The 72,089-nt window shown below is 37.7% G+C and overlaps 1 protein-coding gene and 1 pseudogene across 1 annotated transcript; one reads left to right on the top strand and one right to left on the bottom strand.

The window, feature by feature from the left end:
• Positions 1-5,817: 5,817 nt before the first annotated feature.
• Positions 5,818-30,473, top strand: LOC150036946 (uncharacterized; annotated as a pseudogene).
• Positions 30,474-40,664: 10,191 nt separating this feature from the next.
• LOC150036947 (NAC domain-containing protein 30-like) lies at positions 40,665-41,479 on the bottom strand. Its single transcript, XM_090311697.1, has 2 exons — positions 41,106-41,479; positions 40,665-40,929 (listed from the first exon to the last, which is right to left on the bottom strand). Exons 1-2 carry the CDS (start codon positions 41,477-41,479, stop codon positions 40,665-40,667), a joined length of 639 nt encoding a protein of 212 aa, XP_090167823.1.
• Between the last annotated feature and the right edge of the window lie 30,610 nt (positions 41,480-72,089).

A 72,089-nucleotide genomic window follows, 5' to 3' on the forward strand; every position in this document is an offset into this window, starting at 1 on the left:
CAACCATTTACCAAGTAGATAACTTTAGTAGTTTACCGTATGTTGTTTTTTGCCAAGTATGATTTCCATGATGAAAAATATGCTTCTATCTCTTCCATATATACTAGATCAACTTAAATCTTAAGATAGTCACTTCATGAAATATTTCTAGAAGTTAGGGGTTTGCTAGCTTTCTTTCAAACTTCCTTTACAACGCATTCTATGACTATCACATGACCCTTTAATTTCTTTTGGCAATGAGGACATTGCCGTATTTTAAATTTGAGGGTGAGATATTTATTTTCGACCTTGCTATAAAAAAATAAAAATAAATAAATATTTAAAAATAACAACTCCACTGTCAATGCAATGGGAAACCCATGTTAATAAGAGTTAAGTTGTGAAAGGCACTTACCCGTAGTTGGATGTTCGCATGACACATGTGGGGGCAAGTGAAAATGAAAGTAAGTCACCAGGATCAACGCATAAATCAATGACCACAACTCCACTACCAAATTGGTATGAGTTTAGTCTGAGAAAGAGTGCATTGCTCGTAGTTGGATGTCCGAATGACACACGTGGGGGCAAGCCAAAGCGAAGGCAAGGCACTCGGATCAGCGCCAGGTCAAAAAAAAAATAGCAATGAAGAAAATTTTTATACAAGGATAAATCATTTGACACCCCGATGGAAAATTTTCTTTTTTAAATAAATCATGCGATGTTCCGAAATTTAGTAAAATCCTTTTTAAAGTTAAGCTTGCAATCCCTAAGGCTTAGAAATATTTTAGGAAGGGACTTGAATAAGACTTAAGGAAATTCTAGCATATAGGATTTGAACGAAGTATCCTTGAGAAATCTAGGGAAAGAACTTTGCGGTTAACTTGCTAAAGGAATCTTTAGCTTATGCTTGAGGACAAGCATTGTTTAAATTTGGGGGTATGATAACGGGCAGAAATGCACGTTATCATAGTACTAAGTTTTTAAACAATGTTGGATTATGTTGATGAAATATGTTAACTTGCGTCCATTAAGCATAAATTCTATAATATTGCGGTTGCATGCATCCAACGCATTAGAGTAGTTGATCTTTACATTTTTATGCAGAATATGCGTTAACGCAATGCAGAGAGTGCGATCACAGGAATACATTGGTCGAGTGCAACTTCACCGCAAGACTTTGCGTTGATCGTGCTCGCAAGCATTCGCCCAAGAAGAATCATCGCAACTTGGTCAGCGCAACATGGTGGGCGCATCCGGGTGAAAGAATAATTAAGAGCGGTGGGATAGAAAGTTGATGACAGTCGGATCCAAATTAAGTTGACAACCGATGACGGTCACAAAGTACATTCAGCTTTATTAGTAACAATCATCCGGCACGTCAATCAGGAATTAAAGCTTTCCCATCTGTACAACCGGGAGAGAGAAGCCGCCTTTCACCATGGAAACTCTATAAATACCAAGTGCATTCTTCAGGGAAGGGGTTAAGCAGTCGATTACTTCATCACTTTACAAGTTCACGTCTCTATCCATAGTCTTCTTTCATTTTAAGGCGGACGCGAGGAAGAAGGTGTGCCGATAGATCGTTTCGGCAAGCTTGGGAAAGAACCAGAAACTCCAAGACAGAGAGAGGGCCGACGCCTGCCGAAGCGGGAACATTTGTAGATCAAAATAGAGATTCAGTGTAAAAAGCCTCGGTGAGCAAGGAATTGCTACCAGGCTCTCTACCTTTATTTTTGATTATCATTTTGTACTCAACTCAGTTATAAGAATGGAATGTCTTTCTCTATATCTGTTCATTCTCTATTATTTATGCATGAGTAGCTAAATTAGTTGAATAGGTTGAGAAGTAGTTAGCTAGCATAACGAGGGAATCTTCATCTTTGCGATTATCTTGTTTATGTATGCTTCATTCGTCTATTAGAAATACTCGGGAGGGTAGTCTAAAGATAGGATCTAGACTTGGGAAGGTCAGGTCAGAATCTATGTTTGGAAAAACAAGATTAGAACGCATAAACGGGAGATAGGCACTTAGGAATGAGCACTATTTGTTATCAACGCATCACATGCATCTTAGGAATAAGGTATGATTGTATGCGGTCACCTTGCTTTCATGCATTTTGCATCAACGCATAGGACAAGAGTATAGACTTAAGGATAAGCTCTATGGACATTTTTCTTTCAACATATGCGTCCTAGACTTTGGAGCATCGCATTTACATTGAGAAATGACTTTCTGTGCATGGTTGTAACATGATCGCAAGGTTTGACGCATTCTCGAGTAACGGTAGCGTTTAAGACCTTCTCAACCTGTTCATCGCATACTCATTGCATCTATCAATGCAACTATCTTTCTTAAATCCGCCGCCTTTACAATCGTCTAGTACGCTTTAAATGATACACGAGCGTTTCATCGTCTAACCGATGTGTGCAACTTAGTAAACAATTTACCTTGTGCTGCTAAGTGATCGTTTACTCAGTTACTAAGCGATGAAGCTTGTTGACCTAAACGATCGTCTAGCGCACACATTAAACGATACTTAGCGATCATGTACCCGATCGTCAACCCGATACGACCAACTCTTGATCGCATACCCCATCGTTTAACCGATGCGTTCAACCGCAATCGCATACTCCTTCATCTTCACGATGCGATGGACAACGATCGTGTAGAACTTCTTCTGCACGATGCGATCAACCCTATATCGTCTCTTTTCTCGAAGAGTCGCAACCTTTGGCTAAAAATTCGATGAATGACTCAAGACTTCAAACACTTTGAATACAGACTCGATTACGATTATTTATGCCCAAAAACGCAGGGGCCTTTACAAACAACCACAAATGTAAAAGGAATTAAACAAACCGAGGCAATTCATCCCGAAAACATCCATTAATCCGGCACATCCACAACAGATTTAACATTTAAAACAGCGTAGAAATGCACCCACCATGAATGCATACGTTATTTCGTTGCGTCAGATGAAATCGGAGTATTAGAAACCTGGCTCTGATACCAATTGAAGGATCTCATACCGAGAGGTCCATGAGCGGGTTCAGATTGCTTCGATTTCACAGTGACCGAAATACAAAAGATATACATTCAACACTAATAGTTATGCATATAAACCTAATTATGGGCATGCTCAGAACACAATAATTAACAAGGAAAGGGTTCATACCAGATGAAAACTCTCTTCCAACGTCTGAACCCTAATGGATCTACCAACGCCTGATGGGTATGTCGACTGCAACAGCACGATCAGAACGTACATGAACACTACAGTGGGGACGACACCACCACAAGAGAAACCCGGGTATCCTTAGAGTAAAAAACCCAAAGAGTGGGCTTTGATGAGTTTGGTAGAGGACAGAAGACAATGCGTCGTGTAGACGATAAGCAAGTAGGAGATGAAATTGTGCTATCGTTTAGAGGAAATGCTTATCGCATAGAAGAGCTACATGATCACGTATGAAAGGCTGAACGATTGTTTAGGAAAAACGTAGACGATCGTTTAGAGAAAACGTGAGGCAGATGATCGTTTAGACGGACAAGCTTCTATTGTATAGGCTCTCGCGATCACTTTCACGAATTGTTTTGGGTACGGACGAAAATATGAATGCACGATCATGAAAAATGAAAGTGATTTTCATTTTTAATCCGCCAGTTACCTTAACCAATGCAGTCCATTACCCACGTCCGAACGTGGATAAATTCATTAATTATCATATAATTAATCAATTAATTTATTTAATAAATATAATCATATTATATTTATATCCTATAGTTTGATTCACATATCTACTATAGTATTTTCTCCTCTACTTGATATAAATCATATTTATATCTAATTTCCTCTAAATTAATGTATCTCATACATTTAGCCAATTATATCAAATATAATTAACCAGTCCAATTATATCATATCTAATTGAACTTCCTATAGTCAATTTGAACATTTCAAATTAACCCAAACACTGGTTCTCAACTTTATCCAAGCTCCCCAGGTGATCTAATGGACCTGTGGCTCAAAGCTCCAATGGTACATGAATAGCTGACTAAACTCTTTAGCCACGAGATCCACCATCCGTTAACTATCAATGATTCCACTAAAGACCAACAACTGAACTTTTCTTACCACAGATATATTTCTGTGTCCATCGGATATAACCAATCATGAGTACGATGACCCTTCACAGATGCTCGTAAGTACAGCTGGGCCAATTTACCGTTTTACTCCTGTATTTACATATCACTTCTTAAGTACAACTGATTCCTCTAATGAACAATACAACATAGTCCAACTATGTGTGAACACCTCTGGGGCCAAGAGAAAGTATGTGGCGCCACATCGTTCAAGCCCTGGATTTAGCCCTTAAGGGAGCCATCTATCTACTTACCCCTGCCTCAAGGAAGGAGTGAATTCCATCTTGTGTAGCTCAGTTCCCAGCTCTCAAATCAGATGAATCCCCAAAATGGTAGGTTTGAATCGGCGACCTAGCCATTCGCACCCATACAAATCAAAGGACCGCCCTCAATGGCAGGAGTTCCCTACTCACTCAGGATTGAGGTCATGTTACCTATGGTCATCCTAGTGAAGTGAAGTCTCTGTCATGAACGGTGTTATATAACGAGACATTAACACTTCGTAGTTAGGTCTTATACAAACTCTTTATATAGGACGCCCCTGCTCGTATGTCCCCAAAATGAATGATCAAGATCAGACCATCTGTGACAAGTCACAACACTTATGACCATTCCACAAAGCGGGTCGCATCTGTAGTGTTACCAGGATAAGGTTTCCCTCCTTTATCCATTTACTACAGACCATTTTGGTTATCACTCAAGAAATGATCCACTTGTATGTCACCACATACATGCTTGAGTCACATACAGATAACCAGGGATTTTATGTTTATTGGTTTGTGGTAAAGCAAATAAAACAATTAACCGAGCAAAATACAAGATGTGAAGTGAATATCATATATTAACAACACAAGTGTTCGTATATACTGTTTACAAACTACAGGACACGAGAATTTAGGGCATCAACCCCAACATAGGCATGTTCGAAAGCATCTGGACAACCCCATACAGTGCGGGAAAGCCCTAGACAGTGCCAGAACATGCGAACATCGGCTAGACGGCCCCACACAGTCTCAGAAGACTCTAGAAGGATCTAGAAGGTGTCGGAACATACCGGATGATTCTGGAAGGCTCATGGAATATCTAGAACGACCCAACATCAATACACTTGTACATATTCTAGATTACTCCGTAATGGTCTAGTATTGTCTAGAGGAGTCTAGAATGTTCTTGTATATACTTGGAAAGATGTAAAAGGGTCTAGAATAACCTAGGGACATTTCTAGGACTCCTTGGAGTGCCTAAAAACCTCCATGGCCAACCTTAAGGGAGCCTAGGTTGGTGAGGGAAAGTATAAATAGCCCAAAGGGGCATCTCATTTGTACATAGGCAATTCAATCAAGCAATATTGCAACATTCTCAAACTCCTTCACGCCTACCTAGTTACGATCCCTTCCTCTTCGTGCCTTAGCCATTTTTGAACCTCTAAAGACTTACTTTGAGTTTCATTAAAGCTCGATAACACCCCAGTGCCGCACGCTTAGCCACTGAAATCAATCGGAGCGTGACAGGTGGTATCAGAGAAACGATCTCGAACCTAGGTACCCCTTGACAACATTGCTGCGCATATGGCAACAGGGGAGGGACATGTATCCCCTTCTGAATAGGTCATTGAGGGACCAGTCACTTGAAGACGAAAGAAAAATCATTCCCCAACCAAGTGCTTGAAATCTAAAGGACTGGCCGTGTGGGAACACATGGACACCTGCATTACCGCCCTTGAGCAAGGCTTGGAAGATGTTCAGTTGACAGTTGGTAGGTTGAGCGACGATTATGTTGCCCTTGTGCAGGAGAATGCCGAGGTAACTTCAGCGGCCCGCGATATGATTGAGGAACTTGACCATGCGTTCAGGAAGGAGATTAGTACTCTCACTATCGAGGTAGCCGACTTATGCAAAGCACTTGAAGGTAAAGTTCAAGAACTTTACTCTCAAATGGATAAAATTCGAAATGAATGTAGAATCTCTCGAACCACTAGTGGCCTAACATCCACTAATTATAACCCCGCTACACCTAGTGCGACTATGCTCAAGGTACCCAAACTGGATACCTTCAATGGCACATGCAATGCCACAATGGTTGAAAATTTCTTATTCGGTCTTGAGCAATATTTTGAAGCTCTAGGAGTGTCAGACGATAGTGCCCGAATAAGTAATGCTCCTACCTTCTTTCATAATTCTGCCCAACTATGGTGGCGGCGGAAGCATGCCAAACATGAACGGGGATTATGTAGCATTAATACATGGGAGCAGATTAAGACAGAACTACGGAAGCACTTTGTCCCTCACAACGTCGATATGGAGGTACAAGGAAAACTGAGGAGATTGAGGCAAACTGGGAGTATTCTTGACTATGTCAAAGAATTCACCACTCTCATGCTCAAAATTGAAGATCTATCTGAGAAGGATGCTCTCTTTCACTTTAAGGATGGCTTAAAAGACTAGGCACGGGTAGAATTGGATAGGCGCAATGTCCAGACGTTAGATCATACAATCCCTGCCACTGAAACGCTCGTCGAATACTCGTCTCAAAACAAGGGGAAAAAGCCTGGTCCGAGTAAAAGTGGGGGAGATAGGCCTCATCAGAAGAAGGATCAACATAAGAAGGATGGGAAGAACTCAAAGACATCCTTTGAAAAGCATGAGAATGTTGGGATTGGTGTCCTAATTCTCCCGGAGTCTCATTGTTTTGTAAAGATACACATTTTCAATGAATAAAATAAGTGTTATTTAATTCTGGAATTTACTCATATCCAATACACAAAGCTCCTTGGTTATCTTATGTGAACTTAAGCATGTATATGTGATATACAAGTGGATCATGCCTTAAGTGATAACCTAAATCGGTTTGTAGTATAAGGATTAAGGTGGGATACCTGATCCTGGTGCCACTACGAATACAGCCCACTTTGTAGAGGTTTGCAAGTGTTGAAAACTACTACAAATGGTTGTTCCTGACCATTCGTGTGGAGACGTGGACCGGAGGTGTCCTATACTGAGACTTTGTATAAGACTTGGACCACGAGATGACTAGACTCTATATATAAAGCCATTGATACTAGAGACTTGCATCTCACCTTAATGACCATAGGTGACAGACCTCAATCCTGAGTGTTTTAGGAACTCCTGCCTTTGAGGGCGGTCCTTTGATTAGTATAGGTGAGAGTGGCCAGATTGCCAACTCAACATGCCTACCTTTTTGGGGTCTTGTCTGATCTGGGACCTAGGAACTCAATTCACAATATGGAATTCACTTCTTTCCCGAAGCAGGGATAAGTAGAGAGATTGCTCCCTTAAGGGCTGATTCTAGGGCTTGAACATAGTGGCCACAACTTCTTTTTGGAAGAGAAGACTCAGTTATAGTAGGACTATGATTTATGTTCATTAGAGGGATCAATGGTACTTAAGAAGGCAGATGTAACTACAGAGGCATAACGGTTATTGGCCCAGCTGTACTTACGAGCGATGTATGAGATACAACTAGTGGAGAATTGCTGTAAATGAGATTTACATTAAGTACCATGGAATAGAAAAAGAACTATGGTTTATTTGTTTCATGAGATGAAATATTAAAACTATAGGTTATAAATATAGTGTGATAAGTTGGTTATCATTTATGTTTATATTAATTATTATTAGATAATTAATACTTTTTCTTTTAAATAACCAAAGTAGTGGGTGGTTATTGGATCATGGTAACCGTGAGTTTAAAAGGAAAGTGGTTTCCTATTTTGAATAAGAAGTTTTTTTACAAAAGTTTAAAAAAGAATTTTGAGTTTTCTCTCCAGCAAAAAGAAACTCATGGAAGTCGTCAAGTAAATACAGATTTACTAAACGACGGCTGGGCAAGCTAAACGATTGTGCAGTGTTTACTAAACGATCGCATAGCTTTGCTAGACGATTGTTGGCCCAAGGTACACGATTGTGTAGAATCTGTACGCGATAGACCGAGCTAAATGATAGAGCTAAACGATCGCATAGCTTTTGCTAGACGATCGCATAGTTTTATCTAAACGATTGGGCATTGACCTATACGATAGGTCTTCACATCTCCCACTTGCCCAGTTGTGTACTCGATCGTTGTTTTCTCCGCTCGTCTAAATCACACCAAGTTCGAACAGAGCCTACCCCCTAGTTGCTCACACTGAGAATACTAAGGTTGCCTTGTTGGTGAAGTTAGACTCAACTCGACATCGTCGAGGTTTTCTAGAGGCCGTTCGTGTCGCTGAGGACGAGCGCGGTGTTTGTTTATGTTGCGGAGGAGATCGTGACCGAGGAGATTGTTGAGGACGAGTGCGAAGTGTTCGTGCGGTGTTGTGGTTGTGTAGATCGGGCGCTCGTGGTTGCTGTTGTTCGATCAGAGTGTGCATCGGAGCGTGGAGACGATTCTGCATATGTGTGTAGAGTTTCCCTCTGTACATTTGGTATTTGTTCATGGTGTAATTTCTCTGTATATTTGCATAACCATTTGTTTTGAAGTCGATTGTAAATATATTGTTGATTCATGATTGTAATTTGGCTAATGCTAAGCGATGGGGTAAATCGTTTACCATAACGCGTGGCGTTAGTTGTGCGATCGCATAGGCGCTGGAGGTAGACGATCGTAGTGGAAGCATGCGATGCTCGTCGTTTAGTAGAAGGCACGCGCGTTAGACGATCATGTAGTTAGCAAGCTTTATCGCTTAGTTACTACCTATGCAATCGCATGGATGTGATACGGAGGTGCTGGCTAAGCGATCGCTTAGGCGATGGTGCTTCGCGGCATCGTAGTCGCTTAGACAATCACGGAAGGCGGGCGTCGTACGAAGCATGCTAAGCGATCGTGTACTTCAGGCTTCATTGCTTAGTAAAGGTACACAATCATGTAGTAAAAGCTCAACGATCATTTGGATTTTTCTAGACGATCGTATAGTAATGATAAACGATTGTTTAACTCTGGGAGTGCTGGTAAGCGATAGAGCAAAGAGTTTGTTTTATTGTGTAGACGAACGCAGGGTGCTTAATACGATGGATGGTTGAAGAAGCGATGCTTTGCCGAGCAGTTCAAGACTCGGTTTGCCTATTTGAACCAGTGACTCCTTGTCTTTGTAATAGTTAGCTTATCTTTTGTGTTTCTAAGGAAATTTCACCCAGTTCATCATCTTTTATTGCTTATACATGTGATGTATGGTGCTTATATGCCAAAGTGTTTGTCATATAGTTAAAAACCCACCTTAGGTTGTGCAATTATTCATGCATCATGTATTATAAAATTGTTATAATATTGCATGAAGAAATTACTTGAAAGCATGTGCATGCATCATGAAATATAAGAGTTATATTTTGCATGCATTAAGCATTATCATGCATTATCCTTTTATTATAAATGTTATAGTCTAAGGGTGAATGGAAGCATGTTTTGCTTGTTTCATTGCGATTTTGTATAAGTGTTATATAAAAGAAGTAGCAATGAATGGACAATGCATTGAGCATGACACTTAGGCTGTTTATAATCATTATGAATGGCTTACATGTGTTAGCTTAGCATTGTGGTTGTTTCCATTTATAAGTTTTATAAAGGAAACTAGACTTAAAATCAATAATTCAGAGTTGCATGCGGACTTAGGGTGAACTCAAATTTTGTAAAAGTGTTTTACAATTGGATTGAGGTAGACCTAAGTTTAAATGGTTCTAAAGAGTTTAGTAACCTAGATTAATCTTTTAAAATCGGTTTAATAGGATTAAATTGATTGGAATAAAAGATTAAATTTGTTGTAAACCTATCTATAAGGGACCTTTTGTCTATGGCAGGTTCTGGCTAGGTTGGGGTTCTTATGTTGACGGAAACATAACACACTACATGGGAACCTACCTGGAAAGGTGAATTAGATAGATTTTCAACAAGCATACGACAATTTGGTCAAAGACTCCGTTAAAGAGTTTAATACATCTGTAGTGAGGAGAGTTCAACTATCGGTCTTTAGTAGAGTGCCTGACAGTTAACGGATGGTGGATCTCGTGACTAAAGAGTTTAGTCAGTTATTCATGTACCATTAGAGCTTCGGATCTACAGGTCCATGAGGTCCCCTTGGTAGCTTGGATTCTGTTGAGGATCTGTTCTTGGTATTGATTTGAAATGTTCAAATTGACAAGAGGTATTTTTATTATATATGATATAATTTGCTTGATGTATGAGATACATCTAGTGGAGGATTGATGTAAATGAGATTTACATTAACTACCATGGAATAGAAAAAGAACTATGGTTTATATGTTTCATAAGATGAAATATTAAAACTATAGGTTATAAATATAGTATGATAAGTTGGTTATCATTTATGTTTATAATAATATTAATTATTAGATAATTAATACTTTTTCTTTTAAATAACCAAAGTAGTGGGTGGTTATTGGATCATGGTAACCGTGAGTTTAAAAGGAAAGTGATTTCCTATTTTGAATAAGAAGCATTTTACAAAAGTTTGAAAAAGAATTTTGAGTTTTCTCTCCGGCGAAAAGAAATTCACGGAAGTCGTCAAGTAAATACAGATTTACTAAACGACGGCTGGGCAAGCTAAACGATCGTGCAGTGTTTACTAAATGATCGTATAGCTTTGCTAGACGATCGCTAGCCCAAGGTACATGATCGTGTAGAGTCTGTATGCGACAGACCGAGCTAAACGATCGCATAGTTTTTACTAGACGATTGCATAGTTTTATCTAAATGATTGGGCATTGACCTATACGATAGGTCTTCAACATCTCCCACTTGCCCAGTCGTGTACGCGATCGTTGTTTCCTCTGCTCGTCTGAATCACACCAAGTCCAAACAGAGCCCACCCCTTGGATTCTCACACCGAGAATACCAAGGTCGCATTGTTGGTGGTGTCAGACTCAACTCGACACCGTCGAGGTTTTTTGGAGGCCATTCGTGGTGCTGTTGAGGCCGTTTGTATCGTTGAGGATGAGTGCGGCGTTCGTTCGTGTTGCGGAGGAGATCGTGACCGAGGAGATCATTGAGAATGAGTGCGAAGTGTTCGTGCGGTGTTGCGATCATGTAGATCGGGCGTTCGTGGTTGCTGTTGTTCAATCAGAGTGTTCATCGGAGCGTGGAGATGCTTCTGCATATATGTATAGAGTTTTCCTCTGTACATTTGGTATTTGTTCAAGCTGTAATTCCACTGTATATTTGCATAACCGTTTGTTTTGAAGTTGACTATAAATGTATTGTTGATTCATGATTGTAATTTGGAATAGTCTTGCTTACGCTGCTCACGAAAATCTCGTTTTCGATTTCCTTCATTATGTTCATTAGAGGGATCAGTGGTACTTAAGGAGACAGATGTAACTATAGAGGCATAACGGTTATTGGCCCAGCTGTCCTTACGAGCGATCTGTGAAGGGTTGTCGTACTGCTGATTAGTTAAGATGGACACATAATATATCTATAGTGAGGAGAGTTCAGCTGTCAGTCTCTAGTGGAGTGTCTGGCAGTTAACGGATGGTGGATCCTGTAACTAAAGAGTTTAGTCAATTATTCACGTACCGTTGGAGCTTTGGATCTACAGGTCTATGAGGTCCCCTTGGTAGCTTGGATTCATGTTGAGGATCAGTTCTTGGTGTTGATTTGAAATGTTCAAATTGACAAGAGGTATTTTGATTATATATGATATAATCTGATTGATGTATAAGATACATCTAGTGGAGGATTGATGTAAATGAGATTTACATTAAGTACCATGGAATAGAAAAAGAACTATGGTTTATATGTTTCATGAGATGAAATATTAAAACTATAGGTTATAAATATAGTATAATAAGTTGGTTATCATTTATGTTTATAATAATATTAATTATTAGATCATTAATACTTTTTCTTTTAAATAACCAAAGTAGTGGGTGGTTATTGGATCATGGTAACAGTGAGTTTAAAAGAAAAGTGGTTTCCTATTTTAAAAAGAAAGTTTTTGCAAAAGTTTTGAAAAGGATTTTGATTTTTCTCTCCAACAAAAAGAAACTCACGTAAGTTGTCAAGTAAATACAGATTTACTAAACGACAGCTGGACGAGCTAAACAATCGTGCAGGTGCGAGCTAAACAATCGTGCAATGTTTACTAAACGATCGCTGGCCCAAGGTACACGATCGTGTAGAGTCTGTACGTGACAGGCCGAGCTAAACGATCGCATAGCTTTTACTAGACGATCGCATAGCTTTATCTAAATGATTGGGCATCGACCTATACGATAGGTCTAAGCCATCTCCCACTTGCCCAGTCGTGTACGTGATCTTCTTTCCTCCGTTCATCTACCTCATACTAAGTCCGAACAGAGCCCACCTTATAGATTCTCACACCGAGAATTCCAAGGTCGTCTTGTTAATGGTGTCAGACTCAACTCCACACCGTCGAGGTTTTCTGGAGGCCGTTCGTGGTGCTGTGGAGATCGTTCGTGTTGTGGAGGAGATCATGACCGAGGAGATCGTTGAGGACGAACGCAAAGTGTTCGTACGGTGTTGCGGTCGTGTAGATCGAGTGTTCGTGGTCGCTGTTGTTCGATCAGAGTGTGCAACGGAGTGTGGAGACGCTTTTACCGATGTTCGTATAGAGTTTGATCTCTGTTCTTCTGTATTATTCATGCTGTAATTTTTCTGTATAATTGTATAACTGTTTGTTTGAAGTCGACTGTAAATGATTTGTTGATTCATGATTGTAATTTGGAATAGTCTTGCTTCCGCTGCTCACGGAATTCTCGTTTCCGATTTCCTTTAATTGGTATCAAAGCCAGGTTCTCTGATATTCCAAATTACATATTTGAATTGAATGCTTTTTACAGTCGCAGTGGGTTTCTGCATTTATAATTAACCGTTTTCTACATTTATGGATGAATTTGATGAACGTTTCGGGTTTTAAATTGTCTTTTTGTTAAAGTTTTCAGTATTACAAAGTGTTAATTGTAAGGGCCCCTATGTTTTTGGGCAAAATTAAATTTTTGAGTTTGTAATTCGAAAAGTTCGAGTTCGTCGAGTCGTTCGTGATGAAGCTTCGGCGCATGGCGATGCAGTTCTCAACGAAGAAGAAGATCAAGTGTTGGTCGGATCGTATAGCCTCAGGTAAACGATCATTAGGATTTAACTAAGCGATCGTTTAGATATTTTTTTTTCTTTTAGATGATCATATAGTATTTTCTAATCGATCATTTAGCTAATGCTAAGCGATGTGGTAAATCATTTACCATATCGCGTAGCGTTGGTTGCGCGATCGCGTAGGCGATTGTAGTGGGAGCATGCGATGCTCGTTGTTTAGTAGAAGGCGCGTGCTAGACGATCGTGTAGTTAGCAAGCTTCATTGCTTAGTTACTACCTATGCGATCGCGTGAATGCGATACGGAGATGCTAGCTAAGCGATCGCTTAGGCGATGGTGCTTCGTGGCATTGTAGTCGCTTAGACGATCGCGGAAGGTGGGCGTCGTGTGGAGCACGCTAAGCGATTGTGTACTTCAGGCTTCATCGCTTGGTAAAGGTACACGATCGTGTAATAAAAGCTTAACGATCGTTTGGATTTTTCTAGACGATCGTATAGTAAAAGTTAAACGATCGTTTAACTCTGGGAGCGCTAGTAAGCGACAGAGCAAAGAGCTTGTTTTATCGTGTAGACGATCGGGGGGTGCTTAGTACACGATGGATGGTTGGAGAAGCGATGCTTTGCCGAGCGATTCAAGACCCGGTTCACCTGTTTGAACCAGAGACTCCTTATCTTTGTAAAAGTTAGCTTTCTTTTTGTGTTTTATGGTAATTTTACCTAGTTCATCATTTTTTATTGCTTATACATGTGATGTATGGTTCTTATATGTCAAAATGTTTGTCATATAGTTAAAAACCCACCTTAGGTCATGCAATTATTCATGCATCATGTATTATAAATGTTATAATCTTGCATGAAGAAATTACTTGAAAGCATGCGCATGCATCATGAAATATAAGAGTTATATTTTGCATGCAGTGAGCATTATCATGTATCATCCTTTTATTATAATTGTTAATACTTTAAGGGTGAATGGAAGCATGTTTTGCTTGTTTCATTGCTGTTTTGTATAACTGTTATATAAAAGAAGTAGCAATGAATGGACAATGCATTGGGCATGACACTTAGGCCGTTTAGAAGCGTTATGATTACCTTGCATGTGTTAGCTTCTTGTTGTGGTTGTTTCCGTTTATAAGTGTTATAAAGAAAATTAGACCTAAAATCAATAATTCAGAGTTGCATGCAGACTTAGGGTGAAATCAAATTTTTAAAAGGGTTTTAAAATTGGTTTGAGATAGACCTAAGTTCAAATGATTCTAAAGAGTTTAGTAACCTAGATTAATCTTTTAAAATAGGTTTAATAAGATTAAATTGATTGGAATAAAAGATTAAATTTGTTGTAAACTTATCTATAAGGGCCCTTTTGTCTAAGGTGGGTTCTAGCTAGGCTGGGGTTCTTAAGTTGACAGAAACGTAACACCCCTACCTGGGAACCTACCTGGAAAGGTGGATTAGATAGATTTTCAACAAGCATGCGACATTTTGGTCAAAGACTCCGTTAAAGAATTTAATGGATGATGATCAAAAGTTGTTCAACTATCCAAGGTAAAAGTTACTCTTGGGAAAACCTAAAATCACTTAGTTAAAATCCTTAGCCGTATTTTTTCTAAGTAAACTAAACCCTAGGTTATAAAATACTCAGTGGGAGGAGGAGGCGTATCAGATATGTCTATGATTCCACTCACGTTTCTCCCTGTATGTTCACACTATGAGATTCATGCTTGGCCTCGAGATGCCCTAGGATGCATCCCCTTTCGGATGGTGTTTGCATGAGTCAATATGAAGGTAAATAGAGAGAGTATTTATAGTAATTGGGTGAAGGGTGTGTGCCAACACATCCTATGGTCTCTATCATTGGTTCACACCATGAGATCATTCTGTACGCCCTCGTGTCGCCTTCGATGCGGCCCCCTTCGGATGGGTTTTGTGAAATTGGTCAATATCAAGGTGAACTCCAGAAATGGATAGGGTCGCTTTAGGTTTTGCCCCAATCGGATTTTTTCCCTTCGGATTGGCCATTTGGGACGGACCTCGATAACTTGTAGAAATACAAGTTATTTATACTATGTATATTTAGATATTATGACTAAAAGAAGGAAATGCATCGATAGTATACAAATTGGCTAAGAAATACGAAAATTATGAAATATCGTAAATACACCCACTAACCCATTGCGATGGCGAGATAGAATATTTCAGTTTCAATTTTGCAGAAAATAAGTCACCGCATACATTCGTGGCTCGAAGACAAGATAAATAATGCATATACATCGCATTGCGCCCATCAATCAAGAACGAAAAGATGATCAACACAATGACAGTGCATGCGACAATCGATCAAGAGCTTTAGCGATCAACGCAATTTCAACCGCATGCGGTAATAAAAAACAACACCGCATGCGGCGATTGATCAAAGATGTGAAGAGCAATGCATTTGCGAAGGATTCTGACAAGTGTGCAGCTTTTAGTTGTGCATTTCTAACGAATTGATTGTGTAACAGAAGGAATTTTCCATTCTGCCATTTTAGAAACTACCATAACTATACAGTGGGGACCACAAATTCAAAGAGCCAAGGTCTCACCTATAAATAGCTTCTTCAAATTCACTGAAAGATATACATGTATACATAGAGATGTGCATATATTGATTCTGAGAGAGAGGTTGGTCTGAAGCGACTGTCCAGAGTAAATCCGGGAGAACCACAAGACAAGGCTGAGAGGTGAGTCTCCGAGCAGATAATTCTTCCAATTCCCATAGTTGAAGCTCTATGCGAAGGTCAATTCTACCGGCAACGCGAACCTGAGAGGGAAGATTTCCTCTCCACCACATCTACACGCCGGCAAGCACAATCTTCGATCGGGATCTGTGTCAAGACGTTGACACTCATTCCGTATTTGTTTCTATCCTCTATTTCATCTTTGTATTAATCTTCTGTAATCTCTCATTCACAACATGTATCAAACGCTTAATTTTAGAATTAAATGTTATCTTCGTCACCATTATCATCTCTCTATCTCCTTCCATACATGCATAATCCATTTTCTCCATGATATGTTCTTAATCTCCGGATAAATAGTAAGAATTAAGCGAGTAAGTTAATTTATATTAAGGAAATAATTAAGTTTAGCTAAAGCATGCTCGATGGCACCTTCACCTGTGAGAGCAGAAATGAAAATGTTATTCCGCCTATCGAGAGAAGGTTGGAAGAATGCATTAACTAAAGCGAGAAGTATTTCCAAAGATGGAAACAATCTTGCGTTCATCACGTTCATCCCTGTTTCACCATAGAGATATGGGAATGCGGCCGATCACTGAGAGGTGTACGCCAAGGGAAAGCGGAACCTTAGTTGCGTCCTTAACATGATTGACAAACTTGCGATGTGTTTACTCTTTACTTTTTCTCTTTCTACTTCATGCATAAGACTTGCCATCGCATACATCAATTCTTTGTACAATTTCACAGTCAGTTCTCGACCTCAGTATCATGTATCATGTATCTTGTATCATATATCATAATAGTTTAGGACTTTACTTTATCAACGCATTTTTACTTTCACCGCAATTTATATTTTTGTATACACCAACATTTTTTATTCATTGTTAAAACCGGTCGCATGTATCACATTAGTATCATATTAACAAAAACAATCCCCGTGTTCGACCTCGAATCATTCTGAGAAACTTGTGTTGGAATTATACTTGGTTTCAGCGCAAAGAAACTTGTGATACGCACTACTTCATCGCATACTACAAGCATATCATTATCAACGCATATAATTAGAATGAAGTATCGCATAAAATTCTCTTTATCGCAAAGCACTTGAGCACATTTAGCACATCATTCGTTTCATTCACCAGCCATGCGTAGAGTAAATAAAGAGATTAAATTTATGTCATCAAGTTTATGGCAACATGAACTTGAATCATTTTCATCATCAGTAGTGTGTATAAGCGATACATAACAAACACATCATAACATTTCTTCCCCCTAATCTTACAACCTCTAGGTGAATCATGCCTCGAAGGCAAGATGACCAAACGACCTTTTACTGGAAAAGGTTACAGAGCCAAGGAAGCCTTAGAGCTTGTACATTCAGACCTCTGTGGTCCGATGAATGTTAGAGCTTGAGATGGTTATGAATATTTCATCTCTTTCATAGATGATTATTCAAGGTTTGGGTATCTCTTCCTAATGCAACGTAAGTCTGAAGCTCTTGACAAGTTCAAGGAGTATAAGGCTGAAGTTGAAAACTTGTTAGGTAAGAAGATAAAAACACTACAATCTGATCGTGGTGGAGAGTATATGGACCTCCAATTCTAGAACTATATGATAGAACATCGGATTGCATCCCAACTCTCGGCCCCTGGTACACCTCAGTAGAATGGTGTATAACAGAAAGAAGAAACAGGACCTTGTTGGACATGGCTCGATCTATGATGAGTTATGCTCATCTTCCAAACTCGTTTTGGGGTTATGCAGTGCAGACTGCATGTTATATCCTGAACAACGTTCCCTCGAAAAGTGTTTCTGAAACACCTTTTGAGTTATGGAGAGGCCATAAAGGTAGTTTACGCCACTTCAGGATTTAGGCTGTCCGGCACATGTGCTAGTGACTAACACAAAAAAGTTGGAACCGCGTTCGAAGGTTTGCCTCTTTGTGGGCTACCCCAAGGAAACGAGAGGAGGATACTTCTATGATCCAAGTGAGAACAAAGTGTTTGTTTCCATTAATGCTATCTTCTTGGAAGAAGATCACATGAGGGATCATAAGCCACGAAGTAAGCTCGTTTTACGTGAGATCTCAAGTGAGACTGAGACTGCTGATGGTTCAACAAGAGTTATTGAACAAGCCGACGGATCAACAAGAGTTGTTGAGGTCGGAACGTCTAATCAACCAGCTCAAGAGTTGAGACTGCCTCGACGTAGTAGGAGGGTTATGAACCCAACGGATCGCTACATGGGTTTGACTGAATCCCAAAACGTCATTACGAATGATGGGGTCGAGGATCCGTTGTCTTTTAAGAAAGCAATGGAAGATGTTGACAAAGATGAATGGGTTAAGGCCATGAACCAGGAAATGGAGTCTATGTACTTCAACAACGTCTGGGAGCTTGTTGATCCACCTGATGAGGTAAGACCTATTGGGTGTATGTAGATCTATAAGCGAAAGAGAGGTGTAGATGGAAAGGTGCAAGCCTTTAAGGCTAGGCTCGTGGTAAAGGGTTATACCTAAGTTGAGGGAGTTGACTATGAGGAAACTTTCTCACCTGTTGTCATGCTTAAGTCTATCCAAATTCTCCTGTCCATAACCACATTTTATGATTATAAAATATGGCAAATGGACGTCAATACTGCCTTTCTAAATAGTAATCTTGAGGAGACCATCTATATAACTCAACCAGAGGGGTTCGTAGTTCCAGATCAAGAGCAAAGAGTTTGCAAGCTCAATAGATCCATTTATGGACTGGAACAAGCATCTCGATCTTGAAACATCAGATTTGACACTGCTGTCAAGTCGTTTGGCTTTGACCAGAACGTTGATGAGCCTTGTGTCTACAAGAAGATCATCAACAGGTCAGTAGCTTTCCTGGTACTGTATGTGGAGGATATTCTACTAATTGGGAATGATGTAGGATATCTGACTGACATTAAGAGTTGGCTAGCTGCCCAGTTCCAAATGAAAGATTTGGGTGAGGCACAGTATGTTCTAGGGATCCAGATCATTCGGGATTGCAAGAACAAACAGTTAGCCCTATCTCAGACATCGTACATTGATCAAATGTTGATAAGGTACAAGATGCAGGATTCCAAGAGGGATTTGTTACCTTTCAAGCATGGAATCATTCTGTCTAAGGATCAATGTCCTAAGACACCTCAAGAGGTTGAAAAGATGAAACAGATTCCCTATGCTTTTGCTGTAGGAAGCTTGATGTATGCTATGTTGTGTACCAGACCCGACATTTGCTATGCAGTAGGGATTGTCAGTCGGTATTAGTCCAATCCAGGATTTTATCACTGGATGGCGATCAAGACGATCCTTAAGTATATTCGGAGAACGAGGGACTACATACTTGTGTATGGAGATAAGGATCTGATCCTTATATGATACACGGACTCTGACTTTCAAACTGATCAAGATTCTCATAAATCGACATCGGGGTCAGTGTTTACTCTGAATGGAGGGGTTGTAGTTTGGCGAAGCATCAAGCAAGGATGTCACACCCCCTCCCAGGCCTTAAACCCCTAAGACCGGGAAGGGAGCGTGAGAGTGATTATAACCCTTCTAAGACAATATTTGTACTAACTATTGTTTTTGCTATTTATTATAATTACAATGGGTTTACAACATTTACCTATTTATCTATACATGTAATCAATAGGTTTTCATTATCCCACCTATTAATCTATACAACCAATTAAAAGGTTACAATACTCCACCTATTTATCTATATATGTAATTTAATTCTCTTTTCAATACTTTTAACACATGATCTGAGCCATGCCCCGAGAGTTTACCGAGCTTTTAGTTGATGGTGGTGGGTGGTGGACTCTTTGTTGAATGCTCCGCTCCGCTACCCGGGGGGGGGGGGGGTTTAGGATAACAATTTTGAAGAGTATGAGCTACTAAGCCCAGTGAGTGGTTCTTTTAAGATGAAAATCATGATTTTGGGAAACCAATCACATGTTGGCACTCACACTGAACTTAAGTGTAATCAATGGCATAATCACGCAGCTACTAATTTGTATTCCAACATCAACACATAGCAATCATATTCTATCATCAAACAATACAATCACCTATGGAAACCTTCCTATGACCCTAATTCCCACCAATGTGCACATCGACCATTTTATTTATCCCGCTAGTCATGCTTAGGTACTTGACCATATTTCCCGCCGGTCGTCATCGACTATTATTTCCCGTCGACCGAAGCCGACCAATTTTCCCGCCAAGCACCTTTTGTTAAGCATGCTAACCACATCCCGGGGCATAATCGTAGTTTCCATAGTTACACACAAACAATATCATGGCTTCACAGTATTTACGATGCACTTCTCTTTTAACTTAAAGTAAATATTCACAATGGATTCTACTGTAATGCTTGCGAGAGATGAAGGCAAACCCTATAATTCATAGGATAGCAAATTCTAACACCTCAAGACTGTGATGTTCAGGTTATACAACTATAATATTCACATTACGTAATGATTAATCAAAGACACAGTGCTAACAAAGAAGTATAACACCCACAGTACATCAAGCTACTCACTGTACTTTCTGACTAACAAAGCACGTACTATTCACCAAATATACTGACTTGACCCAACTATCATGCTAACAAATGATGCTCTAGAGTGACATAACATTTACCACGCATACTAACCTAGAAAAATTATCATGCTAGTAGGGATGGTATTTTCTCATGCAACATAATATGCATAACATCTACTGAGTTACTAAAAGCAATGTAACACTCACAATAAGCTTTCCCTCTTAGATGGAAATTTGGGCAGCACCTCTCTCGAGCTTCTCTCTTTTAAACTCACAGAACTACCTCACTCTCTCCACACGACTATTACTAATGGAATTTGTTTGAGAATGAGTTTAATTCTTCAGCCAAAGCCTTCTATTTATAGTCGTTTTCAACTCTTCTCTATGTGACAACACATCCTACAAGTGGCCTCTTTTAAATTACTGTGGTTAACTGTGCTTTTAAGTTGTCTAATTTTAAGTTTGCTAACCAAAATTACTCCTATGGCATGTAATCTTGGCCGTACATTTTAATCCCTAAGTTTCTGCATAAAATCTTCTTTTGCCACCTAAATTGCTTAATTTTTTTTACTTAATTATCAAAAATATCAAAGATCGCATTACATTCTTTAAAACACAGCATTCTGTCCAAATCTCGCTCTCTCCGCTCTCGCTCTCTCCAACGTTCTCGCTCATTTGGCTCTTGGCAATGTCGCTCTCTCCATGTTTCTCGCTAAGAATCTCGCTTTCTCCAGCCTTCTCACTCATTTGGCTCTCGGTAGTGTTGCTCTCTCCATGTTTCTCGCTAAGGATCTCGCTCTCACCAGCCTTCTCGCTAGCTTGGATCTCGGCAGTGTCGCTCTCTCCCATTCTCTCGCTCAGCCAGTCTCGCTCTCTCCCATTCTCTTGCTCAAATCTCGCTCTCTCCATTCTCTCCAACTTCCTCCAATCTCGCTAGTGGGTTACCCTCACTGCTTGCGACACGTGGATTCCACTTTTCTTTTTAATTTCTATCTTACCCCGTACACTGATAATTAATTTTCACCTCCAAATCTCCCAATGAACAGTCTCCGTACAAAAGGTATCTAAATTCTTCCCACCTTCAAATTATTAATTTCAACCTCCCAAGCCTTCCAATGAACAGTTTCTAAACAAAAAGTTATCTAATTTCCTTTGTCCCCCGAATTCGCTAGCTTCCAACTCCCTTATTAATCTTCCTTGATTCTGCCCACTTATTCATAGCTATCTATGCTATTGTTGGATAATTATTAATAAATTTCTTAATTTATCAAATCTTCCCCTAAATTCCACCCAACTTCCTCTTAATTTAATTTATATTTTTCATTATATTTTCCTATATTTTCAGTATTTTATTTTTTCCCCTTCTTTCTGAATTAAGGTTAGGGTTTTACATTTATCACCCCCTTAAAAAAAATTTCATCCTCGAAATTTGAAACTTAATTCACACCAAGGTTTTATTTAATAACTTATAGTTTTATTACACCACAACTTTTATTCTACTCTCCAAATACTTTTTTTTTTTCCTTTTCCCACTACTGCTCTATTGTCGTTTCTTTCTTGATTTATTCCATATAGTTGTCCCAATGTCTTCTTCCCAGTTTCTTCTTTTCTTTCTCCTACACTTGTAGTTGTTGGCTTCACTCCCTGGTTGTTTTCTCGTCGTGTATTTTCGGCTTCCAAATTTCTCAGTTGGGGACATTCCCGTGTAAAATGTCCTGGTTCGTCATAATTATAACATGTACGTGTTTGTCCTTGGGTTTGCTCCCAACATCTTCCCTGGTGATGTTTATTTCAAGTTGAGCATCTAGGTTTTTTATTAATGCTCACCAGTGATTCCCTTAATCGGCTTTCTCGTTCCGGGTCTGTTTTGGCATTGGTGACTCTTCTTCTTTTCCATCCACTCATGGTTTCCACCTTGGGGATACAACTTCTTAGTTCTTTCTTTCACCACCGACTCATTAGGGATTCTTTTTTCGAGTCTATTTCTTCCGCCGCCAAACTTCTTTTTACTCGCATCGCAGCTTCTATTAATTTGGAAAATTCTCCCCATTGATTGGTTACTATAACCGCAGTTCGAATTTCCTGCCTTAATCCTGATTGAAATCTTCGACAACGTTCCTTTTCATCCGTTATTATGTTTACAACATACTTAGATAGCTCTGCATACTTTAACTCATACTCCGCTACAGTCATGTTCCCTTGCATGAGTTGTAGGAATTCCTCTTGCTTCATATCTCGGTATGATCTGGGATAAAATCTTTCGAAAAATGTTTCTCGAAATTCTCCCTAACTTATCCCCTCCTCTTCTCCTCTTCTATTCTTTAGTAGCTTCCACCAGTCTTCTGCCTGTTTTTGTAGTAAGAATGTGGCAAGGCTTACTTTACGGTTTTTAGGACATCTCATGACCTGAAAACATTTTTCTAACTGGTTCATCCAGGTTTCTGCATCTGCAGGGTCTTTGGTTCCTTCAAAGGTTGTGGCCCCTAGAGCTTTTAATCGCTCTATCCCATACTTCTTTTCGGGATCAGGTCGTATAAATTCTAGACTTGCTTGAAGTGTTTGGGCAAATTTATCTACTTGTTCCTCTTCCCTGGATTTTTCTCTTTGATGACTCGCGGTACTTTCATTTCTGGAAGGTTGTCTCGTTCCATGTTTCCCACCTTTCGGCATTTTGTCTACAATTATTCATACATTAGATCAGACATAGGTTACTAACACATAATTTTATTTATAAACAGGGGTTGGATCTATATACTATTTATAGTAGTAAATTTCTTCCAGTGGTCTATGGATTTCTGGATAATCCTAGGTTATCAAAGGTTGTTGGATTCTTTCATTTCTCCACATACACCTTTCCTAAACATGCCCCAGCTGCTTGCAGAAAATGCAGAATTGGTAGATTTCTTCTTCCTGCAAGTTGTAGGGGGTTTTCTCCTCAAATTGTATCACGATCCTCCACGGAATATCTTGCTTCCCTACACGGGCCCACTCTTGATCCGTTGTTAGTTCAGGCAGTACATGGCTACTCCCCGAACCCGACCCACCGGTTAGCTTCCATTGGTATCTCGCTTCTCGCGATCTCTTTTGGAAAGTGTAACAAGTTTTACGGATGTGGCCCATCTTGCCACAACCTTAGTAGTATCTAATTCCATTCACACATACTCCCCCATGTTTCTTTCCACGGCGTGGACATCCCATTCCAGATCGGGATACCACGAGATTTGTATTGTTTACAGTGATGACACTATTATTTATGTTATTTTCAAAGTTTTCAGGGTTATCCTCTGGATTAGCATTGCGAGTCCCATCCTTCGTTCTGGAGTCATTCCTCCACCAATTCCTTCTGCTCAGATCCATTTCCTACAGTAGACATTTTCCAGGTTACTATTTACTAGTCATTTTCCACTTCTCCCATTTTATTTTATTTTATTATTATTTTTTTTAGAATTCCTTATGTCCATCTATTATTTCCTTTTCCTTAACCCCCCCCCCCCCCCCCCTTTTTTTTAATTTTATACCAGGTTTTCCTCATATAGTTTATTATACCCAAGTGTTGACTTATCCTAACTTTTATTACTTGGCTTTTCATACCTTAGGTAAGCCTTTTCCTGAGACCGTTTTGGCTCTAAACTTATCCTCTCAATTATATTTTACCTTATTTTCCTAGATCCCTTTTATTTATGCCTAGGCTAGACTCAATTTTTATTCTTAATTTTTTTCTCCAGGTTTTTCGTAAACCTTTGCCCTGATACCCAGTTAGTATCAACTTAAATTTTTATACTCAATCTCGTCCCAGGTATTAAGTATACCTTTGCTCTGATACCAAGTTTTCACACCCCTTGCTCGATCTTAGGGGTTTAAGGCCTGGGGGGGTGTGACAAAGGATGCATCGCGGACTCCACTATGGAAGTCGAATATGTAGCGGCTTGTGAAGCAGCTAAAGAGGCTGTTTGGCTGAGGAAGTTCCTTACAGATTTGGAAGTTGTTCCAAATATGGATTTTCCTATCACTCTTTATATGATAACAGCGGGGCTGTGCCAAATTCGAAGGAGCCTCGGAGTCATCGTCGAGGTAAGCACATAGATTGAAAATATCACTTGATCAAGAAGATTGTGTGTCACGATGATGTGATAGTCGAGCAGATCGCATCGGAGCACAACGTTGATGATCCCTTTATAAAGGCCCTCACGGCTAAAGTGTTCGAGGGTCACCTAGAGAGTCTAGGTCTGTGGGACATGCGGCATCTTGTCTAGGGCAAATGAGAGATGATATTGGGGTATGCCCTAGTTTATTGTATTTGTACATTTTTATATTGTATTGTACATTAGTCTCCTGAGTCATTAAAACAAGTGGGAGATTGTTGGTATTGGTGTCCTAATTCTCCCGAAGTCTCATTGTTTTGTAGAGATACACATTGTTCAATGAATAAAATAAGTGTTATTTATTTCTGGCACTTACTCATATCCAAGACACAAAGCTCCTTGGTTATCTTATGTGAACTTAAGCATGTATATGTGATATACAAATGGATCATGCCTTAAGTGAAAACCTAAACCGGTCTGTAATATAAGGATTAAGGTGTGATACCTGATCCTGGTGACACTACGGATACGGCCCACTTTGTAGAGGTTTGCAAGTGTTATAAACTACTACAGATGGTTGATCCTGACCATTCGTATGGAGACGCGGAGCGGGGGTGTCTTATACAAAGAGTTTGTATAAGACCTTGACCACGAGATGACTAGACTTTGTATATAACATCGTTGATACTAAAGACTTGCATCTCACCTAAACAACCGTAGGTGACACGACCTCAATCCTGAGTGTTTTGGAAACTCTTGCCTTTGAGGGCGGTCCTTTTATTAGTATGGGTGAGAGTGGCTAGATTGCCAACTCAACATGCCTACCTTTTTGGGGACTTGTCTGATCTGGGAGCTGAGAACTCAATCCACAAGATGGAATTCACTTCTTTCCCAAAGCAGGGATAAGTAGAGAGATTGCTCCCTTAAGGGCTGATTTCGGGGCTTGAACACAGTGGCCACAACTTCTCTTTGGAAGAGAAGACTTAGTCATAGTAGGACTATGATTTATGTTCATTAGAGAGATTAGTGGTACTTAAGGAGACAGATGTAACTATAGGGGCATAACGATTATTGGCCCAACTATACTTACGAGCGATTTGTGAAGGGTTGTCACACTGCTGATTGGTTAAGATGGACACATAATATATCTGTAGTGAAGAGAGTTCAGCTGTCGATCTTTAGTGGAATGTCTGGCAGTTAACAGATGGTGGATCCCGTGACTAAAGAGTTTAGTCAGTTATTCATGTACCATTGGAGCTACGGATCTATAGGTCCATGAGGTCCTCTTGGTAGCTTGGATTCATGTTGAGGATCAGTTCTTGGTGTTGATTTGAAATGTTCAAATTGACAAGAGGTATTTTGATTATATATGATATAATCGGATTGATGTATAAGATACATCTAGTGGAGGATTGAAGTAAGTGAGATTTACATTAAGTACCATGGAATAAAAAAAGAACTATGGTTTATATGTTTCATGAGATGAAATATTAAAACTATAGGTTATAAATATAGAATGATAAGTTGTTTATCATTTATGTTTATAATAATATTAATTATTAGATAATCAATACTTTTTCTTTTAAATAGCCAAAGTAGTGGGTGGTTATTGGATCATGGTAATCATGAGTTTAAAAGGAAATTAGTTTCCTATTTTGAAAAAGAAGTTCAACAAAAGTTTGTAAAGAATTTTGAGTTTTCTCTCTGCGAAAAGAAACTCACGTAGGTCGTCAAGTAAATAATGATTTACTAAACAACGGTTGGGCGAGCTAAATGATCGTGCAGGTGCGAGCTAAATGATCGTGCAGTGTTTACTAAACAATCACATAGTTTTGCTAGACGATCGTTGGCCGAAGGTAAACGATCGTGTAGTGTCTGTACGTGACAGACCAAGCTAAACGATAGAGTTAAACGATCGAATAGCCTTTGCTAGATGATCGCATAGCTTTATCTAAACGATTAGGCATAAACCTATGCAATAGGTCTCCGACTTCTCCCACTTTCCCAGTCGTGTATGCAATTGTTGTTTCCTCTGTTCGTCTGCCTCATATCAAGTCCAAACAAAGCCCACCCTTTGGATTCTCACACCGAGAATACCAAGGTCGCCTTGTTGGTGGTGTCAGACTCAACTCGACACTGTCGGGGTTTTCTGGAGGCCGTTTGTGGTGCTGCGGAGGAGTTAGTTTGTGTTATGGAGGAGATCGTTGAGGATGAGCGCGAAGTGTTTGTGCAGTGTTTGTGCGGTCTTGCGATCGTGTAGATCGAGTACTAGTGGTTATTATTGTTCGATCAGAGTTGCATATCGGAGCGTGGGACGTTTCTGTCGATGTTCGTATAGAGTTTGATCTCTGTTCTTCTGTATTGTTCATGTTGTAATTTCTGAAAATATTTGTATAATCGTTTATTTGAAGTCGACTGTAAATGATTTGTTGATTCATGATTGTAATTTGGAATAGTTTTGCTTCCGCTGCTCACGGAAATCATTTATGATTTCCTTCAGAGAAGCCTCAGAATAAAGGTCAGTTCTCTAAACCCCCTAAACCTTGTTTCATATGCGATGGGCCTCACTGAACAAGGGACTGTCCCCATCGAAAAGCTATGAATGCTCTAGTAGGTAAATTTAGCGAAAATGAGAATGCGGGTGAATCGGTAGCCATGATTGGGTCACTCCAACAGTTAGCCGCTCTCAGAAAAGTTGCCTTCTCTATGCTGATACCCTAATAAATGGGAAGGCTGCGATGGCCATGCTGGATACTGGCGCCACGCACAACTTCATGGTTTAAAGGGAAGCTAAGAGGCTCGGCTTTAGCCTCGCAAAGGAACAGGGTACCATAAAGACAATCAATTCAGGCGCTAGGCCCATATGATGAATAGCCAACGTCGTTACGATAAAACTTAAAGATTGGACAAGTACGATGGACTTTACTGTTGTATCTATGGACAACTTCAAGGAAGTCTTCGAATTAGCTGTTTTCAATAGCGCCCTTGCATTCCTTGTTCCTTTTTCAAAATCATTGGTGATCCTGGAAGAACGTAAACTTTGAGTAGTTCCATTAAAAAGTAAAGAGAAGTCCACCAACATGATCTCAGCTATGCAATTTAAGCGTGGGATTACCAAAGGCCAAAGCTTCGTATTGACCTCAGCAAGGGCCCTCGGTGAAGAAGAGGAAAGCGAGGATGAGTCAGGTCAGTCCCCTATCCATACGTGCATACAACAGATCCTTGATGAGTATCAAGATATAATGTTTGATGAGCTCCAAGGAAACTACCCCATCGGTGAGGGGTAGACCATGAAATCGAGTTAGAACCAGGCGCTAAACCACTGAAAATGGCCCTCTACCGCATGGCACCATATGAGCTTGAAGAATTAAAAAGACAATTCAAAGAGTTGCTCGATGTAGGGTACATCAGACCCTCAAAAGCCCTTGTCAGTGCCCTAGTACTCTTCCAAAAGAAGAAAGATGGGTCTTTACGACTGTGTATCAATTATCGGGTGCTTAATAAGGTCACAGTCAAGAATAAGTACCCAATACTTTTAATAGCCGATCTCTTTGATCAGCTTGGTCAAGCCCGATACTTCAGCAAGATCGATCTTCGGTCAGGGTATTACCAAGTCAGAATCAAAGTAGGAGATGAAGCTAAGACCACGTGTGTGACTCGGTATAGAGCTTAGGAATTCCTAGTCATGCCCTTCGGTCTGACCAATGACTCGGCTACTTTTTGCACGCTAATGAATGAGCTATTTCATCCATTCTTAGACAAGTTCGTAGTGGTTACTTGGATGACATCGTAGTTTATAGCCAAACCCTTGAGCAACATGTGCATCACTTAACTCAAGTCTTTCAAGTACTTCGAGAAAAGGAACTGTACATCAAGAAGGAGAAATGCTCATTTTCACAAACGGAAGCAGATTTCTTAGACATTGGATCAAAGATGGGAAGCTGCGGATGGACACAACTAAGGTACACGTAATATAGGTCTGGAAACTTTCTTCTAATATTCCTGAATTATGGTTCTTCCTAGGCTTTGTCAATTACTATAGACGTTTCATCTTGCTATCGCGGCACCCCTCACCAATCTACTAAAGAAGAATGAAACGTGGGATTGGTCGAAGGAATGCCAAAAAGCCCTTACAGAGCTCAAGGAAACCATTTCTCAAGAACTGGTTATGATACTACCCGATTACTCTAAGCCCTTTGAAGTACACACCGACGATTCAGACTATGCTATTGGAGGAGTACTAATGCAAGGCAGGCACCCAATTGCATACGAAAGCCACAAGTTGAATGATACCGAGCGACGATACACTATCCAAGAAAAAGAGATGATGGCTATTGTCCATTGTCTAAGGACATGGAGACATTATCTGCTAGGTAGCAAGTTTACGATAATGACAGATAATATTGCTACCAACTATTTTGAGACACAAAATAAGCTATCACCATAGCAAGCTCGGTGGCAAGATCTCTTAGCCGAATTCGACTATAAACTCGAGTACAAACCTGGCTCTTTGTGCCTAAATGGGGGAATTTGTGAAAGAATATCCTCAAAGAGTGCCATGATTCATTGTGGGTTGGACACCCGAGACTAGAAAGAACGCTCGCCCTTGCCCAAGATAAGTACTATTGGCCGCGAATGAAGGATGACATAGAGACATATGTGAAAACTTGTCTCGTCTGTCAACAGGATAAGATAGAACAACAACAACCGGCTGGCTTACTAGAACCACTGCCCATTGCTGAGAAACCATGGGAAAGTATCACCATGGATATTATTATGGCCCTACCTAGATCGAAGGATTTTGGAAGCATAAAGGTGGTAGTAGATAGGTTTAGTAAATACGCCACCTTCATTCCCTGCTCGGCTGATGTGAAATTCGATGAAGCAGCACGAATTTTCTTCAAGAACATTGTGAAGCTATAGGGAATACCCAAGAGCATCATCAGTGATCGAGACCTCTGCTTCACAGGAAAATTTTGGCGAGAATTGTTCAAACTAATGGGGACAGACCTAAACTTCTTAACAAGTTTCCATACCCAAAGCGACGGACAAACAAAAACAATTAATGCACTGCTCAAAACATACTTAAGGCACTATGTTAGTGCCCATCAGAAAAATTGGGTGGATCTTCTTGACATTGCCCAATTTTCTTACAATCTTCAAAGGAGTGAGTCCACTAGGAAAAGTCCATTTGAAATAGTAATGAACTGCCAGCCCAATACTTCGAGTGTCTTGATAGCTGCTTATAAAGAACTAAACCCTTCAGCTTACAAGTTCGTCAAAGAATGGAAAGAAGAACAAGACATCACTCGAGTATATTTAGAAAAATCTGCATCGCGCATGAAGAAGTGGGCGGACAAGAAAAGGCGCCCTAATGAATACCAAGAAGGAGACAGAGTAATGGTGAAATTAATGCCAAATCAATTTAAGTCCCTATGAAAGGTGCACAAGGGGTTGGTCAGAAGGTATGAAGGACCATTTCCCGTCATCGCTCGCGTAGAGAAGGTCGCTTATCTTGTAGAATTACCTCCTAAGCTCAAGATCTACAATGTCTTCCATGTAAGCATGTTAAATCCTTTCCATGAAGACATAGAAAATCCCAGCCGAAGCAAATCTACTCGAGCCCCAACGGTTGTAGTAACCGAATATGATAGAAAGGTTGAAGAAATTATGGCAGAAAGAAAGGTAAAGAAAAAAGGGGTTCCCAACTACACCGAATACTTGGTCAAATAGCAGGGATTACCCGAAGATAAAGCTAGTTGGGAGCATGAGGAACTGTTATGGCAGTTCCAAGAGATACTGGAAGAGTATAGAAGAAATGCAATAAGGATGTGTGTGAGTATTAATGGGGGAGAGTGTCACGCCCCACAAAATGGTCCTCAAATTTTCGAAAATGAGCTCATTGCCATCCGCCAAGAAGAGCCCGACAAGCTCGTGACACCCCAGGAGATTTGGGCAGGACACCCGCGCACATCACCTTAGGCGCACATACGCATGCGTGTCGTGCCAGGCACGCCCGCCAGAAACGACTTGTGCAAGGGCCTGCATGCCCAGCTACTCGAAAACGCATGGTAATATCTATCTGCACATCAGACACCCAAGCACAAGCGCACGCACATCCCTGCACGCGTGCCCTTCGAATAAGAAGGCGCGCGGTAGCCACTGTGCGCGTGCCCATGACCTAGACGCATCTGGATAGACTTGGAAGCCACGGGAAGCCTCTAGGCATGTTCGAAGCATCTGAACAGCCCTATACAGTGTAGGAAAGGCCTAGACAGTGCCAGAACATGCCAACATCAACTAGACGGCCCCACACAGTCCTAGAAGGCTTTAGAAGGATCTAGAAGGTGCTAGAACATACCAGATGATTCTGGAAGGCTCATGGAATATCTAGAATGAGCCAACATTAACACACATGTACATACTCTTGATTACTCCGTAATGGTCTAGAATTGTCTAGAGAAGTCTAGAATGTTCTTGTATATACTTGGAAAGATGTAAAAGGGTCTAGAATAACCTAGGGACATTTCTAGGACTCCTTGGAGTGCCTAGAATCCTCCATGGCCGACCTTAAGGAAGCCTAGGTCAGTGGAGGCAAGTATAAATAGCCCAAAGTGGTGTCTCATTTGTACATAGGCAATTAAATCAAGCAATATACCAACATTCTCAAACTCCTTCACACCCACCTACTTACGATCCCTTTCCCTTCGGCCTTAGCCATTTTTGAACCTCTAAAGGCTTTGTTGGAGTGTCATTGAAGCTCGATAACACCCAAGTGCCGCACATTTAGCCATTAAAATCATTCGAAGCGTGACAAGTGGTATCAGAGCAACGGTCGCCTAATCATTCTGGAGAATATAAACTTTTTCTAATCACAAATTCTACATTTATTTATTTATAGTTTGAAGTTCTTAATATTCTATGAGATTATTTTGTTTTTTTTTTCGATTGAAGTATTTTATTATTTTATTATTATTTAAATCATAGGACAGATAATATTATTAGATAATTATGTTTAAAGTTACTATACGATCGTATACCAAGTGCTACACGATCGCTGAGCTATACTACACGATCTCCTAGTTGAAGTAGACAATGAAACGCTACGATGGCTACTCCACGACAGCATCTTTCGAACTCCCACTCTCTAGAGCTCTCTTTCCTCACTACATGATCGCCTACAAACAGCTACACGATCATTTAGCTATTACTATTAGACGATCGCCTTCTCAGAACCTATACGATCGCCTACCTTTTACTATACGATCGTATACCAAGGGCTACACAATCACTGAGCTTTACTATACGATCGGCTAGTGGCAGTAGGCGATTAAGGGCACGCTGCGATGGCTTCTCCACGACAGTGACTTCCGAACTCCCACTCTCGAGAGCTCTCTTTCTTCACTACACGATTGCTTAGCTATTACTATTAGACGATCGCTTTCTCAGAACCTATACGATCACATACCTTTTACTATACAATCGTCTACCAAAGGCTAAACGATCGTTGAGCTTTACTACACGATCGCCTAGTGGCAGTAGACGATGAGCGGCACGTTGCGATGGCTTCTCCACGACAGCCTCTTCCGAATTCCCACTCTCTTGAGCTCTCTTTCCTCACCACACAATCGCCCACAAACTCCTACACGATCACTTAGCTATTACTATTAGACGATCGCCTTATCAAAACCTATACGATCACCTACCTTTTACTATACGATTGTCTACATAGTGCTACACGATCGCTGAGCTTTACTACACGATTGCCTAGTGGAAGTAGAAGATGAAGGGCATGGTACGATGGCTTCTCCACAACAGCATCTTCCGAACTCCCACTCTCGAGGGCTCTCTTTCCTCACTACACGATCGCCCACAAAATCCTACACGATCGCTTAGCTATTACTAGTAGACGATCACCTTCTCAGAAACTATATGATCGTCTACAAAGTGTTACACGATCGCTGAGCTTTACTACACGTTCGCCTAGTGGAAGTAGACGATGAGCGGCACACTGAGATGACTTCTCCACGACAACGTCTTCCAAACTCCCACTCTCGAGAGTTAATTTTTTATGTAATTAATAAAATTAATTAAGTAACCAATTTAATTAATTAAACATTTAAATCATATTCAAATTTACATTTCTCTCCTATCCTATAGTTTAAATTTGGAGTCATTAAAAAATAACTTTATATTATAAAGTATCTATATACATTATATTAATTCTATCATGTACAATTAACATAAATTCCTTTAATCAATTTGAACATTTCAAATTCTTTCAAAACTAATGATTCTTATTTTACCTATTGTGAGCTAGCAAGGGACCTAATTGATGTTATAAGCTCGATTGATAAAAAAGTTAATTAATTTAAATCATTCGGAAAGGCATTTTATTTTTTATTTTAAATCATTATGGAGAATATAAACTTTTTTTAATCCCAAATTTTACATTTATTTATTTATATTTTGAAGTGCTTAATATTCTATGAGATTATTTTTTTTTCCGGTTGAAGTATTTTATTATTTTATTATTATTTTAATCCTTAGGGTACATAATATTATATCAGATAATTATGTTTAAATTTTAGAATATGTCTGAAATTATAGCTTATAATCTTTTGGAGAGGTTCCGAAATTGTTGGCAGCATTTATATTTCAATGCTATCAATTGTTTAAATTAGATTTTAAGTTCTAAATCAGCTATCAAACATCTACAAACATGAAATACAATGAATCCCTTGTTTTCAAAATTACCAACGAGATATTCAGTGATTAATTATTTGTACATGAGTTGAGAGTTATGTTTGTGTAAGACTTTTTTAATTATTTGTACACAACCAAGTTTTCAACCTAATTTAATGAAATTCTTCAAAGGCTATATAGAATATTGAAATATAAATTGTCGATGTAGTATCATTATAAATGAAAATGGATAGCTAGCTACAGGAGAATTCTTTCTTTCAAAGTGGTTTTATAGGAGGTCAAAGACACAGAGGAAATACATGGATCGAATATAATTTTTTGTAAACTAACAACATTAACTAATTTTATATAAACTAATAAACATTAAGTATTTTATTAATTCAAAATACATGGAGAATTCTTTCTTTCAAAGTGATTTCAAAATATATAATATTTATATACAATAATGTGATGAAGAATTTACGGGTGAATACAAATATCTCAATTGTATGTCACATTCTTACATTCGGTCAATACTCATCTAATAAACCTAATTTGTTGAATATGATATTTTGTGTTTTTGGTATCTTCCTCATTGAAATCAAAACTTAATATTTCACTCCATTGTATCTCGTCATTAGTTTCCATCGTATTGGTGGTGATTTCCGGCATGTGAGGCATAATGTTCATATTTTGAGCATAAGGCATGTCACTAGTAATTTGGTTGATAATCATCTCAGGCTCAGGCATACCACTAATACCTTTCTTGGTGGTCATCAAAGCCAAGTAGGACACATCATGAGCAATTTGGTTGGTGGTCAGTTTAGGATCACAATGTTAGACATATTTAAATAATAATATGTTTAATTAAAGTATAGGCTATGTATGTGGATTAATAATTTATTACATTGGGTTATTTTATTAGATTGGTCCTTATTATGTGATCTAATTAATTATGGCCCTAGATTCCTAATTGAGTATGGACTTAATGGGTATAAGATTATTCCTAGTTTATTAGGATTTAATGGGAACCCTAATTGAACTAGTATATAAAGAGACCTTAGGGTTATGGTCCCCAAGATACCAAAGCAATAAGCACTCAGTCTTTCTTGAATCCCATCTAGAGAGAGATCCCACTTAGGGTATTTGGATTTTGGTTGAGGAAGACAATAGCCGCCACTTAGTCATCATCAATCTTTCAATGGAGTTCGGTATGTATATATTCTTGGCAATTTGACATGAATGATTCTAGGGTTTATGTATTCAATATAGATATAAAGTATTTATGCTAACAAGTGGTATCAGAGCATGTTTTTCATGTTACATTGTTGGTTTATATTTGTTTTCCATTGGGATTGTGATTCAATTTTGATTTTGGTTAAAGAATTAAATAATAAAGTTCTTAAAAAAAAAAATTGAATCCGATTGAGCAGCAATTTTATGATGGTAGAAGATTGCGACTTATGTGCAATCGAAGGGTTATTATTGGAGCATTCAATGAATTTGGTTGATTTTCTAAAAAAAGTAATCAAGATTCATTGGCTATAAAGAAAAAAAAAATTAAAGTACATGTGTTCTTTGGTTTTGTGGGTTTCAATAATAAAAAAAAAAAAATAGTGCAGAAACAACCATTTTTTTATGTGTCTTTATCATTTAATTGTGTCAACGGAATCCGCAAACAAATACTGTGTCGATTGTTGTTTGGAGATTAAAATTTGCGGCAGAGAAAGAGAATAATTTTTTGAAATTTTGGTTGGTGTTTCCTATTTGATCTTGCCGGTGATTCTTGATCTTGATTATTGATAATTTAGTGAATTTAAATCTAACTTTTAAATTAATAGGTTTTTGAATTTGAATCTAAAGTTTTACTAGTAATTTAAGTCAAGATTTGAATAATCATGTTGTGGATTCAATATTAATTGATCATGCTATGGTTTAAATTTAAATATGATTGATAATGTGGTGAATTTAAATTTAAATTTGATTGATGATATTTAGTGATATTCAAATGTTTTGTTGCTTTAATTGTATAATGTGTATGCAATTATTAAGTGAATATTGGTAAAGACTATTTGGTGTTCTTTCTCTTTTATTTTTGTACAATAATATTATTATATTATTGTTCTTATATTTTTGATTGAGTTGGTCAAAATAATATGTTACCAAAGTAGCCTCTGTTATCTAGATTAATTTAATTCTAAAATATATAAGATGTGCATATTCATGAATTTATGCGGATAATTATCGGCCCAAAGGAAGATAATTATTTGGCCAAATTGTGGATATGCATGTGGTAATGAGTATATGACAATTATAAGGATTGCTCATGTGAAAAATAGTCCGTCCAAAGAAAGGCTATTTTTTGACAGAGTTAATTGTTAGTACTTTGATTACTACATTGAGAGTACCATTTATAGTTGGTGTTTTTGCCCAAAGGTTGGACATCAATGTTGTGTTAGGTATCTTGTTAAAGGGCCCCACCACATATGTGAAATTATTTTGTTATATTTTAATTGTGAGCATATGTTTTGTTGTTTATTGTTTCAGTTGGTCTTACACAAATATCTGGAAATCTGAGTTCAATCCCTAAGTTGAATGGATCAAACTTCAAGATTTGGAAGAAAAACCTAGGGAAACTTCTCGGGTGTATGGATTTGGACCTTGCATTAAGGACCGATAAACCTACTTCTACTGAGGAACAACCAAATACGACTAATATAGAGAAGTGGGAACGGTCAAATCACATGTGTCTGATGATCATTAGGCACTCCATTCTGGAGTTTTTTCGGGGCTCTATCACGGAAAGTGAAAATGCCAATAAGTTCCTCTCTCAAATTGAGAAATATTTTGCTAAAAATGAGAAAAGGGAAGCAAGTAGTCTTTTGACTTCTTTAACTTCTATGAAGTATAAGGGCAATGGAAACATAATGGAGTACATTATGGAAATGTCCAATCTCCAAGGTAAATTAAAGACACTTGATATCGAGATAAATGAAAATTTACTCGTGCATCTGGTACTTATCTCTCTTCCTGCGCAATTCACTCAGTTTAAGATAAGTTATATTACTCAGAAGGATAAATGGAGTATTAATGAGCTTATCTCACAATGTGTGCAAGAAGAAGATAGGATTAAGAGAGAAAGGATAGAAAGTGCTCATTTGGCAACATGCTCTCGTGATAAGAAGAAAAAGAAATTTATGGATGTTGCAGAAGGGACATCTTAGTAGAATAAAAATCCTTGTTTTTTCTGCAAAAGGAAAGATCACTTCAAGAAAGATTGTCCCAAGTACGCCAAGTGGCGTGTAAAGAAAGGTAAACTTCTTACTTTGGTTTGTTCTGAAGTTAAGATACTTGGTGAGTATATTCTGGTGCTACTACTCACATAAGTATATCAAAGCAAGGTTGCCTGTGGATTCGGCCGCCAAGTAATACTGAAAGATTCATCTATGTGGGTGATGGCAAAGCAATTCCAGTTGAAGCTATTGGAAATTTTAGATTACTTTTAAAAACTGGTTGTTATTTGGATCTGAATGAGACTTTTGTTGTATCGTCATTTAGACGGAATTTAGTTTCTATTTCCAGTTTGGACAAATTTGGTTTTTCTTGTTCTTTTGGAAATAATATAGTTAGTTTTTTTCAAGATTCTAAACTTATTGGTACCGGTTCTTTAATTGATAATCTATATATGCTTGATTCTTTTGCTTCATTTTGCAAGATCATGTTATCTAATTCATGTAGTACAAAGCGTAAATTAAATGAGAATTCCGCTATGTTATGGCACAAGCGTTTAGGTCACATTTCTAAACAGAGAATTCAGAGACTTGTGTCAGATGGAATTCTTGATTCCCTTAATTTAAGCAACTTCAACGTTTGTGTGGAATGTATTAAGGGAAAATAGACAAACATAAGAAAATTAGGTGCCAACAGATGCTCAGACGTCTTAGAAATAATACATACAGATGTTTGTGGTCCATTCCCTACGGACTCTTGGATTAGACAACAATATTTTATTCGTTCATAAACGACTATTCAAGATATGGGTACCTATATTTAATTCATGAGAAGTCTCAATCCTTGGACGTTTTCGTGTCTTTCAAAGCTAAAGTCGAACTTCAACTTGAAAAGAAAATTAAGGCTGTCAAATCTGATCGTGGTGGTGAATATTACGATAGATATGATGGATCAAGTGAACGTCCAGGGCCCTTTTCCAAATACCTAGAGGAATGTGGAATCATCCCGCAATACACTATGCCGGGAAAACCCAGCATGAATGGTGTAGCGAAGAGGCGAAATAGAACACTTAAGGATATGGTAAGAAGTATGATTAGTCATTCTTCTATACCAGAATCCCTTTGGGTTGAGGCACTAAAGACTTCAACATATATCCTTAATAGGGTACCTAGTAAAGCAATAGCTAAAACCCCCCAATGAGTTGTGGACAGGAAAGAAGCCTAGTATTAGGCATCTTCACATCTGGGGTTGTCCAGTTAAGGCTAGGCCTTATAGGCCTAATGAAAGAAAATTGGACTCAAGAACTATTTGCTGCTATCTTGTTGGGTATTCTGAGCACTCTCGGGGTTTCAAGTTTTATGATCCCACTTCTAAATCATTGTTTGAGACAGAAAATGCTAGATTCCTTGAAGATGTTGAGTTTGGGGGGGAGATAACATAAGGAAAGTTGTCTTTGAAGAGGAATTGGTTTCTTTTCCTCATATTATTATAAATGATGTTCAGGCTTCAATTCCTGACTTCATTATTGAACCAATTATAGAACAAGACAACATTGAAGTCCCTATTGTTGAACCTGAAGTTCAAACTCAATAACCTCAAGAAGTGCCATTAAGAAGATTTACTAGAGAGAGAAGAAGTGCAATTCCAGATGATTATATTATCTTTCTTTAAGAACATCAGGATGATGTAGACGTAATGGAAGATGATCCAATCAACTTCCAACAAGCTGTACAAAGTTCTAACTCTCAAAAGTGGATAAGTGCTATGGAAGAGGAAATAAAATCCATGAAAGACAATGACGTTTGGGAACTTGTCGAATTGCCATCAGGAGTGAAACCCATAGGTTGTAAATGAATATTTAAAACCAAAACGGGATTCACATGGTAATATCGAAAGATATAAGGCTCGTCTTGTTGCAAAGGGTTTTACTCAAAAGGAAGGCATTGATTACAAAGAGACTTTCTCTCCGATTTCAGCGAAAGACTCTTTTAGGGTAATCATGGCACTAGTAGCTCACTTTGATTTAGAGCTACACTAGATGGATGTAAAAACTGCGTTTCTCAATGGGAACATTGATGAGACGATTTATATGGTTCAACCAGAAAACTTTGTGTTTGGTAATTCAAAGTCTATGGAGTGCAAATTAAAGAAATCCATCTACGGTCTCAAGCAAGCCTCTCATCAATGGTATCACAAATTCCATGAAGTGATACCTCATTTGGTTTTGAGGTGAACATTGTGGAAGATTGTGTATATCACAAGTTCAGTGGGAGTAAATCAATCTTTCTAGTGTTATATGTCGATGACATACTCATAGCTAGTAATGATGTAGGTTTATTGCATGACACTAAGAGATTTCTCAAAAGAAATTTTGAGATGAAGGATCTTGGTGATGTTTCTTTTGTATTAGGAATTGAAATACTGTGAGATCGTTCTCAAAGTATTTTGAGATTGTCACAAAAGAACTACATTGAAAAGATCTTGAGTAGATTTGGCATGAAAGATTATGCGTCGGGAGATACCCCGATCGCTAAAGGTGATAAATTTCATTTAGGTCAATGCCCCAAGACCACACTTAAGACTAAGAAGATGTAGAGTTCCCTGTGCATCGGCCATTGGAAGTCTAATGTATACCCAAGTATGTACGCATCCAGATATTGCATTCATAGTTGGAGTGTTAGGCAGATATTTGAGTAACCCGGGGATGGATCATTGGAAAGCAGCCAAATGGGTTTTGAGGTATTTACAAAGAACAAAAGATTATATGCTCACTTATTGGAGACCAGAAGTTTTGGAGATCATTGGGTATTCTGATTCTGATTATGCTAGATGTCAAGACACTTTGCAAATCACTTTAGGCTATATCTTCATGTTGGCTGGAGGAGCTGTATCCTAGAAAAGTTTTAAACAAACACTTATGGCTTCTTCTACCATGGCTGCGGAGTTTATAGCATGTTATTAGGTATCCAATCATGGAATATGGTTGCGAAATTTTGTCACTGGGCTGCGGATAGTGGTTGGCACAGAAAAACCACTAAAATTATTTTGTGACAATAAGTCGACAGTGATGTATTCCAACAACAACAGAAGTAATAAGAAGTTAAAGCATGTAGACGTGAAGTTTCTGGTTGTTAAAGAAAGAGTTCAGAATGGTCAAATTTCGATAGAACACATAGGAACAAACTCTATGGTGGCAGATCCATTAACTAAAGGTTTACCACCTAAAGTTTTTCATGAGCATGTTGCTCACATGGGTATTAGTCACTTTTCTGATTCCATGGTTTAGTGGGAGTTTGTTATTGAGGATTCTTTGACCTTATTTTGTTTATTTTCTATTTAGAATAAAGTTGATGGTTTATGTTTTATTATCTGAACTCGTTTATCATGCATGCAGTTTAGCATAAAGTTTTTTAGCATGATCTCATTAAGAAATTTGGACCAGTTGGAAACAGGCATGATTTAGATCACTTTGCATGTAGTTTCTAAGCTATCCATCCATACTTGATCTATGTCATTGAATGTATTGGAATTTGTGATCAAGGAAGGTTTTGTTACAAGGGTAGTGATGAAAGCCGCCTTGATTCCGTGCTAATACAGGAGATGGACCAGATTGAACTAAAGGAGAATTCTATTATTGAAATAACCTGTTTATGCGCGCTTAAGGTTTATGTGATTTAATTATATCAGGTACACAGACATAGCCCAAGTAGGAGATTGTTAGACATATTTAAATAATAATATGTTTAATTAAAGTATGGGCTATGTATGTGGATTAATAATTTATCACATTGGGTTATTTTATTAGATTGGGCCCTATTATGTGATCTAATTAATTAAGGCCCTAGATTCCTAATTGAGTATGGACTTAATGGGTAGAAGCCTATTCCTAGTTAATTATGGTTTAATGGGAACCCTAATTGAACTAGTATATAAAGAGACCTTAAGGCTATGGTCCCCAAGATACCAAAGCAATAAGCACTCAGTCTTTCTTGAATCCCATCTAGAGAGAGATCCCACTTAGAGCATTTGGAGCTTTGGTTGAGGAAGACAATAGTCTCCACTTAGTCATCATCAATCTTTCAATGGAATCCGGTATGTATATATTCTTGACAATTTGACATGAATGATTCTAGGGTTTATCTATTCAATATAGATTTAAACAAGGCATGTGGCATACCATATTAGGTGTCTCGACACTCTGCTCTGCTAATTGCTAAGGCAAAATTTTGTTTTGTTTTCTTGTAGGTCGTCTTTGGTTAATCTTCCTCGTATCATGAATCTTAGGTGCCAAAACCCTCTTCTTCGTAGGTTGAATATTACATATCCCCAATGCTTTTCTTTTGGGTCTTTCATTCTTTCTAATTCGACACAATACATAGTTTGGATCTGAACAACCATATGTGATCACACTCTCATGCAAGCTATACTCATGCATGATCCATTCACCATGATGTTCTCGTAATTGAGGATTCTCGTACCTAATAGTAAGAAATGGTAAAAATTATTCTTTCTAAATTCAAAAGAATGGTAAGTTGAAAACTATAATAATTGAAAAATTAAGAGAAAACAAACAATAAATTCAAAGGGTGACATAAAACTAAAAACACAAGTGCCACAAAGTTGGAGATAGAAATAAAGGCGTTATTATCGATACCTTAATCGTCTACAGTAGCCAATTATTGGGACGTTGCTTCCAGAAATCGAGGTGGTTGAGTTCTCACCACTCCATGTACCGCCAGCCAAGTCGATCTTGCAATTGACATGGGCAGATAATTGTCCCAAACTATTGATGGACCTTTGGAGTTTCATAAAGAAATAGAGGTCTTGGCCATCAACACCTCCATAGGAATTCCAAATTTCCCAAGGCTCTAAATCTCCGTAGAGATCACAGTAAAAAACAACGAGTGTAGAATGGGAAAGGGTATGAATCTTATTGTAAACATAATGCTCCATGAGTATTTGGTCTGTAGGGTTAAACCTAAAGCCAACCAACAACTTCAGAGCCTGTTGCAATGAATTTGAATCCATTACCAATAGCAACCAGGGATGAAGGCTTAGTTGATTTCTCAGTTATTAAAGAAACTGCGATCAAAGGTTTGAGTGTAGATGTCTCCAAAGAAGTTATGATTGAAATTATTTGAGTGTCGAAGTCTTCATATTTATAGACATCAATTTTTTTGTTTGAGATCTAATTTGTTTAACCGTAATCTTTTTAAAGATATATATATATATATATATATATATTAGCTCTAAATCAATCTGGAGAATATCAAGTTTTGTTTTTTTATCCCAAATTCTACTTTTTCTTTCCTTTAAGTTTGAAATGCTTTGATATTTTATCCGATTATTGTGTTTCAATTTTGAATGCCTTTTTCTCCGGTTGACTTTTAATATTTCCTTTTTCTTTTAATTTTTAGGTTAGATAATATTATGTTATATCAGACGATCGCCTACCTTTTACTATACAATCGTATATCAAGCGCTACACGATCGCTAAGCTTTACTATACGATCGCATAGTTGAAGTAAATGATGAAGGGCACACTGCGATGGCTACTCCACAACAGCATCTTCTGAACTCCTAATCTCGAGAGCTCTCTTTTCTCACTACACGATCGCCCACAAACTCCTACCCGATCGCTTAGCTATTACTATTAGACGATCGCCTTCTCAAACCCTATACGATCGCATACCTTTTACTATAAGATCGTATACAAAGTGCTACATGATCGCTGAGTTTTACTGCACGATCGCTTCGTGGAAGTAGACAATAAAAGGCACGCTGCGATGGCTTCACTCTGATAGCGTCTTCCCATCTTCCACTCTCGAAAGCTCTCTTTCCTCACTACACGATCACCCACAAACTTTAACACGATCGTTTAGCTATTACTATTAGTCGCTTGCCTTCTTAAAACCTATACAATTGCATATCTTTTACCATACGATCGTATAACTAGCGCTACACAATCGCTGAGCTTTACTACAAGATTACCTAGTGGAAGTAGATGATGAGTGGCACGCTGCGATGGCTTCTCCATGGCAGCATCTTTCGAATTCCCACTCTCGAGAGCTCTCTTTCCTCACTACACGATCGCCCACAAACCGCTACATGATCGCTTAGTTATTACTATTAGATGATCGCTTTCTCAGAACCTATACGATCGCCTACCTTTTGCTATACGATCGTATGCCAAGTGCTACATGATCACTGAGCCTTACTACACGATCGCCTAGAGGAAGTAGATGATGAGCGGCACGCGGTGATGGCTTCTCCACGACAACTTCTTCCGAACTCCCACTCTCAAGAGCTCTCTTTCCTCACTATATGATCGCCCACAAACCCCTACAAGATCGCTTAGCTATTACAATTAGACGATCGCTTACTCAGAACCTATACGATCACATACCTTTTACTATACAATCATATGCCAAGTGCTACACGATCGCTGAGCTTAACTACACGATCGCCTAGTGGATGTAGACGATGAGCGGCACGCTGCGATGGCTTCTCCACGACAGCATCTTCCGAACTCCCACTCTCGAGAGCTCTTTTTCCTCACTATATGATCTTCCACAAACTCCTATACGATCGTTTAGCTATTACTATAGTCGCTTGCCTTCTTAGAACCTATACGATCGCATACCTTTTATTATACGATTATAACCAGTGCTACACAATCGCTGAGTTTTACTACACGATCGCCCAGTGGAAGTAGACGATGAGTGGCACGCTGCGATGACTTCTCCATGACAGCGTCTTACGAACTCCCACTCTCGAGAGCTCTCTCTCCTTTCACTATACGATCGCCCACAAACTCCTACACGATCGATTAGCTATTACTATTAAACGCTCGCCTTCCCAGAAGCTATACGATCGTATACCTTTTACTGTACGATCGTCTATTAAGTGCTACACGATCGCTGAGCTTAACTATACGATTGCCTAGTGGAAATAGACGATGAACGGCACTTGAGATGTATATGAAAAATTATAATTGGTAAATTTATTTGAAATTTGGGAAATTCATATCATTATGGAAACAAAAATTAGGGTAAATATTTGAAAAAATATGTAAAAAATTTATATAAGATTTCATAAAAATAATTGAATTTGAAGAAAATTTGATATAAGATTTGGAAAGATTATATAATATTTGGAAAATTGAGTAGAATCTCAATGTTAATCCGTGAAAATTCTAAAAATAACATTTTGACATTTTCAATGTAGCTAGATTTTATATTTGAATTTTTCAAATGCATATTTATATAAGAAAAGATTATAAAAAAAACAACAACAACAATAAATGCGTTATTTTATGTTACAAACTCGATTACTTTTGTTAAATTAAAATATATATTATATGATAATACAAAAAACAATTATACAAAAATTTAAATAATAAAACAAGTTTATAAATTAATTAGTTTGTTGAGTAACTATAATTAGTTTTATGGTTTATAAATATATTATTAATACATTTTGAAAATTTGTTTAAATTGGTTTTAACTTTCAAAATTAATTTGCTACCACAACACATATCTATGAGCATGAATCTCTTATCTTCAAAATCCAGTTTACTAAATGACTTAACTTATGCATGGTAAACCTTTGAGATTAGATATTGTTTTAAAATTGCGAGATTTTAATGGCTTTGAAATTTTGACCAGAGAAAATTTTGTTTTCCCCCATTTCGATGAAATTTCAAGATTTGTATGTTCAACACACTGTCTTGTTAGCCTATGCATAATTTCTGGAGTATTTGGGTTCAGATCCTAGCTCAAACAATATTTTCAATTTTAATTTTGGGAATTGGAGCGTATTCAGATTTTAGGGTTTGATTTTGAAAAATGAAAAAACTGGCAAATGATGAGATTTATGGCAACTCACATGACAGACACATGACCACAAATTTTTAAATCCCTGTTTTATCCTCGTCTAGTTCGTAGCTTCTATTATTCATGAAACTACAAATACATGGTAAGTGTAGAATCATAAACAATAACGGGTTCTATATATAGGGTAATTGTTGATGCCTTAGTTCACCACCTTCCCTCGATTCATTCGAAAAATTAAAAATAACCACCTTCCTCAAAATAACCACCCTCCCTGATTTTTCTCATGTAGTTAAGGTTTCAATGAATATTTTACTATTAATTTAGATTTTGTTTAACCACTTTTTATATTAAATTAAATATGTAGATTTTTCTACCAAATTTATATTTTAAATATATATGTATTATCAAATTTCATTTATCTAATCAAATTTTAAATTTATTCAAATTTTTGAATTGTTTTTCATTATTTTATACATATTTTTAATAAATTAATTGGATATTTTCCACATTTTTTAAGATTTAAATTGATTTATATATGCTATTAGATTCAATTGTACATATTATTTCATATTTAGCTTTTATTTTGATAGTACTTAACTTGCCCTTAATTGGTTCCTATGTCTAAAATATAAAATACAATGTAAGTGTAGAGTTTTATTAATAATCAAGATATAAATACGTGTGAGTGAAGAGCTTGAGTAATAACTGGTATATAAATACAATGTAATTAGAGAGCTTGATTAATAATCAAATTAATCATATTATAATCTAATAGATTCAATTTCAAAACTGAAAAATGACCGTCATTCCGTCATTTTTGCCATCTTTTGGAATTTAAATTCATTTTTAATATTAAAATTAGATTTTGATAATTATTCACGAATTGATTTAAAATAAACCAATCTCTCCCTCATTTTTCTCCCCTAATTGATTCAAATTAGGTATTTTTTTTCATTTGATTTAACCACTTTTCGAAAATATTCTGAATTAATCAATATTTAATTTTTTTTATCACCATTTGTATTTTAATTTATAATACATCTTTAGATTTTATATTAATTTATTATTTTTTATTATTCTAAGTTCAGATTAATTTTTTTATTTTAATTAAAATTTTACGAAATATTTTTTTACATATTATCATCTAATAAACTTTATATTTCATTTAAATTTGATCATTTTTGTATTTTTTTATTACCTTTTATTCATTATCATCTTATTATATTATCATATCATTAATTTATCTTTTTGACAAATAAATAAGTATTTACTTTTTACAATCTTGCTGTTTTTGCTATGCCTCTACAACGAGTTAGGCTTCTTTCATAGATTTTGTGGTTGATGAAATTGTAATTGTTGTACTCCTTCATCTTTACAATGCAATGGACAGTGATCACGTAGAACTTCTTCTGCACGATGCGATCAACCCTAGATCGCCTCCTTCCTCAAAGAGTCGCAATGTTTGCCCAGAACTTCGACAAATGACTCAAAACTCCAAACAAACTTTGAATATAAGCTCGATAACGATTATTTATGGACAAAAATGCAGGGGCCTTTACAAACAACCACAAATGTAAAAGGATTTAAACAAACCGAGGCAATTCATCCCGAAAACATCCATTAATCCGGCACATCCACAATAGATTTCACAAATAAAACAGCGTAGAAATGCACCCACCATGAATGTATATTTCATTTCGTTGCAACAGATGAAATCGGAGTATCAGTAACCTGGCTCTAATACCAATTGAAGGATTTCATACCGAGAGTTCCATGAGCGTGTTCAGATCGCTCCGATTTCACAGTGATCGAAAGACAAAAAGATATACATTCAACACTAACCGTTATGTATATAAACCTAATTATCAGCATATTCAGAACACAATAAATAATAGGGAAAGGGTTCATACCAGTTGAGGACTCTCTCCGAACGTCTGAACCCTAATCAGCGAAAACCCTCCAACAGATCTACCAACACTCGACGGGTATGTCGACTGCAACAGCACTATCAGTACGAACACGAACACTGCAGCGGGGACAACACCACCACTAGTGAAACTCGAGTATCCTCGGAGTGAAAACCCAAAGAGTGGGCTTTGGTGAGTTTGGTAAAGGACGGAGGATAATGTGTCATGTAGACGATAAGTGTAAAACCCGAACCCTAATTACTTTAAGTAAGAGTAAGTAATGAGATGTCTCCTAATGAGTTAAATGATGCCATATTTTAGGAGGGTTAGAGGATGGAAGCAAGAAGAAATAAGCTCTTGTGTAGCTAAGTGTAAACCCCGAATTCTAAGTTCCTAAACAAGTATGTTTAGACAAAGGAATGATATATTAAATATTTAATAAGTGAAAATTCTTGTTATTTATAAAAGTTGTGGAGAAAGGAAAAGAAAAACACATTAAATAAGGAAACTCACTTATTCGTTTGGCACGTGGTGGTTAATCCTTGAATTTGGGAGGCGACAGGAAGATTAAAAGGAAGAGGAATTTTGAAAGCTTGGTTTCCGCAATCTACATGAGAAAATTTAGTGAAATCGATGTCATTTGAAAGCTGGGAGAATCTAGTTTTCAAGGTTGTCTTGCCGGAGAAAGATTGCAGGAGAAGAAAAATAGAAAGTGATGAAATTACGGAAGAGACAGAATCTTAGGTTAATCAGGGCTCGAGGTGAAGATTGGAAGTTCTAGGCCAATCTATAAAAAAAAAATTGGCTAAAATTTTAAGGTAAACTCAATTCTAAACATGTTTGTAGAAGGAAGTTTCTTCAAAAGTAGTCTGGATTTTGAGTTATGAATTTGTAAATATGTAACAGAGAATCTGTGCATAAGCAGACAACTGCTTGGGAAGAACAAGCAAACAGCTCATCGTGAAGATTATAGCGAGATTTTGTGATGAGGATCTCGCTAATGAAGAAAATCTCGCTAATTTTTGTGATGAGGATCTCGCTCTAGAAGGGAATCTAGCTAGAAATTGGGCTTAATCTCACTGGAAAGGTGAGTATCGCTAGGATGAATGGATCTCGCTCATGAGGAGGATCTCGCTCATGAGAAGAATTCACTTATGATGAGTATCTCACTGGTAAAGCTATCTTTGATGATGAAAGTTCTATTTGAGGTATTTTGCTAGGAATTCTAAGTAGTTTAATCGGGAATTATGTCCTTTCAGGCCAAGAAGAGCTAGGAGAGGCGTATAACCCATTAAAATGCCAACGAGCTATGAGTGACTATGTGATGAATTGATGTTTTAATGATTTAGAAACCATGATTTCCTTGAAGTTATTTCACATGCTAAGTGTTAGAAACTATGATTTCTTTGAAGTTATTTCTCATGCTAAGTGTTTAAATAAAGTGCTAAACAACGTATTTGTGAAACTGTTTCTCATGCTAAGTAAAGCATGTTTTCCATGGAATTGACATGATGTAAATATGTTATCTTGTCCAAATACTTTCAGCATGTTTAAGTAACTCCATTTTTATGATGAACTAGTATGATGGATGAACGTATGATGATTTGAGCATTAAGCCTTAGTGTTCAACTAAATGTTTATGACTAGTTTTATTTAAAACGTGATATCGAAGGACATTTGAGAAGGTATCCGCCCAACCAGATACCGAAGGACATTTGAGAAGGTATCCACCCAACCAGATACCAAAGGACATTTGAGAAGGTATCTGACCAACTTAATACCGAAGGCATTCGAGAATGTACCAAACCAACTTGATACCGAAGGACATTTGAGAAGGTATCTTAGCAACTCGATACTGAAGGACATTTGAGAAGGTATCTGAGTAGAAGTACCCAAGGTATAACGGTACTCAGTTATAACCACGTGCACATGGGTAATACGACGTCGAGGGATTGAGCAAAAGGGTTCTCCCCGACTAAGGTTGACGTTGAGGGTTAGATTTAGTAGTACATTCTGAACTAAGGATAAAGGCAGTCATATCTTCTCCTAGGCTAGAAGGATAGTTTGGAATTGTTAATGCTTACGAATGTTTATCAATGCATGATGTTACTAATGTATGAGTTTTCCAAGTATGTTTTCCACAGCTAACGCATGCTAATAGTTTTTACAAGCTAGTTCAACACGATTTAAGCCAGCTCATATTATAAAGTATGAATCATGCGTTAAGGTTAAAACTAAGCTTGATGTGCTATGTTTATATACCTAAGATTGCTAAAGTACATACGTTGATATTCCTAAACAGAATGAAGAGGAGTTTTGAAGGTAAGAAAGGTATCTGAATAAATGTACCTAAGATGTTGATGGTACATAGAAACCTCCACGTACACATGGGTAGTTTTGAAGGAGAAGTCGAAGAATGGGTCTCCTAGGCCATAAACCAACAAAGAGAGGCCGAAGCATGGGTCTCATGGTCGATAACAGACGTTGGGAGCTAGAGCGAGGTATGCTCGTTCTCAACTAAGGAATAATGATGTTTAATGGTGTTTAAGAGTAGTTATTAATGCTAATGTTTAGAGGAAATTACTTAAGATTCCCATCGATATATTTTTAAAGAGATCGACATAGGGATCCCTTCTAGCCATAGCTCAATATGAAGAGATCGAAGTAGGGGTCTCAATTAAGATTCAGGTTTCAGATACAATGGTTGTAAAGGTTTTATGTACACAGTTGCTTGGTATATTTTAGTTCCAGTATTATGTTTTCGAGCTTTCATTTTAAGCATGAGATTTATGTTTTATTAAGTCACTCACTGGGCTTCTAGCTCACGTTTTCAAATGTATTCTTTCAGGTAGCGGTCAGTTCTCAAAAGACTATTCTATTGTTGCTCTGCCACTCAAAGAAGCAGGTTGAGGGAAGCGTAATTGAAGACCTATGTTAGTTAGTACACATGTGTCTGTCTAGTGACTTGTATTCTTGATGGGGCTCACTAGGTTGTATTATCTATGTATAAACAATGCTGTGAAATCCTGTAATGTAAATGTGTTAAGTTCTGAGTTATTATGTATGTATTCAGGGTTTGAGCAAGGTTTAACAGGTAAGATAGGCAGTAAGTGCCAGCAAAAGGGTTTGTAACTGCTACAGTCACCATTCCATCCAGGTTAGAAGGGTAATCTGGTACTGGGTGTGACAAGTTGGTATCAGAGCAAAAGATTTTGGGAAGAGAGGGGAAAAGTTTATATATATAAGTCTGAGTCTTGAGTCCTTAGCATGTGTACTACCTAAGTAAGAGGAAGATGTTAAGAGAAATGGCAAGCAGAGCAGATAGACAATGGGAACCCTGACCCTACCTTTAGAAGTTTCGAGATTCGAAGGAATTCAAATGTTAGTGAACAGAAAGGTAAAGACCCGAAAAATCAGGAAACGACTTCAGGCAGGGAGTCGAGGATTCCGCAGACAGGAATAGATCCTCAGATAGAGGACAAAATATTTAACAGGATTGCCAGGAGGTTAGCGGAAAGTGTTGAATCCATTCTGGCAGATTCGGAAAGGAAGTACGGTATTGAGAATGACCTAATAGGAATTGATAAAGAACAGAGAGCTACAAGTCAGCATAGGGTAGGAAGGAAGAAGCCAAGACTTGTGATTAGTATGGATGATAGATCAAGGTTTTGGCATCCTACCGAGCTGGTAGCTGGTACGGGTAAGAAAACCCTTATGTACGAATTGTGGTAAGCATATTTGAGGGACATATCATAAAGGGAAAAACATATGTTTCCAGTACGGACAGGCAGGACATTTCAAGAAGGAATGTCCAGCTAGGTCGAGGAGTTCAGATAGAACACGTCATGACTTTACAGATGATAGAAAAGCCTAGTGGCTTAGGAGCCGAGGAAGGAATTCAAAAGAATAAAAATGAGAGGAAGCAGGACGACCTCAGCGTCAGGGCAGGTTTTATGAAGTGTCCTACCGGGAGGCAGGGGAGTCATCTAATGTTGTGAATGGTAAAGTAACTTTATGTACCAGTATATTTCTGTACTAGTTGCCTATGGTGTTATCTGATATGTTGCACTATTTGTAGGAAAAATTGTAGAGAGCATGTCCCTAAGTAGTTATTATTATGATGTGGAGAGGTTGTAATAGTATAAGAGTTTTACAGGCTCTGGAGTAGTTGTTGATAAGTATAGTTATAAAGTGATTCCATTAGAATTCCTGGAATTGATGTCACTCTAGAGATGGATTTTCCGAATAAATGTTACAACCGTATGAATTGTTTTAAGGATGGATAATGTTCGAGAGATTTGGTAGGCAAGAGACAGAAATTGTAGGAAGCAAAGAAATACTTTGAAGAAGCCTAATATCAGCAGTGAAGGCTAGAAAGCTGCTAAGTAAAAGATGGGAAGCTTATTTAGCTCATGTGACGGTTTTATAGGACGAGAAGATGAAACCTGAGGATGTACCAGTTGTACAAGAGTTCCTGGATGTTTTCCCTGAAAAGTTATCAGATTTACAATTTGACAAGGAAGTTGAGTTTACTATCGATTTAATTCCAGATACAACACCTATTTTTCAGGTACCATAAAGGGTGGTGCCAAAAGAACTTAAGGGGTTGAAAGTTCAGTTACAGGAAATAATAAATAAGGGTACAACAGATCCAATGTGTCACCTTAATGACATATTGGTGTATTCAAGCAGTAAGGAAGATCATGGGAACCATTTGAGGATAGTTTTGCAGACACTGCGAAAGAAGCAGTTGTATGCCACGTTTAGCAAATGTGATTTCTAGTTAGACCGGGTTGTATTTCTTGGTCATATGGTTCCAGCAACAGGAGTGAATGACTCTAGATGCTTTAAATGTTTTAAGTAACTTGCTAATGCTTATGAAAACCAATGCATGCTTACTGAAAGCTATTTATGACAACTATTCTCAAATAGTTATCAAACAACGCACCTCACATTAATGTTGTATTTATGCTATGTTTTACAATGACCATGAGGATGCGTTAGTAAGGAATGTGTTTGGGCAACTAAGTTATTAAGAGATAAGAATATGCAAGCAAGTAAGTATAAATAACTCAGTACTGAAGTACATAGAGAAGGTACTGAGGCTTTGCCCTAGAATTTGAATAGCTCGATACTGAAGGACACGGAGAAGGTATTTGAGCAATAGTACCTAAGGCATGATGGTACTTGAACTAGAATTGTACAAATAAGGGAAAAGTTGTGATTTATAGTGTCGAGAACACTCCATTCTAGCCATAAATTGATGTTGAGGGATTGAGTAAAGATTCTCTCTCAACTAAGAATGCAAGTTATGGTTGTAGGAAGAGAACCAGAGGAGTTCCTTCCTAGTTAAGTAGTAACGCAGTAAAGAATGATAAGGAGTGAACAAAATGGCCACCCTAGACTAATAGACTAAGGCATAGTCTAGCAAAATAAGAAAAGTGCTATGTGATGTTTGTTTTGTTAACAAGTGAAGCCTGGAAAGCGAAGGCCGGCAGGATTACTCAATCCACTACCGGTACCTGAGTGGAAGTCGATAGTCACACAAGTAAACATAGAATTGTCACTAGAAATAGAGTGTATAACAGGTTTGCTCAGAGGGTGGTGGCAAACGTGAAGTCTGTTCTAGTGAATTCAGAGGAAATGATGTAATCTAGAGGAAGTCCTAGTCAGATTACTCCTGAAAGAAGGGGAAAGATGAGCAACAATGAGCTCAAAATGTACCAGAGGTACATTGAGCATAAAAGTAAGGAACAAAATAGTCAGCAGAAGACAAAAAGGAAAAGGTCCAGATTTACTGCTGTTCCAGGTAATAGCTCGAAGTTTGAATTGTAACTGAGCTAGGGACTAGTACAGTTAAGAAAACCTTATGTGTACAGTATGGTAAGCCATAATTTGTGAAATGTTATAGTACAAAGAATGTCTTCTCCCAAGTATGGATAGAAAGGACATCCTAAGAATGTCCTCTCGCGATCGTTTTCACGAATTCTTTTTGGACGGACAGAAAAATGAATGCATGACTTTGAAAAATGAAAACGATTTTCATTTTTAACTCGCCGGTTACCATAACCAACGCAGCCCACTTCCCATGTCCGACGTGGACAAATTAGTTAATTATCATATAATTAATCAATTAATTTAATTAATAAATATAATCATATTCTATTTATATCCTATAGTTTGATATCTCATATCTACTATAGTATTTTCTCCTCTACTTGATATAAATCATATTTATATCTAATTTCCTCCAAATTAATGTATCTCATACATTTAGCCACAATTTAACGATGTTATAAATCAAACTCCTCCTTGTCAATTTGAACATTTCAAATCTAACCCAAACACGGTTGACATTATCCAAAGCTACCCAGGTGAACCTAATGGACCTGGTAGCTTGAAGCTCCATAGTACGTGAATAGATTGACATAACTCTTTAGCCATGATGATCCACCATCCGTTAATGTCAGTGATTCCTCTAAAGTATCAATAGTTGATTCTTCTTACCTTAGAGATATTTGTGTGTCCAACACGGATTATAACCAATCATGAGTACGATGACCCTTCACAGATGCTCGTAAGTACAGTTGGGCCAATTTACCTTTTTACCCCTGTAGTTACATCTCACTTCTTAAGTACCACTGATTCCTCTAATGAACAATACAACATAGTCCAAGTATGTGTGAACACCTCTCTGGCCAAGAGAAGGTGTGTGGTGTCACATCGTTTAAGCCCTGGAATCAACCCTTAAGGGAGCCATCTATCTACTTACCCTTACCTCGCGGAAGGAGTGAATTCCATCTTGTGTAGCTGAGTTCCCAGCTCCCAAATCAGACGAATCCCCAAAATGGTAGGTTTGAATCGGCGACCTGACCACTCGCACCCATACAAATCAAAGAACTGCCCTCAATGGCAGAAGTTCCCAACTCACTCAGGATTGAGGTCATGTTACCTATGGTCATCCTAGTGAAGTGAAGTCTCTATCATGAACAGTGTTATATAACGAGACATTAACACTTCGTGGTCAGGTCTTATACAAACTCTTTGTATAGGACGCCCCCGCTCGCATGTCCCCAACACGAATGATCAGGATCAGATCATCTGTGACAAATCACAACACTTGTGACCATTCCACAAAGTGGGTCGCATCCGTAGCATTACTAGGATGAGGTTTCCTTCCTTTATCCATTTACTACAGACCATTTTGGTTATCACTCAAGATATGATCCACTTGTATGTCACCACATACATGCTTGAGTCACATACAAATAACCAGGGATTTTATGTTTATTGGTTGGTGATAAAACAAATAAAATAATTAACCGAGCAAAATACTAGATGTGAAGTAAATATCATATATTAACAAAATAGGTGTTCGTATATACTGTTTACAAACTACAGGACACGAGACTTTAGGGCAACAACCCCAACAATTACTTTAACATTATCCACCTATATGTCAACTATATACTATTCAAGATTACATCTAATAATCTTGGGTTTTTAGTGTAACAAATAATTTAATATTGCATATTTAATCATTAAAATAAATAATTATTTAAGTAACTACTTAACGACGAGGCTTTAGAGAACAAATTTTAATTCTATATTATATAAGTTCTTGAACTTTGAAATATGTGTAATAAATCCTTACACTTTTACTTTTGTGTCTAATACATTCTCTTTTTTTTTTTCCAATTTTGTACCAAATATGTCATTAGTTTATTTAATATTAGGAAAAAAAAAACACTGACATATTAAATACGAAATTATACTAAGAGTATAGCTTAACTGGTATAAAGCTTAAACTATCGAAACTATGGTTAAAATTTCTATTATATATATGAACCGTCCAATACATAAAATTATTATTTAGGTTTTATTTAATAACTTTGATGCAATTTTAGTAATTTTTTTTCAATTTTATCCTTTTTAAGACACATTAAGTAGAGATATTTTTTTTGTAATTTTACTATGATTAGTGATGTGGCAATAGATAATACTCACGGGAATTTCATCTTTAGATTTTTTTTTTCCTTTATTTATGTTGTTATTTTGGAGGGAAAAAACATATGCATTTGGTTTTAGAATTTGTTGTTAGAAGTTCAACTATAGAATTCCTAATTTTTTTTCAAATTTCTAGGGGTTTTCTCATTTCATTCGATATGAGAGTCTAGGCTTTAAATTGGGTATATATTTTTATCAATTGATTTTGATGTTTGGTTTGGTAAAAACAAGGAGTGAAAATAGAGATTTGCAGCAGAATTGAAATGAAGAAAAGAAAGAGAAAATTAAAGAAAAAGAAAAAGAAATAGGGAAAAAGAGGAAGTACGGAAGGTAAAGAAAAGGGAAGAAATTGAAATTGGTGGGTTGGAGTTGTGGAAGGTAAAATTGAGGGTTAGAAAGGAAAAAAAATAGAAACGGGTACGTCAATTAAGCAGCTAGATTTTTATAAGTCATGTATTCACAAATAAGAGTTTCGAGGAATAGTTGTCATATTGATCGAAACATGCTTCCATTGTTCTTTGGAAATATTTCAGATCCAAAGAAGTATCTTCTTTGGGATGAGAAAATTGATGTCATATTTGATCACTACCTCTTTAGTGAAAAGGGAAAGATAAAATTGATTGCTTCTACATTTGAGAATTATGCCCTAACATGATGGATAATATGTTTTTAAAAAGGAGGATAAAAAATCAAGCACTGTCTTTGTGGAAAGAAGTTAAGCTTCTTATAAGGAAGCATTTTGTGCCTAAGTCTTTTCACAAATGGCAAACTTTGAAACAAAGGTGTGAAAATTTACTATTAAGAGATTTTGCTATTACATCGATTCTATAAGAGACTTGATGAGGAAATTATCGAGATGCTTGTTGAACGATAAGAAATTTAATCTTGTGAGGATTTGGAAGAATGGTGCACGTTGCCATCAAAATAGAAAGACAACTTCAAATAAGATCATCAATATACACTAACTCTAAGCCCAATTCCAATGACAATATACTAAATCTAAGCCCAATTCCAATGACAACACATTAATGGAAAAAAAATTAGTTTACCTACAATATATGAGAAATTTGATAAGGATAAAAGTAGCGAAAAGAAACTTGTTAATGTTGCGCCTATGCATGGTAATCGTATTTTGCCTAGTAGGATGACATGTAGCAAGGAATCATATGATTGTAATCTTACCACTACTCTTGTACTACTTATTTTTGGAGAAGCATCTGTGCTAATATTGGTAAATAAAGTACATGGTAGTGACCTTGAAACTAGAATACTTTGTGCTAATATTGGTTGTCCATTAGATCCCAAGGTAACATTGAAGGGATCTAATTCCACAACGGAATTTTGATTTGAAAAATAGTAATATAGAGAAGAAAAACATACAATGGTTAAACATAGAAAAACGTAGGGAGGAGAAGATTACCTTTGAAGACTTTTCTTCAAATTCTTCAAGTCTTAAATAATTAAACGAACTCTTCTTTCACAAACAAGACATCTCCAAAAGAGTCTTCCCTGCTATAAACTTGATAAGGATAAGTTATTTGGGAATATTTTTGAAAATAGAGAATTGACTTTTGGCAGAGAATACCTTCTTTGTATCTTCCAATATGAGAGAGCTTTTTGAGAGATATGAAGATTTTTCACTAAGAGAGAGTTAATTTTTTTTCATAATTAATAAAATTAATTAAGTAACCAATTTAATTAATTAAACATTTAAATCATATTAAAATTTTCATTTCTCTCCTAAACTATAGTTTAAATTTGGACTCATTAAAAATAACTTTATATTATTGTAAGACCCTAACACTAAATCTAAAGTGGGATGTTAAATAGAGAAGAAAAATCCTAAGTAAGGATATTGGAACAAAGGGTGGAAAACATTAAAATTATCCAAAAAATGTGACCAAAGGTCCAAACGCCTATGAAGGGCTTAAAACATGTGGGACGCAAGAATGCATGAAGGATGGAAGCAAGAAGACTTGAAAAATGGCTAAGGGTTGCATACAACCAACGCAAAGGCATACATGAGCCGTGCAGACATGGGCAGGAAGCATGCATCGAGTGAGCATGCTAGGCGCGCAGCCCATGCATCGAGGCCAAGTGCACAGGCCATGCGTCAAGCGCGCAACCCATGCGTCGATAGTGTATGTCGAGCGCCCTGCCTATGCGTTGAACGGGCAAGCAGGCAAGCCATCCTATGCATCGAAGCGTTGCCGAGTTTGCCGAGTAGCCATAGGTCGATGTGTTATGCCAAATGCACGCCCATGTGGCGAGGCACGCCCCCATGGTCGAGCATGCTTATGCGGCCAAGCACGCAAGTGCCTAGGAAGCATGCTCATGCATCGATGGTCAGCACCGTGCGTCCATGCTTAGTAGGTTGAGCAAGCACACCTAGCAAGCCATGCGTCAAGGGTGAGCGGCCACCCTATGCGTTGGTGATGGCCGTCTCATGCGATGGCTAAGTGGGACTTTGATGAAGGAAAGGTGAGTTGCTATGCGTTAAGGATAAAAGGTAAGGCTAATTGATGGAAAACTTCAAGGGAAGATGCCAATGGTATACGAGCATAAGTCTTAAACAATTTAAATAGAGAAATATGTTAAGTATTTAAGTGATTTAGGTGGCAAAGGGAGGATCACACAAAGTTCTAGTAGGAGGTGGACAAAGGAGATTTCATGCAGTTGAAGTAAGTAGGAAGTGGTGAAGGAGATTTCATGCAAAAAAGGAGATTTTGGCTGGCAAACTGAGATGAGAACAACTCAAGGCTAGGCTAGGTAGACTAAGTGTTGGCAGCTCCAAAGTGAGACAAATAGAAGTTGAGTTGTCACCATGGGGTGAGTTTGGAATGGCTATAAATAGAAGGGTTGGGCAAGAGGAATTTATTCATACCATCACCTAAATCTTGTGTTGAGAGCATATTTAGAGAGTTACGTTTTAGTTATTAGGCTGCCAAATTGATTGAAGATCAAAAGAAACAAAGGTTGCATTGGTGAGGCATTGAGTCAGCCAGACGAACAACCAGCCCACACTCTGCGTGCACACCTTGCAGCGCTACGTCCATCTGCGTACCTCGCTCAACTCATCCCGCGCGCTAGCCCAGTGCAGCTGCCTTCCCCATGCGACGCATCACACCCAACGCAACGCACACCCAATGCGTCAACCCCCTGTGCGGCACAACACGCCCACCCTGCCTACTGCCCAAATGCCCAGCTGCCTACCACAGTCCAAATATCCTCTAAAGAGGCTAATTTGAGGATTTTGGCTAAATTGGAGTAGAGTAAGCTGGTATTTTCATTATATAATGGTATTTTGGCTATTTTGACATTATTTATTGATATAACAAGTATTAATTGAGGAATTTCCATTGATATGGAGAAATTCTCAGAAAGGTATCATCAAGGTAATTTTTAGTGGAAAAACTTGCATGCGGTGAGTGTTCACTTAGTTTTATGCGTTGATATATGGATAATGCATATGTAGGTGTAAAATGCATGCTTATAATGTTATGATGTTGCCATGATATTGTTTGTGGAATTTATATGGAAACTGAGATTATACCCGGACTACATAAGTTAGCATGCTTAATAAAGGTGCTTGGTGGGAAAATATAGTCGGCCTCGGTCGGCGGGAAATAATAGTCGGTGGCGACCGGCGGGAAATATAGTCAAATTACCTAAGCATGACTAGGGGGAAAAGAATTGTCGCTGTGCACATTGGCAAGAAAAGTGGGTTATAGGAAAGTTTCCATAAAAAGTTGTTATGATTGATAATGTGTCCATGATATGAGCATGCCACGTATAACATGGAACTGGAGGATGATGATTGAATGAATGTACACATGATCATGCATAAATTATATTGGAATTGTGATTATGTGATTGGCTTCCCAAAAATATGTTTTGCAAAGTGATTATTATTTTAAAAAGCACCACTCACTGGGCTTAGTAGCTCACACTCTTCCAAATGTTTTCTTATATCCCTACCCCCCCAGGTAGCAAAGCGGAGCGTTCAGGAAGGAGTCTACTAACCACTAACACACCAGGACTTAGTAAATTCTCAAGGCACGGCTTGGATCATGTAATAAAGAATATAGGAAACTGAACTAGGTGTATGAAAGTTAGATAGTGTGTTGTAAACATGTTGAAATTTTTAATAGATAAGGGGAGGAAATGTTAAATTTAAATGTTGTCTTGGAATACTACTAGTGGACCCTCACGCTCCCTTCCAAGTCTTGGGGGCTAAGGCTAGGGAGGGGGTGTGACAATTATAAAGTATCTATATACATTATATTAATTCTATCATGTACAATTAACATAAATTCTCTTAATCAATTTACCTCTGAGAAGTTCTTCACATTGAAGAACGTTCTGCACATTCCGGAGATAAGAAAGAATTTGGTTTCGGGCTAGAGATAAGAAAGAATTTGGTTTCGGGCTATCTTCTAAAAAAAGCCGGGTTTACTCAAACTATAGGAGCAGACCTATATACCCTTACCAAAAATAATGTATTTGTAGAGAAAGGGTATGCAATTGAGAGAATGTTCAAATTAAATTTAGATCTTAATAAAATGAAATCTTCTATGTATATGTTGTGTTCTATGAATATTTGGCATGCTAAACTCTATCATGTGAATAAAAATTTAATTAGTAACATGATTAAGCTAGAAATGATACCTAAGTTATCCACGAATGATTTTGATAAATGCGAGTATTGTAGTCAGGCTAAAATTACTAAAACTCCGCATAAATCTGTACTTAGGAATTCTAAGCCTCTAGATTTGATTCATTCTAATGTTTGTGAATTTAATGGCATCTTGACTAGGAATAGTAAAAGACATTTCATTACTTTTATTGACGACTGTTCTGATTTTACTTTTGTATACTTGTTGAAAAACAAAAGTGATGCTTTTAATGCCTTCAAACTTTTTATTTCTGAAATAGAGAATCAGTTTAATAGAAAGGTTAAAAGACTTCGTAGTGATAAGGGAACCGAGTACGACTTGGACAGTTTTAATGAGTTTTTTTTAACTCACATGGAATAATACAGGAAAAGACTGCACCTTATTCTCCTGAAATGAACGAAAAAGCTGAAAAGAAAAATAAAACTTTAGCTGAGCTAGTAGTTGCTATTTTACTTAGTTCAGGAGCCACGTCTTATTGGTGGGGTGAAATCATCCTTACCGTGTGTTATGTCCTAAGTAGAATCCCAAAATCTAAAAAAAAAAAAAAAAAAAAAAAAACTTCGCCTTACGAAATTCTCAAGAATAAGAAACCAAACTTGTCCTACTTTAGAACTTGGGGTTGTCTAGCCTTTGTAAGGATTCCTGACCCAAAAAGGAGAAAGTTGGCTAGTAGAGCTTACGAGTGTGTCTTTATAGGTTATGCCTTAAATAGTAAAGCCTACAGGTTCTATGATCTAGGGAACCAAGTGATCATTGAGTCAAATGATGCCGACTTCTTTGAAGATAGGTTTCCCTTTAAATCAAGGAATAGTGGGGGCTTTGGATCAAATAGTATAACCCTAGTTAGAAATCCTAAGCATAGAGAGGAAACTGACCCAGAACCTAGAAGAAGAAAAAGAGCTAATGTCATACCCCCTCCCATATTACCCTTTTAATCTAAAAGATGATATGACCGCGGTAGTTACATGCTCTGCTGCCAGCACCTACCACCTTAGCCCTCTAATCTAAATGCCAACCTGATAAACAATAATAATGTATGCATATGGTATGCCTTCTTAATATTCTACAAAATATTATATAAACACATGCATACAACCATGATATGACATCTAAGGGGAGAAACATTCACAGATGGGCCCAAACATCTCTAACAAAGCCATAGTCCCTTTCAAAACATGTGTACATAAATAGGTCATCAACCTAAGTCTTCTTAATAAGCCAAGTCTTTAGGTGGCAAGCAGCAGCAGGATCAACCCGGAGAAATCTGACCGCTACCTGAGAAGGGAAAACACAGAAATTCCGTGAGCTTAAAACCCAGTAAGTGACTATAAAATCGTATAACATTATGCATTACATTACTGTAAACATGGAAATATATTAATAAGTGTTTCAAGCTATTGTCTCTAAATGTAGCTTTTAACCATTCTTAGATATCATCAAACATCATTATTCCCTAGTTGAGAACGAGCCTAAATACTCGAGCTCCCAACATTTATTACCGACCAAGAGACCCATACTTCGGCCTCTCATTCAGAACTACCTACGTGCACATGGCCATACTAAGTATTGTCATACCTTAGGTACTTCCACTCACATACCTTCTCAAACCTATCCTTCAGTATCGAGCTATTAAGATACCTTCTCAAATGTCCTTCGGTATCAAGTTGGTCAAGTACCTTCTCAAATGTACTTCGGTACCGGGGTATTTTGTATCATCAAGTTAAGTTCTATTGCCTACCATCTACACAAGAACTCATTCTCTCATAGCCTTCCTCTAGGAAGCATATTTTAACATTAGAACTTAACTGTTGTAATGACTACATGACATACCTTGGCCTGTGCTACACATATACAAGTTGGGGAACATGTGTTAAGTTATTCTCCATCTATTTGTTTCTTGAGAAAGTATAAATTCATCACTAATGTCACTATAACTTACTTGATTTTATATGCATAAGTACTGGAGACATTAATTCACTTAGTCACTCACCGTTCATCAAGCTCTTAATGGTTTATACGCCTCTCCTAGCTCTTCTTGGACTGAAAGGACATAATTCCTAGTTAAACTACTTAGAATTCTTAGTAAAATACCTCAATTAATTCATTTATTAAAGGAACTTTCATCAACAAAGATAGCTTTACTGGCGAGATCCCCATGAGCGAGGTCAGCGAGATCCTCTAGAGCGATACCAGCGAGATCCTCTGGAGCGAGATCAAGCTTTTCCTGGCAAACTTTCATCCTAGCAATACTCACCTTACCAGAGATACTAAGCCCAATTCCTAGCGAGATTCTCTTCTAGAGCAAGATCGGCGAGATTCTCTAGAGCGAGATCAGTAATATTTCCTCTATAAGAGCGAGATCTTCATCCCCATATCTCGCTATAACACCCACGGTGAACTGGTTGTTTGTTCATCCCAAGCAGCTATCTGCTTATGCACCGATTCCCTGTTATAACTTTAAAAATTCATAACTCAAAATCCAGAGCTCTTTTCAAGAAACTTCCTTTTACAAACTTGTTTAGAATTGAGTTAATTTCTTGCCTTAAAATTTCAGCTAAAAATTCCTTGTAGTTTGGCCTGGAACTTCCAATCTACACCTCATGCCCTGATTAGCCCAAGATTCTGCCTCCTCTGTACTTTCTTCATTTCTTGTTCTTCTCCTTGTGAAATCTTCCTCTGGCAAGACAACCTCGCAAACTAGATTCTCTCAGTTTTCGAATAGCACTGATTTCACTAAATTTGCTCATGTCAATTGCCGAAACCATGCTTTTGAAGTTCTTCTTCCAAAAACTTCCCACCGCCTCCAAAGTTCAAGGGTTAACTGCCTCGTTACCCCTCATTTAATATGTTTTTCCTTCCCTTCCATCATAACTCCTATAAACAAACATGAATTGCTACTTAGTAAATATATAATAAAACATTCCTTTGGCTAAACATGCTTATCTAGGAAACCTAGAGTTCGGGGTTTACAAGTTTCCTCTTTATGCTTAGGATTTCTAACTAGGGTTATACTACGTGATCCAAAACCCCACTATTCCTTGATTTAAAGGGAAACCTATCTTCAAAGAATTCGGCATCATTTGATTCAATGATCACTTGGTTCCCTAGATCATAGAACCTGTAGGCTTTACTATTTAAGGCATAACCTATAAAGACACACTCGTAAGCTCTACTAGCCAACTTTCTCCTTTTTGGGTCAAGAATCCTTACAAAGTCTAGACAACCCCAAGTTCTAAAGTAGGACAAGTTTGGTTTCTTATTCTTGAGAATTTCATAAGGTGAAGTTTTGTTTTTAGATTTTGGGATTCTATTTAGGACATAACACACGGTAAGGATGGTTTCACCCCACTAATAAGATGTGGCTCCTAAACTAAGTAAAATAGCAACTACTAGCTCAGTTAAAGTTCTATTTCTCCTTTTGGCTTTTCCGTTCATTTCAGGAGAATAAGGTGCGGTCTTTTCATGTATGATTCCATGTGAGTTAAAAAAACTCATTAAAATTGTCTGAGTCGTACTCGATTCCCCTATCACTAAGAATTCTTTTAACCTTTCAATTAAACTGATTCTCTATTTCAGAAACAAAAAGTTTGAAGGCATCAAAAGCATCACTTTTGTTTTTCAGCAAGTATACAAAAGTAAAATCAGAGCAGTCGTCAATAAAAGTAATGAAATATATTTTACTATTCCTAGTCAAATTGCCATTAAATTCACAAATATCAGAATGAATCAAATCTAGAGGCTCAGAATTCCTAAGTACAGATTTATGCGAAGTTTTGATAATTTTAGCCTGACTACAATACTCACATTTATCAAAATCATTCGTGGATAATTTAGGTATCATTTCCAGCTTAATCATGTTACTAATTAAATTCTTCACATGACAGATTCTAGCATGCCAATTATTCATAGAACACAACATATACCCAGAAGATTTCATTTTATTAAGGTCTAAATTTAATTTTAACATTCCCTCAGTTGCATATCCTTTCCCTACAAATACATTATTTTTTATAAGGTATATAGGTCTGCCCCTATAGTTTGAGCAAACTCGACTTTGTTAAGAAGATAGTCCGAAACCAAATTCTTTCTTATCTCCGCAGTGTACAGAATGTCCTTCAATGTGAGGGTCTTCTCAGAGGTAAAACTTTAGTTCCACCTCGCCAGTTCCAGCAACTTTCGTAGAGTGGTGATCTCCCAACAGAATATTCTTATCCTTAATTTAAGTAAAATTTTTAAATAGACTGTCATGACAGACATGGTGCGTAGTGCCAGTGTCTATCCACCACCCTTTACAACCACCGATCACATTTACTTTTGTGATCATGGCGATTAACGGTTCTTCTGTCAGGTTCACCTGACCAACAGAACAACGCCTGTTCCTACAGTTCCTAACCATGTGCCCAGGTTTATTACAATTAAAGTAGAGGAACTGTACCGTTTCTTCTAAAGGGGGCTTTTGTTTTTTCTGTTGGTTCTAGTTGTTGGAGCCACGGTTCTGACCTTTCCTCTTTGTCCCCTTAGATTTTTTGTCAGGTTTTACCACGGCAGAGGCGTGTTTCCCAGGTACTACGTACACCTCCTCCCTCTAATCCTACTTCCGAGCTTCGTCCTCGATCCTTAGCCAGGTTATAAGACTCTCCAATGAGAACTCGTTGATCTTATGCCTCAAGGTGTTCTTAAAGTCCTTCCGCAAAGGGGGCAGTTTATCAATAATAACAGCTACTTGGAATTGTTCATCTAGAGACATACCTTCAGTAATTATCTCGTGGGCTATCTTCTGGAGTGCATGAGATTGGGCCTCCATAGATTTGTCATCCATCATATGGAACTTGAGATAATGACTAACAACATATTTCTTCGACCCGGCCTCCTCGATGCCATACTTCTTTTGCGGGGCACCCCAGACCTCCTTTGCTGTCTTTATTGTACTGTAGTAGTCATACAGATCATCAGTCAAACCATTTAAAATGAAATTCTTATAGAGAAAGTCTTTCTCCTCCTAATTAGCAACCTCTTTTATCTGTTGTTCAGTTGGTTCTTCTAAAGGGACGATCAGCTTAGCTCTGGTACAGGTTTTGGCAATTTTCTTGACGGTGAGAAAGAATAGCATCTTTTGCTTCCACCACTTGAAGTTCGCTCCTTCGAACCAAAATGGATGGTTGAGGTCAGATATCATAACATCATTGTGGCTAATGAGGGCCATTGATGATGTGGCTATACGTCTTAAAATTGTTGGAAACGACAGGACCCACAGAACAATGAACAGTAAATCGTCAAGGCACGACGGTCAAGCGAAGAGGAAAACCTGCAAAACAGAAACTCATTATAGGCTGAGTTGTGGAGCTCGCTCTCTTTAAGACATTTCGCGGCACTGCCCAAATGTGCAAGAAGGTCTGAAAAATGCCACATCGTCCCCAGGATAAAACAGCCAAATGAAACCCAGTCGAAAATGCACCATTACTGACCAAAACATACACCCTTTCTAAACTCACTGCTCGGAAAGCTAAGATGGAGGAGGAGAGGAATAATGAAATGGGAAATGAAGAATGAATTTTGTCCCTCAAACTACTGAAGTCCACGCCTTTTATAGGCCTTCAGCATTGAACTGTAGGGAGCGAAAAAAGCTTTCTGCCACAGAACGGAAGCCTATTGTAATGAATCTGAATCCATTACAAATAGCAACCAAGGATGAAGGCTTAGTTGATTTCTCAGTTTTTGAAGAAACTGCGATCAAAGCTTTGAGGGTGGGTGTCTCCAAAGAAGTTGTGATAGAAATTATTTGAGAGTCGAAGTCTTCATATATATAGACATCAATTTTTTTGTTTGAGATCTAATTTGTTTGACCATAATATTTTTAAGGATATATATATATATATATATTCTAGTTTTAAATCAATCTGGAGAATATCAAGTTTTGTTTTTTTATCCCAAATTCTACTTTTTCTTTTCTTTAAGTTTGAAGTGCTTTGATATTATATCCGATTATTGTGTTTTAATTTCAAATGCCTTTTTTTCCGGTTGACTTCTAATATTTACTTTTTCTTTTAACTTTTAGGTTAGATAATATTATGTTATATCAAATGATCGCCTACCTTTTACTATACGATCGTATACCAAGAGCTACACGATCGCTCAGCTTTACTACACGATCGCTCAGCTTTACTACACGATCGCATAGTTGTAGTAGACGATGAATGGCACACTGCAATGGCTACTTCACGAAAGCGTCTTCCGAACTCCCACTCTCAAAATCTCTCTTTCCTCACTACATGATCGCCCACAAACTCCTACATGATCGCTTAGCTATTACTATTAGACGATCGCTTACTCAGAACCTATACGATTGAATACCTTTTATAATACGATCGTATACAAAGTGCAACATAATCGCTGAGCTTAACTGCACGATCGCCTAGTGGAAGTAGACGATGAGAGGCACGCTGCGATGGCTTCCCCACGACAGCGTCTTCCAATCTCTCACTCTCGAGAGCTCTCTTTCCTCATTGCACGATCACCCACAAACCCTACACGATGGCTTAGCTATTACTATTAGACGATCGCTTACTCAAAACCTGTACGATCACCTACCTTTTAGTATACGATCATATGGCAAGTGCTACACGATCACGTTGTGGAAGTAGACAATGAACGGCATGCTGCGATGGCTTCTCCACGACAGCATCTTCCAAACTCCTACTCTCGAGAGCTCTCTTTCCTCACTACACGATCACCCACAAACTCCTACACGATCACTTAGCTATTACTATTAAACGATCGCTTACTCAGAACCTATAAGTTTGCATACCTTTTACAATACGATCGTATACAAGTGTAACACGATCGCTGAACTTAACTGCACGATCGCCTAGTGGAAGTAGACGATGAGTGGCACGCTGCGATGGCTTCCCCACGACAGTGTCTTCCAATCTCCCACTCTCGAGAGCTCTCTTTCCTCATTGCACGATCACCCACAAACCCTACACGATGGCTTAGCTATTACTATTAGACGATCGCTTACTCAGAACCTGTACCCTCACCTACCTTTTACTATACGATCGTATGGCAAATGCTACACGATCGCTAAGCTTTACTACACGATCGCGTGGTGGAAGTAGACGATGAACGACACACTGCGATGGCTTCTCCACGAAAGCATCTTCCGAACTCCCATTCTCGAGAGCTCTCTTTCCTCACTACACGATCGCCCACAAACTCCTACACTATCGCTTAGCTATTACTATTAAACGATCGCTTACTCAGAACCTATACGATTGCATACCTTTTACAATACGATCGTATACAAAGCGCAACACGATCGCTGAACTTAACTGCATGATCGCCTATTGGAAGTAGACGATGAGAGGCATGCTGCGATAGCTTCCCCACGACAGCGTCTTCTGATCTCCCACTCTCGAGAGCTCTCTTACCTCATTGCACGATCGCACACAAATCCTACACGATGGCTTAGCTATTACTATTAGACGATCGCTTACTCAGAATCTGTACCCTCACCTACCTTTTACTATACGATCGTATGGCAAATGCTACACGATCGCTAAGCTTTACTACACGATCGCGTGGTGGAAGTAGACGATGAACGACACGCTGCGATGGCTTCTCCACGACAGCGTCTTCCAAACTCCCACTCTCGAGAACTCTCTTTCCTCACTACATAATCACTCACAAACTCCTACACGATCACTTAGCTATTACTATTGAACGATCGCTTACTCAGAACCTATAAGATTGCATACGTTTTACAATACGATCGTATACAAGTGTAACACGATCGCTGAACTTAACTGCATGATCGCCTAATGGAAGTAGACGATGAGAGGCACGCTGTGATGGCTTCCCCACGACAGCGTCTTCTGATCTCCCACTCTCGAGAGCTCTCTTTCCTTACTGCACGATCACGTACAAACCCTACACGATGGCTTAGCTATTACTATTAGACGATCGATTACTCAGAACCTATAGGATCGCCTACCTTTTACTATACGATCATATGGCAAGTGCTACACAATCGTTGTGCTTTACTACACGATCGCGTGGTGGAAGTAGACGATGAACGACACGCTGCGATGGCTTCTCCATGACAGCGTCTTCCGAACTACCACTCTCGAGAGCTCTCTTTCCTCACTACACGATCGCCCACAAACCCCTACACATTCGCTTAGCTATTTCTATTAAACGATCGTTTTCTCATAACCTATACGATCGCCTACCTTTTGCTATACAATTGTATGCCTAGTGCTACATGATCGCTGAGCTTTACTACATGATCGACTAAAGGAAGTAGAAGATGAGCGTCACGCTGCGACGCTTCTCCACGATAGCGTCTTCCGAACTCTCACTCTCTAGAGCTCTCTTTCCTCACTACAAGATTGCCCATAAACTCCTACACGATCGATTAGCTATTACTATTAGACGCTCGCCTTCTCATAACCTATACGATCGCGTACCTTTTACTATACGATCGTCCACCAAGTGCCACACGATCGTTGAGCTTTACTACACGATCGCCTAGTGGAAGTAGACGATGAGCGGCACTTGAGATGTATATGAAAAATCATAATTGGTAAATTTATTTGAAATTTGGGAAATTCATATCATTATGGAAACAAAAATTAGGGTAAATATTTAAAAAAAGATGTAAAAAATTGATATAAGATTTCATAAAAATAATTGAACTTGAAGAAAATTTGAAAATATATAAGATTTGATATAAGATTTGGAAAGATTATATAATATTTGGAAAATTGAGTAGAATCTCGATGTTAATCAGGGAAAATTCTAAAAATAACATTTTGACATTTTCAATGTAGCTAGATTTTAAATTTGAATTTTTCAAATGCATACTTATATAAGAAAAGATTATTAAAAAAAAACAACAATAAATGCATTATTTTATGTTAAAAACTCGATTATTTTTGTTAAATTAAAATATATATTATATAATATATAATATATTATATGATAATACAAAAAACAATTATACAAAAATTTAAATAATAAAACAAGTTTATAAATTAATTAGTTTGTTTATAATCAACCTAATATATTAGTGGGTAACTATAAATAGTTTTATGGTTTCTAAATATATTATGAAATACATTTTGAAAAATTGTTTAAATTAGTTTTAACTTTCAAAATTAATTTGCTACCACAACACATATCTACAAGCATGAATCTCTTATATTCAAAATTCAGTTTACTAAATGACTTAACTTGTGCATGGAAAACTTTGAGATCAGATATTGTTTTAAAATTGCGAGATTTTAATGGCTTTGAAATTTTGACCGGAGAAAATTTTGTTTTCCCCCATTTCGATGAAATTTCAAGATTTGTATGTTCAACACACTGTCTCGTTAGTCCGTGCATAATTTCTAGAGAATTTGTGTTCAGATCCTAGCTCAAACAATGTTTTCAATTTTATTTTTGGGAATTGCAGCGTATTCAGATTTTAGGGTTTGATTTTGAAAAATGACAAAACTGGCAAATGATGAGATTTATGGCAACTCACATGACAGACATATGACCACGAATTTTTAAATCCCTCTTTTATCCTCGTCTAGTTCGTAGATTCTGTTATTGATGAAACTACAAATACATGGTAAGTGTAGAATCATAAACAATAATGGGTTGGTAATCGCTGATGCCTTAGTTCACCACCTTCCCTCTAATCGATTCATTTGAATAATTCAAAATAACCACCACCCTCCTTGATTTTCCTCACGTAGTTAAGGTTTCAATGCATATTTTATTATTAATTTAGATTTTGTTTAACTACTTTTTATATTAAATTAAATATGTAAATTTTTCTACCAAATTTATATTTTAAATATCTATGTATTATCAAATTTCATTTAACTAATCAAATTTTAAATATACTCAAACGTTTGAATTGTTTTTCATTATTTTATACATGTTTCTAATAAATTAATTGGATATTTTCCACATTTTTTAAGATTTAAATTGATTTGTATATGCTATTAGATTCAATTGTACATATTATTTCATATTTAGCTGTTATTTTGATAGTACTTGACTTGCCCTTAATTGGTTCCTATGTCTAAAATATTAAATACAATGTAAGTGTAGAGTTTTATTAATAATCAAGATATAAATACAGTGTGAGTGAAGAGCTTGAGTAATAACTGGTATATAAATACAATGTAATTCGAGAGCTTTATTAATAATTAAATTAATCACATTATAATCTAATAGATTCAATTTCAAAACTGAAAAATGACCGTCATTCCGTAATTTTTGCCATCTTTTGGAATTTAAATTTATTTTTAATATTAAAATTAGATTTTGATAATTATTCACGAATTGATTTAAAATTCAATCTCTTCTTCATTTTTTTCCCTTAATTGATTCAAATTAGCTATTTGTTTTCATTTGATTTGACAACTTTTCGAAAATATTCAGAATTAATCTATATTTAATTTGTTTATCACCATTTGGATTTTAATTTATAATACATCTTTAGATTTTATATTATTTTATTATTTTTTATTATTCTAAATTCAGATTAATTTTTTTTATATTTTAACTAAGATTTTACGAAATATTTTATACATATTATAATATAATAAAATTTATATGTCATTTAAATTTGATCATTTTTTGTATTTTTTTAATTACCTTTTATTCATTATCATCTTATTATATAATTATATCATTAATTTATATTTTTGACAAACAAATAAGTATTTACTTTTTGCAAACTTGTTGTTTTTGCTATGCTCCACAACGAGTTAGGCTTCTTTTATAGATTTTGTGGTTGATGAAGTTGTAATTGTTGAAGCTTATGAAAATGGAATTATAAATATAGCTTTTAACGAACACCCTCACCAGGTTGCCGACCTTTTTTGCTTGCACACATGTTTTCTGCTTTTGTTTCTACTTTGAATATCATTTTCAACAATGACATTCTGGAATTGATAGTGTTTAAAGTTGACTTTCCAAGATCCAATGAGCAAAATGGTTACATGAAATGAAGATGATGAGACTCTCTACGACTGGTTTGGTGTCAAACGCAACATCGTCATGAAGTTGTAATTCCTTCACATATTCACTTGCCAACAACAAATTTACTAGTAAAGTCAACTTTGCTCTTTCTCACCTTGGAGGAAGTCCATTGTTGTATACATCCATAAGTTTCTAATGACTCTCGTCAACTACTCGTCATCTTCCCTCACATACACGCTCTAAACCCAGTACTCCGTTTTTCCTACATAAGTGAGTAACAGGCGAGCTAAGTAAAGTTGTGAAAGGAGGTAAAGAAAGTAAGATGATGGAGGAAGAAAATTCTAAGTGTTAGAAATATTTAGTCGTATAGACTATGCATTGGTACTAAGGATGAACGCATGAGTTGAAAGGTATGATACGTTGATACGGCAACCAAGGGGCTTGAGAGGGTATTTGGGCATTGGAGATGCGTGCGCTGGAAGATCGTGTAGCAAATAAGGAGCGGCGTTACGCGATGAGGTAGGCGATCGTGTAGCAAATGCGTGGAACTAAGCAATGCGGTAGGCGATCGTGCGGTAAAGTGCAGCGGTAGATGATACGAAGGATCACGCTAAACGATAGCGTTATGCATTAGACGATAGTATTAAGCGATAGGGCATTGGCACTACAAGATCGGCATCAATGCTAGACGATGAGCTGCACGCCAAGGCTAGACGATAGACGTTGGGTGCTAGATGATAGGCGCTGGGCACTAGACGATGGAGTATGCGATGTGCGCAAGTTGTTGAAACTCGATGTACACTAAAGTTATGCTATGAGGCGAAGGCCTAACGTTTTGTTGATATGATAAGACTAAGCTATGCATGGCTAGGACATGCGTTGGCTTAGGAGTAGGTGTTGGGTGAAAATTTAACTTTGAAAACTAGAGGGAACCAACTTTTTTGGTTGGAAAATCCCACATTGGAAAATTTGGTGTTGGAAGTCTTCTTTATGTACTCCAATCTTGTGTTTTGGGTTTGGGCCCCAAAGGGTACCCATGTTTTGAAGGGAGTGAGGAAATAGACCAATGTGGGTTCAGTGGACGCACGCATGAGTATGATTATTAATTTTAATAAAATATTTTATTTATTTTTATTTCTTTAAATCGAAAAAAAGGGACGAAACGGTCTCTCCGTTTGACAAAGTTGCCCGTTCCACTTCATCCGCTCGTTCCGTTCTGTGGCCGAGAGCTTTTTTCGCTCCCTACGGTTCGACCCTGAAGACTTATAAAAGGCGTGGCCTTCAGCAATTCGAGGGACAAAATTCATTCCTCATTTTCCATTTCATTATTCCTCTCCTCCTCAATCTTAGCTTTCCGAGCAGTACCACTCATTTTTTTTTCGGGGTATGGAACAGCCTCGTCGAAGTGAAAGCCCCTGGAATTATTGAACGTAAATCAGTGCACGAGCCTATGCAAACAGGGTTAAAAGCGGTAGATAGCCTGGTTCCTATAGGCCATGGCCAACGAGAACTTATTAGAAAGGGTGTATGTTTCTGTCAGTAACTGTGCATTTCTGACCGTGTTTCATTTTGCTGTTTTATCCTGGGGATGACATGGAATTTTTCAGACGTGCTTGCACACTTGGTCAGGGCCGCGAAACATCTTAAAGAGAGCGAGCTCCACGACTCAACCTATAACGATTTTTTGTTTCGTAGGTTTTGCTCTTCGCTTAACCACTGTGCCTTGACAGTTTACTGTTCGTCATTCTAAGGTTCCTGTCATTTCCAACAATTTTAAGATGTTTAGCCACATCGTCAATGGCCCTCATTAGCAACAATGATGTTATGATATCTAACCTCAACCGTCCATTTCGGTTGAAGGAGCGAACTTCAAGTGGTGGAAGCAAAAGATGCTATCACCGTCAAGAAATTTGCCGAAACCTGTACCAAAGCTAAGTCGATCGTCCCTTTAGAAGAACCAACTGAACAACAGATAAAAGAGGCTGCTGATTGGGAGGAGAAAGACTTCTCTGTAAGAATTTTATTTTAAATCGTTTGACCGATGATCTGTGTGACTACTATAGTATAATAAAGATAACGAAGGAGGTCTAGGATGCCCTGCAAAAGAAGTATGACACTGAGGAGGCCAGGTCGAAAAAATATGTTGTTAGCCGTTATCTCAAGTTCCAGATGATGGATGAAAAATCCGTGGAGGCACAATCCCATGAATTTCAGAAGATAGCCCACGAGATAA

This window comes from Benincasa hispida, chromosome 3 (genome assembly GCF_027475165.1).
Source record: "Benincasa hispida cultivar pf3 chromosome 3, pf3_genome.v1.1, whole genome shotgun sequence".
Classification (NCBI taxonomy): domain Eukaryota; kingdom Viridiplantae; phylum Streptophyta; class Magnoliopsida; order Cucurbitales; family Cucurbitaceae; genus Benincasa; species Benincasa hispida.

Bases quoted from the DNA above. Each gene is read 5' to 3' on its own strand.
- LOC150036947 (XM_090311697.1), bottom strand. From the start codon at position 41,479: ATGGATTCAAATTCATTGCAACAGGCTCTGAAGTTGTTGGTTGGCTTT. The intron at 40,930-41,105 runs GTATCGATAATA...TCTTACTATTAG, and splicing joins GGCTACTGTAGACGATTAAG to GTACGAGAATCCTCAATTAC.